The 72,089-nt window shown below is 41.8% G+C and overlaps 1 protein-coding gene across 1 annotated transcript; it reads right to left on the bottom strand.

The window, feature by feature from the left end:
- Nucleotides 1-54,039: 54,039 nt before the first annotated feature.
- Nucleotides 54,040-70,394, bottom strand: LOC124804914 (40S ribosomal protein S15). Its single transcript, XM_047265292.1, has 4 exons — nt 70,261-70,394; nt 69,971-70,056; nt 61,747-61,981; nt 54,040-54,195 (listed from the first exon to the last, which is right to left on the bottom strand). Exons 1-4 carry the CDS (start codon nt 70,267-70,269, stop codon nt 54,082-54,084), a joined length of 444 nt encoding a protein of 147 aa, XP_047121248.1. The 5' UTR covers nt 70,270-70,394; the 3' UTR covers nt 54,040-54,081.
- Nucleotides 70,395-72,089: the final 1,695 nt, after the last annotated feature.

The following is a 72,089-nucleotide window of genomic DNA, read 5'->3' as shown; positions in this document are numbered from 1 at the left end:
TAACAAATAACTATTCAGCATTGCAACAAAATGATCTTTGGATTATTGTTAAAGGCCCAAGTAGTAAGTGCACTTTTATTATAGTAGAAAAAAATGCTAACACAGAACTTCTGAGTAGAAACTGTAAAACATTTAATTGGTGTGTCAACTGAGAAAGATTCAAAGAGTTAGTGACGATTACGGTAATGGTCCAATATCAGAAAATATGCAGCACCACTGCCTGACTGTTACACAAGAAAAATCAGAAATAGAAGTGTGAAAGAGATGACAGAAGTGTTTCCTGAAGATTCCTGCAGCTCATGGAAGTTCCAAAATTTTGAAACAAGCAGAAAATATAGTCACACAGTGACAAACCTGCAACATGCAGCTTTGCCCACCTTGTTATTCACAAATGCACCAACTGTCATGTACCCGTATCCAAAATTTTACGCCTACTCAGTAATTTGTACACATGATTGTTTCCTTTTGTTTACAGCTGTCCCTATTCCTTAAAGCTAGTTTATTTTTCTAATTCTTATTGAAAGCTAACTAACCTGTAGTAGCCAGCATCACCACAGCACCCTGCATCCACACATTGCACTTCAATGTCACATTTGCTGACAATCTTGGATTTTTTCCAAAATATTTACTTATAATAGACATGTATTGTATAAGAATGGAATGAATTTGTTTTCTTTATGTTACTCCCAAAAATTCTTGTTATTGTGTCTTGGCCTGACTGTGAAACATCCGTCACAGTGTACCACATTTTAAAAACCATATTAGGTGGTGTGATCTTGTTAAGATGGAGCTGTCTTGTCTCATTCACTATTTACTGTACATTTTGGGCAACTATTCCTTGTGCAAGCATTCACTAACTCTTGTGAAATGTATTTAATCTCTTATTGCCTGGAAATAGTGTTGCTACAACAATATTGTTATCTCTTAACACAACAGTTTATCACTATTACTTGGAATAATACTAGCAGAGGAGAATTTGCTCATCAGATAAAATAGTAGCCACCTTATTAACTCCTCGACTGTGCTCTATGAGTTGGACTGAGGATTCATTGTGGCACTGCTGCCATGCTCTGAACTGAACACAGGCAGGCCCTCGGGCGCACCGTGTGTGCTCTCTGAGCTAAGTTTGGACTGCCTGGTGGCACACCGCTGCATATTCTACAAACGGCGCTCAGGCCCACAGTCGGCAACATTCAGGAGATTTACAAAATGTTTTGAAATTTATTCACTGACAGCGAATTTCTTGGTATCACTTGTATTAGTTGTAATTTACTACCTGAGAGTGACATATGAAAATCAGTGTTCGCTTCTCGCAAGTGGTCCCCATAACCACTTTCGCTATCCATGCACTCTCCAAAACTTCCACATGTCACACTGTCTGATATCACAGTCCACTGCATTCATTACCTAATGCTCACAACATTACTTGGATTCCTGCAATAGGGAGAATGAGACATTGAAGATACTAGAACAGTGTTGTTATTGTATACTGGCCTAGGCTTGTAATGTTTACATGCATGTCAAAGAACAGATCCTATTGATGATGCACAACTGTACAAAAGAATTCAAAATTTAGTTGCTGATTGCAAAGTTCTTTAGGTCAGCTGTGTTAGGAACAGATCTACTACCCATTAGTGACAAGCAGGAAATCCAGATTTGAGTCTGAACCTGTCACAGATTTTCATATGTCACTATTTGGTAGTAGATCTATACCTGACACAGCTGATGTCAAGGAATTTGCAGTCAGTGAATAAATTTCGATGTATTTCATACAACTATGGATCATCTATAGTGTCTGTTCTTTCAGACATGCATGTGAATCTACAAAATGTATTTAGAGTTGTATATCAGTTACACGGGTCACGCTACTTAGTGTAAGTATTATCTAACAGATGTTGCTAGCTTTTCTGTTGTGTGGAGAAGACAGTGATGATGAGGACTTTAATGATAGTGATACAGAAACGTCAAGTGGTGAAGGAGGAATTGAAAATGTGCTGACTACTGATGTGCTTTTACAACAGCATGGTCTATTAGTTGTAATGCAAATAAGAGTAAATTTGCATTTACTAGGACACCAAGTGTAAAGTTCATTTTGCAGTTCCTCTAGAGCAACTTGATATTTTCATATTACATTTTGAGGATACATTGTTAACAATAACAACTAACGAGATAAACAAATATGCTGAACAGTTCATAAGTTCACATGTGGACGCACATATTATGATTGAGTGTGGACAAATGGGTACCAATGAACAATGGAGAATTTTATTGTCTGTTTGCATTGTTATTCCTACAAAGCATGGTTTAGAAAGCTGTTCTAAATTAAGTGCTGGGGGGAAAGTGTCATTCTAAACTGAAGCCTACACTCATATTTTTATAAATATTAAGTGGGCCCCTTCACTCCCACAGTTGTATGATGACCATTCAAAAAGATCTGTCACCTCTTCTTTGGTTAGTACATAAAAAGAATTCTATCGAAAATGCAGTGATTTATTTTCGCCTGGGTTGTTAGCCATTTGTAACTATGAGAGAAGTGTCACAAGTGGTGAATTTTGAGTAAAACCTACACATTTCTCTTGTTGCCATGTTAAAATTTGCTTCTTTTTTCAAAACTCAATGGAGTTTACAGTCTCACCTCACTAACATATTGCGCAGATGCAACTGCGAGAGAATTCTGAAACAGTGGTTTATTATGTGAGAAACTGAGGAAAAATAAGGTCAGTACCTTATGGTAAAGCACATCCTCAGTACAAAATAAATGTGTAATGACTTCACTTATGTTGTTCCAAAACCCATAGCATTTCTCGTTTCAGCAGCTATCAATGGCTCTTAAAAATTACATTCTTTCATCAGAAAAATCTGCAGCTAGTGGAATAACATGATAGATAATATAGGTCTGCAAAATTACCATATGGTAAAATACTGTCCTCTCTGTGTGCTATCATTTGCCAAAATCTCATTTCGGTATCTCAGGTCACTTATGAAGTATGAGGAATGTTGTGGATATTTCACTCTAGCTTTATTGCTGGTGTAGTGTGACTGCGAATGAGTGTGCTACATCAGATCATTTTTCTTGAGACTGGTGAAAGATAGAGACCTGCACCCAAGTCTAAAGAAAAATTCAATATGTTAGCTAAATTTTGTATGCAGCAAAATATTATGTAATATGCACCAAATGCAAAATCATAGCGTCCCCTATTTTTCATTGCAATTTTTTTTTAATTTCACGCAGTGTCTTACTTACTTCCACATATATATTACATAATAGTGACCATTAATGAAACGATGGGCACGTCATAATGAACCTGACACATAAAGCTACAAGTAAAGCCAAAATGAAATTTTTTTATTGAATAGTTTCCGTAAAATTGTTTGAGAAACATTGCAGGGCATGCTCATCAATTCTGTTATCGCCAACTGACCGAAAGGTGGCAAATGCTTGTCGTCCTTCCCTTGTGAACAAACAAATGAACTTGCCCAGTGCTTTGGACAAAAACTGGCCACTGCACTTCAGCCACTGTATCCTGTGCGACATATACTGCAGAACTAGTAGGAGGCAATTGTGGTGCTCCACTGCTGACGGAGATGGATTGACATGATGATATGACAGACGAGGAAAAAGAAATTAACATAATTGGACATACCATGACCCTACTGTGAATGTAAGTGTCAGGTGTATCAATGCAGATTGCCCACTAAGTCTACAAGGAATGATGTATTACTCACAGCAGTGGTCATGAAAAGATCCTAACAGATAGGGACCTGACACAATTGTCACAACTTGTCAATGACAGTTAGTTTGAAACCAGACAGGAATTGCTGCCATAAGTAATTTCGGTTCTATCTCGACCACTTTCTGAGCAACTATTGTGAAGAGAACTGCATGCAACATACATTTGGAGTTGGGTTCCTCACAAAAGGCCATTGCACAAAAAATCTGCACATCTCCAATGGACTAAGCAACACAAACTGGACAGTAGTTGAGTGTAGACCTGTGGTGTTGTCCTGCCTCTTTTTCACATTATACAAGGTTGTAAGTGCCCCTCTGGCCCAATGAAATGTTTAACCTGCAGTGTGTGAACAATGTAGTTCAGACTGTAGGTGGTTCTGTGATTTTTGGGATGTTTTTCATACCATGACTGTGGACCATTCACTCAGATCACTGTGAAAATGAACCAGGGTGTTTATTTCAGTATTCTGTGATTAAGTGTTCCCCCTTCTCCTACATCTTCATGAGTATGCTGTGGACTCTCATGTCTTCCAAGATGACGACAGCAATGCTCACAATGTTGCACACATACATTCCTTGTTAGCCAACACTTAGGCACCAAACCACACATTGACTTTCCTGATAAATGACACAATCTTAATTCTGTGGAGAATTTCTGGGACTATTTAAAACAGTTAGTGAAACTTGGCATCTATAGTCTGCTCATGGAGAGCTGGGATGCAATATAAATCGTTTCATGTGACTGACCACCACGCATTCCAGTGAAAGCAGGGGTGTCGAAAATCCTTCGTGTGCACTGTGCATTTGACCACTGGGCTGATGTCACAGTGAAGCATGCGTCACTTGTGAGAAACCCTTTATTGTGTACTTTGGCTACATTGTAATGAAAGAAAGAGTAAAAAGCCCACACATGGCATAGTAAATTCAAACAAAAGCAATTTTAATAACAATACCAGTTACAATAATGTTAAAGGAAGAATAAAACTAATTTCATTCTGTTGAAATTGAAGTATTTTCATTCAGGTTTATAGCAAAATGCTCTTTTCTCTCCTCTATAATATAGTATAATTTCCACAACTGCATTTCAACTTTTTCGGCTACTTGAAGGATACATTTGTTCCACTCTCCTGCAGTCACTGTTCTTACTGCTTGTTGTAATAGTTCTTTAACTTCCAACATTTTGTTGCAACACAGCCTTTGATTCTGGCCCAAACTAAATCAATGGCATTTAATTTGCAGTGGTAGAGAGGAAATCAAAGAACAATTTTTCCTGCATTTTTTAGCCATTTCAACTACTGTGTATTCGTTGTGTGCCACTCTGTTTTCTTTAATGATTTCTAGTAGTTATTTCCTCAACACACTGTATTCAAAAGTGATATTTTTAGATTGTAGCCATTTCTGACATATCTTGCTACCACTTGTAGGGACCTAATAGTCAATGAGTCGCACTAACTGGGTGTGGCACAGTAGAAACTTGTTGTTGCTTCCCTGTCAAAATGAAGCTATTATGAAGGCTCCAGGTGATATTACATGGTATTAGCTTGATGCCTCTGAGAGCAACTAATTTTTTGTCTGGTGTGCTTATTTAAAGTGACTTCTTATGTCACATTATCACCTATGTCACATTATCACCTTTCCTCAAAACTTTTTTTGTATTTCAGCGCATGTTGAAGCATCTCCTAGTAGTTTCCTCACCATACTTGTTTCATTTTAGAAGTACTCCACATCTACTTCCCCCTCTCCTTCTCTCTCACCTATTACCAGTACATTCCACTTGTTTCACATCTTTATTGGTATCACCATAACTATTCCCAGCTGTCCTAGGAGATTTCAATTTCTTAACTGGAATAAAGGATGAATACATATCTGAAATCTGAACCAATTTCACTTTGCAGATATTGTACTGTTTGCACCTAGTACAGATAAACAACAGTAACTGGGGGAGCTTAATAGAACAAGTTTGACTGTAGACATTAACATCAATTCTAATAAGAATAAATAACATATAATAATTACATCAAAAAGAAAAGTACATAAATTATCAATTACGTCACAGAACCATTTGTTGAATTTTTTTGTATTAGGCAGGTTGGAAACCAGAATTATGGACAGCAAAATAAACAGAACAATAAAAATAACACTGACTTCATTTGAGAAATTAAGCAGTGTTTTCAAAGCTAAGTTGCAGATGTGTATAAAAAGGAAAATTGACAATCAATATGTATAAGACATTTTGAATGATGGATAGACAGTCTGCTAATGCAAAACCCATTTGAAAACTGTGAGCTGCTCAGCTATATAAACAAGGGTAATCCCAAAAGTAAGGTCTCCTATTTTTTTTACAAGTACAGAACTCTGTGTGGCACTTGGTCACACTGTTATGGAGAGTGCTTCAGGCGCTGTGTGTAAACATGCGCACGCCGCGCTGAGGTACTCACTCTTGGCTTGGCAGCCGTTGAGAATGGAGCTCCCGTTGGATGTTACCACCAAGTGCAAATTGCGGGCAGTTATTCGGTTTTTGAACGCAAAGGGCACTGCACCGATTGAAATCCATCGCCAATTGACAGAAGTGTATGGTGAGTCGTGCATGGATGTCGAAAATGTTCATAAGTGGTGCAGAGAGTTTGCAGCTGGTTAGACTGAAATTCAAAATGGACAAAGGAGTGGGAGACCGTCAATTTCTGAGGAGACAGTGTTGAAGGTTGAGAAAAGCATGTGTGAAGATCGGCGGATCACCCTGGATGATCTCTGCTTGTTGGTTCCTGAGGTTTCCCGAAGCACCGCTCACAGAATTTTAACGGAAACATTGAACTACCAGAAGGTGTGTGCAATATGGGTGCCATGCATGCTGACTGAGGACCACATGCGGCAACGACTTGATGCTTCCCGCGCATTTCTTCACCACCTTGCAGCCGAACAGGACAACTTTCTGGACTCAGTTTTCATGGGTGTCGAAACCTGGGCATACTACTTTACACCTGAGACCAAGCAACAATCACCCCAATGGCGGCATCCTTCTTCGCCAAAGCCATGGAAATTCAAAAAAACACAGTCTGCCGATAAAGTCATGACAACCATTTTTTGGGATCGGAAAGGGGTATTGTTGGTCGACTTTATGCTCACTGGGACCACAATTAACACTGACAGGTACTGTGAGACTCTGAAAAAACTCAAATAGGCAATTCAGAACTGGAGAAGAGGAACGCTGAGCAAGGACGTACACATTCTCCATAACAACGATCGCCCACACATCACTCGGCAAACCGTTGCTCTCCTACAACAGTTTGTGGAACATAATCACCCACCCACCCTACAGTCCTGACTTGGTGCCCAGTGACTATCACCTGTTCCCTAGGTTAGAACAACATTTGGCCAGAAAGTGATTCAGCTCCGATGATGAGGTGAAAGAAGAGGTTCATAACTTTCTGAACAGCATGGTGGTGAGCTGCTATGATATGGGCATACAAAGACTGCCACAGCGTCTACAAAAATGCATTGACAGAAATGGTGATTATGTCGAAAAATAGCTAAATGTTCAAGCTTTAAACTGATGTAAACCATTGTAGAAATAAACAGGTCTATGTACTTATTAAAAAAATAAGAGACCTTACTTTTGGGATTACCCTCGTACATTAAAAATCCTCAGGGGAGACAGGAAAACAAATGGATCAGAACAGTCTAGAAATGCAACAAGATCAGATTTGGAAACAAATGCAGCCATGTCCTTTTGTCTTCAGCTATTTAGAGAAACAGCAGAAAGCATAAATCTGGATGGCTGAACAATGATGCTGGAACTAAATGTATGCATGTAGTTGAAGAATGTGATGGAGAATTTTAGAGGAGGCCTTGATTCTCTACTGTGTTGGCTGCAGCTGGCAGAAGATGTGCTTTGTTGGTGCTGCACATTTCTTGATTTTGACTGAGGTAATCTCATGCTGCAGTGTTGTTCTTTGGCACACCAACATAGAAGTGGGCACGGAAATAGCTAAGTAAAAAATCCATTAAATTTGCATTTTTATTCATGTATGTAAAAGCTGACTTAAGAATTCTCCTTTGTGTGGGACCATGTGTGCAAGATTCATGCACTTATTTGAAATGATAGATTTGGATATTTTTCTGTTTGCATCGCTTCTACATAATCTTTCATTGATGGTATGACTACCCACTTCTGTTGTGAAATTTCGAACAACCACAAGTATCTTCAATTGTAGGCTTAAATTAATTTGTACTCTTTTAAATTTTTTGAGGACAGTAGGCCTATCCTCACTCAAAACAACCATTCTCTAATTTTGTTGTATAATAATGTGAGAAATAGATAATTTTTGAGAATCTTCAGATTCTTACAAAACTACATTTTAGTGTGTTACCAACATGAGTCTTTTGGATAACTTATTTCATAGGAAATCAGCATTTGTGATTCACAGTTACTGCCAAAGAATAGCTCAGCCCAAATTTCATTGAGTATGAGCACAAACAGATGTGCATTTATGAGAAATTTTGGAAGTTACCTCTGACCTGTGCATATCTAATTTATGTTTGTGATTCAGTTACAACAGCAGATATTGTAACTAACATATTGTATTACATCTAGCTTTCCCATAAAGGGGAGTATATAAATCTACATTTATCATAAATTAACACTATATTCAAGTTCGTTAGTGACTATAATGAACCTCAAAAAGTTCTAGGGAACTAGTAGTTTTTACCACAGGTTTTTCTGTTGCCTCATTATAAGTCTTGTTTTGTTTATTTTCTTCAGTTCTTATAGAGAATTAGTACTTTTTTAGCTTGATGGATTAAAAGACAATCAGTAGGCTTATTTTAAAGTTATTTGTTCACTGTCCTTTAATACAATGCACCAATTGAAATGCAGCCCCACTGTTCTCAAACATATGATGAGTTGGTTGATACTCATAAGCATCTGGAAATTACCCTGACTACTAACAAATGACTGTCAGCTGCTACGAATCAATGTGCTGGAAGAGCTCCAGAGAGTCATGTACCTGTGGTACCGACACCAAAGGCACCTAAAGTACTATCCTCTCCTTTGAATCCTGTCTCCTCTGCAGTAAGTATGCAATCCATCATTACTCAGCCACTTGAGTGCAAGTGGTGTTTTAATGGTCAATTTAGGCATCCTGTACAGGGTGGACAGGGACCAAGGAGGACTCAGTGTGTCATACTCATCCCCCTAACCAACAAGTTTGAGGTGCTGTCTTCTACTGCAACTAAGCCAGGGGACTCAGTTCACCTCTTTTGGGAAAACATGTTAAGACGGGGCAAATGCAAAAGGATAGAGGTCTATTAATCGTCGGCAGTCCAAACATATGGCAAATAAAGGTACCCCTTAGGCCAATGGCAGTAAGAGACTGGAAAGGACACCATCTGCACTCAGTGTGTATGCCTGGGGGCCTCATTCAATGTGTTGAAGAGGGTATTCCAGCAGCCATTGAGGGAACACAGTGCAAATTATGGTCCACATTGGAACAAATGGTGCCTGTCATCTGGGTTCCAAGATCATACTTGGATCATTCCAGCAACTGGCAGAGGGAGGTTGAGAAGACTAACATTGTGCATGGAGTTTCAAGGAAGCTCAAAATTTGCAGCACTGTCCCCAGAAATGACCATGGCCCCTTGGTACTGAGTCAAGGGAAGGACTGAACCAGAGACTTCAAAGTTTCTGTGACAATCTAGGCTGCAGCTTCCAGGACTTGCGCCGTAGGGTGAGAACTGTAGGACCCCTGAATGGGTTAGGTGTGCACTACACATCTGCTGTCATGTAGCTGACTGTGTGTAGGATGCATATAAGGGTTCTTTTAGACAAGGCGACTTTCTTTCCAGTCCAGATAATGATAGTTGTAGGAAACACAGCAGCATCAGTGTAAGATCGGAAGGAATGGCTTCCACAGGTAAGAGAATTAAAATCCTAGTGCTTAATTGGCAAAGCATTCACGATGAAGAGCCATAGTTTGAAGTGCTCCTGAAAAGCAGTGAAGCTCACATATGAGGTCTATTCAAAAATATCCAGAACATTCAAAATTTCGCGCCAACGGTGTGTTGGAGCAAAATGTGGCTGGCATCCCTGTACATGCCTGTGTTTAATGTGTAACTGCTGGAAGTTAAATTTGTTAGTTATTGTTCAGTGCTGTATTGAGTAGAACAATAATCATACAGCTTGTGAATTTTGAAATGGCAGAGTTAGAGGAGCAACACTTCTGCTTTAAATTTTGCATGTAACTCAAAAAAATCTTTATAGAGACACAACAAATGATGCAGGAAGCCTATTGTGATGAATGCTTAAGCCATATTTGGTGGTGCAAATGGTTCACACTGTTTAAAAATGGTCAGCAGAAGTTAAAGATGACCCTCGTTCAGGACAACCTCCGACATCTACCGATGAAGCTCATTTCAGGAATGTGTAATGCCAGAAATGCATATCCTCCCTTTTCCATCTATTGCACTATAAATTTTTTCCTTATTTTGTTACCTGAAGATATGATGTTTCTGTGTCTTTGTATATATGGTTTGTTTTGTAAACATTATTTGTATTTTTACGCTGGGTCTGGCCTAGGGAAAACTATGCTATCAAACGATTACATCGATAGGTCGTGTGGAGAACCAAAGTGTTTAGGATCTTTGGTAGTGTTAACTCTGCCGCGTGGAGGGCAGGCAGAGCAGAGTCTGGCTGGAGTAGGGCGGTGGAGCAGTGTGTTGTGTGACGCTACCGCCGAGTTGCCGCGCTTTCGGGGTTTGGCAGCATGTAATTGCGCTCGACTTGCTATAATAGTTTCTGACACGGTGTCGCGGACGGGAAGCATTAGCTGGCGCACATCAAGAGCCCGTTTCACCTGGTGACGGTGTAGAGAAGAAGGCGCACCAACATCCAGCTTCTGCAACAGTGACGGCCGACAATGAGTGACTGTCGCCACCTCCCCGATCGGCGACTGCAAACCTTCAATCAACCTACAAGGAAGACTAAAAGCACGTAAAGTTTTAGAACTGTATGGCAGACCTCAACTTATCAAATTGTTCAAATCACAAAATTACAGCAATGTAGCATGAACCTTTGTTGCTCATTGTCCCAATTGCATTACCAAGCATGGTCCCTTCCTTTTCCGGAATGAACCCGAGTGTCGTTGAAATTCAAACGCCAGCATTAAAGTAATATCATTCCATTTCACTGCTTTAATTTCAAAGTTCAGTTAAAGTATTCATAGCTGGCTACGATATTTAGATTACACAAGCACAAATTAAGAGTGCGAGTTTTGTTACCATGTTTTAGCTTACCTGTGACTGCAGCTCAGCTTGGTACGTACTAAATTTTACTATTTTTAATTGTTCAGAATCATTTAATTCAAGTTCAAAGTTAAATCTCTTATTTCTAAATTGCATAGATTCAAGTAGCTTTTGAAATGATTGTTGAGGTAGCCCAAGACTAACCGTATTTTATTGAATTTCATAGTGCTTCAGAATCAAAGTTCACTATTAATTTCAGTCACTAAATTAACTTTCAATTTTCCGGTTTTATTAATTCTTTTGCTAAATTAAGTCAGAGTGTAGCGAAATTTATTACTTCTGACAAACATTCAGTTTTCACATGGCACCTGTCAACCTTCAGTTGCCACGCTTTTAGTGCTAATTATATGTGCATTAATCTTTCATTTTCAGTTATTATAGTAGTTGTCCATAGGACTGGCAACCGTAATTTTCCCCAAATCTCAAATATCTAATTATCGCCAATTAATTGTTAACGTAATGACCGCACATTTACTTTCTTTGTTAATTTTACCCTTTTCTCAAAATTAATTTTCACCAATTTCATTTGCATTTTTCCTTACATTTAGACGTAACCCTTTCCTCCCTCTTTACCGACAAATTAACTTCGGTGATGATTGCTTTCCCAAATTTCCATTAGGTGCACGTGGTTTAATTTTTCACTGTCATTAAGGTCGATAAATGAGGGGGAGGTTACAAATGGCAATGAAATTGTGCGTGCCAATCAAAGACTGACAGTCCGAGAGATTGCAGAAGAATATAACATGAAATACTGATACAGCATTTGGAATGCACCACATTGCCACCAAGTTTGCCCGATGGCTCATGAGTGAAGACCAGAAAGACCTTCACCTCACAATCTGTGAAGGGCTTTCGGATCACACAAATTGTAACAAGATGTTCCTTAAGCGAATCATAACTCGGTATGAGACATGGGTCTATAGTTATGATGTTGAGACCAAGATCCAGACTTCACAATGGACCGGGAAAGGTTCTCCAAGACAAAAAAAAGCGTGTCGGGTCAAGTCAAATGCCAAAGCCATGCCAATCATTTTCTTTGACTGTGAAGGATTAGTTCACTATCAATTCATGCTACAGGGACAAACTGTTAATTGGTGGTACTTTTGGGACTTGTTGCAATGTCTGTGAGAAAGCATGTGTTGAGTGGTACTTAAGTAAATAAATTAGTGAAATCAAAGTGAACTAGAAATTAGAATATAAATGGAAAACTTGGTTTAGTTTAGAGAGTTACATACTGACATTCAGCGGGCGGAACAGCAGAACAGAAGAGACAATGACCGTGAAGTCAGCGAGTTCCACATAAGCGGGCGCTGTCGATTCAGCCGTCAGGGCATCGCCCGACCGGCCCACGTGTTTCTCAGTTGTCGCATGTGAGCAAAGGCCCTCGCCTACATTCCAAGAGCCAATGACCGACGTCAAGAAGATTCTTCGAGAAGCTTTTCAACGTGACGGAAGAGGCAATGACCGGCTCACGTCTTTCTCAGTCGTCACATGCGATCAGAGGCCCCCGCCTACATTCCAAGAGCCAATGACCGACGTTAAGAAGATTCTTCGAGAAGCTTTTCAATGTGACAGAAGAGGCAATGGCCGTGAAGTCGTTCACCTCCAGTGAACTGAAGTGAATAAATACGCGAGACGCGGTGGGCCCGACAGATGAAGACAGATGAAGACGGGGACGAAGACGAAGACGGAGACGGGAACGGAGACGAAGACGAGAGACGAAGGAAGAAAAGAAGAGCAGCAGTAGTTTTCAGTCAGTTTCGGTGCTGAAGACCATCATGCAAGAAGAGACTGCATCATGCACAGACGCACCAAGTCCGCCGCTGTAATGGAATAGCAAGCAGCTGCGGCTGCGGCTGCTGCTTGCTATTCCATTACAGCGGCGGACTTGGTGCGTCTGTGCATGATGCAGTCTCTTCTTGCATGATGGTCTTCAGCACCGAAACTGACTGAAAACTACTGCTGCTCTTCTTTTCTTCCTTCGTCTCTCGTCTTCGTCTCCGTTCCCGTCTCCGTCTTCGTCTTCGTCCCCGTCTTCATCTGTCTTCCTCTGTCTTCATCTGTCGGGCCCACCGCGTCTCGCGTATTTATTCACTTCAGTTCACTGGAGGTGAACGACTTCACGGCCATTGCCTCTTCTGTCACGTTGAAAAGCTTCTCGAAGAATCTTCTTAACGTCGGTCATTGGCTCTTGGAATGTAGGCGGGGGCCTCTGATCGCATGTGACGACTGAGAAACATGTGAGCCGGTCATTGCCTCTTCCGTCACGTTGAAAAGCTTCTGGAAGAATCTTCTTGACGTCGGTCATTGGCTCTTGGAATGTAGGCGAGGGCCTTTGCTCACATGCGACAACTGAGAAACACGTGGGCCGGTCGGGCGATGCCCTGACGGCTGAATCGACAGCGCCCGCTTATGTGGAACTCGCTGACTTCACGGTCATTGTCTCTTCTGTTCTGCTGTTCCGCCCGCTGAATGTCAGTATGTAACTCTCTAAACTAAACCAAGTTTTCCATTTATATTCTAATTTCTAGTTCACTTTGATTTCACTAATTTATTTACTTAAGTACCACTCAGCACATGAGAAGGAAATGGACTGAAATACCGTTTTTGCTCGAATCTAAGCCGCACTTTTTTTCCGGTTTTTGTAATCCAAAAAAGCACCTGCGGCTTAGAATCGAGTGCAAAGCAAGCGGAAGTTCTGAAAAATGTTGGTAGGTGCCGCCACAACTAACTTCTGCCGTTGAATATATGTAGCGCTACACAGGCATGCTTTGTAGGCACAAAGATAAATATTTGCGCCAAAACCTCTGCATCAGTAAATAAATTTAAAAAAAAAGGTAGAAGACGAGCTTTTTTTTTCTCCGTCCCGAGTTTCGACCACTGCATTTTCATACATTATCCAACGAAGTAAATACAAATTCCGTATTGTTCATCTTCGAATGTAGCAGAACTTCAATGTACTACGAAAATCCGACTGGCAAGACTGTTTGGGATGTTTGTCAATATGGCCAACTCTACGTTCCGAGTTTTTTCCTACCTGTGAGAAGAGATGGTTGCTAATAGGAACCTGATGAAATGTGAATCACATGCAGTATTCTCTTCACCATAAGAATAATACGAATATAAACATTTTGCCATGTATTCTTTCGTATTTGCTGCTATCTCATTTAAATCCTGTCTGCCTAATAAACTACGAAACTAGAGTGAGACAACAGCAAACACGGAAGAATATACGTATCGTGTCTTGTTTATATTCGTATTATTCTTATGCCGAATAGTGATACAGTCAGAAATGAAGCACGGCAACTGACTAGATTTTAAATGTAAGATGACAAATTTCTGTGCAGAATTTGATGTACTAAAGAAGCGGCCGCAAAGATTTTCAAACGGAGAAAAATTTTCGCTAAACTCTCGTTCAGAACATGTTCTATCATACGCAGTCTATTATTTGGTTCTTGTTGATCATTATCAAATAAAGCAGCAGTGTAAGTAACAACAAATAGCAGTCTCTTGCCATTGTTTCGCTAATGAGACGATTCCTCTTTTTTTTTTAAGCGGCGGTAGCACAAAAGCAAGTCATGCCGCGAGCGGCGACAGGCCATAAACACGCACTATCAAAATGTGACAAACAATGCATGACACAGTACAGTAATGCATTTTCAGCTTAGAGTGACGTAAACACCTATAACAAAGAAAACGGCACTTATCAGATCAAAGCAAAATAAGTAATCGATTCAAATCAGACGATGCACGTGAAAAAGGAAGGGTACCCGTATAAGTACGGACTGAGCGCCTGACGCATAACAATGGCTACCTGGTAAAGCTTAATTGCTAAGCTTATGACTCAAACCAAACTACTGTAGCTGTATCGTCTTTCATTCGACCTAAATTGTGTCTCATATTACAATGGACCAACTTTGTTTCGATTTGGAGGTGTGGCCTAAAACGTTTCTCTCCCCTTGAATTCCGAGTCTCAAATTTCAGGTGCGGCTTAGATTCAGGAATTTTTTTTTTTCCTTTATTTCGAGTCTCATTTTTCAGGTGTGGCTTAGATTCGAGTGCGGCTTAGATTCGAGTAAATACAGTATGGCGACACAATTCATGGCTCTTGCATCATGATTACGCACCCACACATTCATCTTGTTGGTGTTGATTATTGAATAAAAATGAAATCACTGTGCTGCCTCATCGTCTGTACTCTCCAGACCTGCCCCTGTGGACTTTTTTTTGAAAACCCCATTGAAAGAACAAAGATTTTCACCATAGACAAGATACAAGAAAATTCACAGACAGCACTTCACACGATCCAGCAAGAGATGGATCAAGACTGCTTCCAGAAGTGGTAATGGCATTGGGATAGTGTGTCAGTTGTGGAGGAGAATATTTCGAGGGAGACCATACACGATAAGTAAAAGGTAAATATAGAAAAATTTTGTGGACAGGGTCCAGAATTTTTTGAACAGACCTCATAGCACTAGGTACAGAAAGCTGGTTGAAACCTGAAATTGATAACAATTAGATATTTGGGGAAAACTTAATTGCACGCTGAAAAGATAGGCTAATAGGGAATGGAGATGGTGTATTTGTCACAGCTGACAAGAAACTCAAATGCTCCGAGATAGAAACTGAAGCTACATGTGAGATTAATTGGGCAAGACTCAGTATCAGGGATGGGCATAAAATGGTAATTGGGTCATTCTATCACCCACCAGACTCGTCTCCTGATGTAACTGAAAATTTTAGAGAAAACCTCAGTTTGCTTGTATGTAAGTTCCCCAATCATAATGTAATCATTGGTGGAGACTTTAATCATCCAAAAATCAATTGGGGACAGTATAGTTTTGTTAGGGTGGGCATAGTAAGACATTCTGTGAAACTAAATGCCTTCTCTGAAAACTACCTAGAACAGATAGCTCAGAACTCCACTCATAATGGAAATATATTTGATCTAGTGGTATCAAATGGACCTGAACACTTTGAGGATGTCCATATAAAAACTGGTACAGGGTGTCTACGTGGACAAGGAGAAAAAATTCCTGGATTTTCCCAGTTAAAAGTACATTTTCTCCCGGGTGGAAATACGCTTTTGCCATGTTAAGTGACAGTATACTTTCCCTTGGAACTGTAAAACTTATCCTTTGATAGGATATGATTTTTACAGCAGCGCAGAATTTCCTGGAACTTTAGAAAACGATACACAGGGGGAAGAAACACGTTTTGGAAAGATTTTTGATGTGCGGCAACATCTACGCTGCATATTTTCGTATTACAAAAGTATAAATTCGAATTGCACCAACAGGAAAAGTTTATGGTTTAAATTAATATACATAGTGTTGCTACATGAAAAGCAAAGCTTTCGCATATAATATTTGTCTCAAAGATTAATAAGCTACAAGAGAAGCTAAGCTTTCACTTATAATGTTGATCTGTTTAGCGCATGTTACACTTTAAGATACATCACACAATTATGCCAGCAAAATTTTTAATATCGACATAAATCTCTGAGCTTTTGGGCTCGAAATTCTTCTAAATGGCTTGTCATCAAAGAGTTGATTTTTAAAAGAGACCAAACACTCTGTGATTAAGAAATCCATCGTACATTCACACACATAGTTCATCTTGCGTAAAAGGAAATTTACTTTGAAAATAACACTTTCTGAACAACAATTCGCAATATTTCCCCGTGACCTGTTATAAATAGATTCATTTCAGCAGTTACCACAGAGCGCCAGATAAGAGGTGTCACCACGCTTGTGAAGTTATGGTGATGTAGGAAACCCGTATGTTCGTTCGTGTAAAACATTAAAAGATCTTACATTATGGCATAAAAGAAACACGACATGAGAGGGTACTCCAAGAGCGTCAAAACTTCGTGAAGCATACTAAAATGCATAGTTCGCCTTACAGTGCACATTCGTATGTCCAGATTCTCAATGACATAGGCTACAACCAGATATGAAGCTTATCAGTGTGGTTTTTGAGACGAAAATTTTCTTGGAGTGCCAATACTGTATTGTCTCATTTTTGGATCTTTATTATGGCATAATGCTATACATCCTAGAAGATGAAAACATGCACCTGAAATGCAGCGAACAGTTGAAACGAGCCAATAGTGTGGAATAAATTGACTGCCTCAGCAGGAAAGCTTAATAAAAGCCAAATTTATTTCTCAAACCAATGAAAATAACTTCATTGTTCTGCAAGGCGATTAATGCTTGACTCTTAGAAAGGCGGAAATAAAATAAAATCTGAAACTAGTAACATAGTTTACCCTTCTGTAATTATGTGAATGTATTTTAAATCACTATAGCTCCCAGACACAGAAATCCGTGAGAGCAGTAAACGAAGAGGAAACAGAAAAAATGGCTCTGAGCACTATGGAACTTTGAACTACTTAAACCCTAGAACTTAGAACTACTTAAACCTAACTAACCTAAGGACATCACAGACATCCATGCCTGAGGCAGGATTCGAGCCTGCGACTGTAGCAGTCACACGGTTCCAGACTGTAGCGCCTAGAGCCGCTCGGCCACCCCGGCCGGAGGAAACAGAAAAATGTAAAAATGGGCCACATGGAGACTACCCCCCCCCCCCCCCTCCCCTGCCACCCAACTATAGCAGAGTACTCTGTGCATCAGAACATCAAAAATAAAAAATAAATAAATAAAAAAAAAGACTTTTCAAAAATAAGTTCATTTTGTAGCGCACATCTTTCTGAAGATGTCTGATACATAAAAGATATATCTTCGAGGAAATGTAAGACACATTATTTGGTCTTCAGTGTGCAGTGAGGTGCTACGCATCTTCAAACAACATTGTTATACCGCACGTCACTGTATTTCGCTCTGTGGAACTCAAATGTGTATATTTTGTAATGGATGCCATCAAACTATTTCAGGACAGTGGAAATTCAAATGACCTGTAGCGCCTCTCCTGCTCCCAGTCGACCAGTTTGACATCGTGCCATTTTTTTTTTTTTTTTTTTGTAAGAAAACCCTCACAATTAATACTGGATAGGATTATTTGTAACCAGGAGAACAAGAACTCTTCAGAAAAACTGGACTCTTTATTGCCTATTAGCTAATAGCTTGCTCTTCTGTGTGACATAAAATTAAATATAGGACATCTAAAACCAGTAAAGACAAGAGACATGCAAGACAGTACACATTTCTTCAATCCTTAGATCTTAGTGATTTTTCTCTCTAATCTTGCTTTACATGGCGTGCTTTCCTTTCTGTGAAAGGACTATTACCTTATCAAAGTTCATCAAACGTTTTCCTACATGAAAAATAGAAATGTTGTCTAATACTGAAAAAGCTGTTAATACAAATAGTACCCAAGACTGGTGTTGTTACATCTATTTTGTCACTGTGTGCTGGAGAAAACAAAATAGGCCTTTCTAATATTTCAGCAATTGTAACACACTCCAAATAAGCAAAACTGTTTTGGCAATAATGATCATTTTTATAATACGTCAGAATATAATTCAGGAAGTACCAATACGAAATACCTATTTGGCCTACTACAAGGAAAAAGCTTTACATTAGGAAATAGTTTCACATTTCATTCATATGCTCCAGTTTCTCTTGCACGAGACCAAGAAGTAGTAGAATGAAATTTTTGTATGAATTTGGAATCGTCATATCCTTCCATAATTTGCGTGATGTCCCTGTTTCTTCTCTTTCCTCGTTCTAAAAGACAGTCTTCTCATCACTAATTCTGTAACTATTCATATCACTGTCAAAACTTATTCTCTGGTTAACTTTACTAATGCTGCCACAACCACCGGTTTAGTTATCCAGCGATTATTCTCTGATTAGGCGTTATTATGTGTTTGTACAATGCGTTTTCCATGCTACTCCCAGAATGGAACTTATACAGCTGCTAGCTGGGGACTACAACTGGCTCTCTCTCATATAGAAATTTAGCCAAAGAATTTCTGTCAAAATTTCACTTTCTTGGATATACCGAGAAGATAATACATAATCTTTCTTACCTGTTAGTCTGAATCTAAGGATTTCATTAGGAATTATAACAACGCTGAACATTCGCAAACTGAATCAACAACATAAACAAGCAGCACTTGGCATTCACTGGTTCGGCTTTATTCCGCTCAGCTCGTATAGCCCCATCCCGTTTTGTCTGCAGGAAAGTTTATTTCTAGATGTGACGAGGATTCAGCTGGTTGGTTGCTTGGTTTGTGGGATTAAAGGGACCAGACTGCTAGAGCTGGTAGAGACATCACGTACACTATGCATGCATTCAAAAATCAACTTAGAATTCATTCAGATATCAACTTAGAATGTTTCCAGAATGAGATTTTCACTCTGCAGTGGAGTGTGCGCTGATATGAAACTTCCTAGCAGATTAAAACTGTGTGCCAGACCGAGACTCGAACTCAGGACCTTTGCCTTTCGCGGGCAAGTGCTCTACCAACTGAGCAACCCAAGCATGACTCACGCCCCATCCTCACAGCTTTACTCCTGCCAGTACCTCGTCTCCTACTGTCCAAACTTTACAGAAGCTCTCCTGCGAACCTTGCAGAACTAGCATTCCTGCAAAGAAAGGATTTTGCGGAGACATGGCTTAGCCACAGCCTGGGGGATGTTTCCAGGTTGCCCGCGAAAGGCAAAGGTCCCAAGTTCGAGTCTCGCTCCGGCACACAGTTTTAATCTGCCAGGAAGTTTCAACTTAGAATGTGTTCAAAAACCAGCAGGGGTGCATTTCAAAATCATATGAATAATCGATAGACCGGCATGTGCTGGATGCTAGGTGCTTTGTGAAACAAGGTTGTTTTTTTTTTTTTTTTCCTCAAGAATATGAATTTGCCCCCTCTCTCTGAAATTGCCGCCTGGTTCAGATACCCTGGTTTGCCCTCACTCCCCACTAGATCCAGGCCTGCTGCACATGCGCCAATCTGGCAGCTTGGGCGCGTCAGTAAAATTTTTCCGAGTACCATGTGGCTGGTTGCTGCTACTGCTGCTTACACAGCCAACAGCCACATTTCTGTAGCCAGAAGTGGGAGAAGGTATTACTCATACGTGACTCAACTGCGCATGTGCATGAGACCGCTCGTAATTGGTAAATGAGTAATGTAAACAGTTGCGACGTCATGCTCATCGAAGGCAATTTGTTGATATGAAGCATGCATAGTCTTCCGAAAGCCTTTGACACATTTTGCTGTTGGTATATGCTTGTACAAGCACTGTGTTATTTTATATGGCACATTTCCTTGCAATTTAAGTTTTATTTTTGTTTTTTTTCTCTCGTTCATGTTTTAATGCTGCAGTAGCGGGATACAGTTATATCCTTTGTTAGAGTAACAGTTCTCACCAGTCAAAATTACAAAAATTTAACTGAAAACTAAAACAACGAAAAATTCCCGGAATTCTAAAAAATTCCCGGATTTTTCCTGGTTTTCTCCTGGATGAAAAAATTCCCGGGTTTTTCCCGGATCTCCCGGGTTGTATACACCCTGTGGTATCAGTGACCATAACAAGGTTGTGGTAACAATGTTTACTGAAATACAAAGGACAACAAAAACAAGTAAAAAGATATATATATACACTCCTGGAAATTGAAATAAGAACACCGTGAATTCATTGTCCCAGGAAGGGGAAACTTTATTGACACATTCCTGGGGTCAGATACATCACATGATCACACTGACAGAACCACAGGCACATAGACACAGGCAACAGAGCATGCACAATGTTGGCACTAGTACAGTGTATATCCACCTTTTGCAGCAATGCAGGCTGCTATTCTCCCATGGAGACGATCGTAGAGATGCTGGATGTAGTCCTGTGGAACGGCTTGCCATGCCATTTCCACCTGGCGCCTCAGTTGGACCAGCGTTCGTGCTGGACGTGCAGACCGCGTGAGACGACACTTCATCCAGTCCCAAACATGCTCAATGGGGGACAGATCCGGAGATCTTGCTGGCCAGGGTAGTTGACTTACACCTTCTAGAGCACGTTGGGTGGCACGGAATACATGCGGACGTGCATTGTCCTGTTGGAACAGCAAGTTCCCTTGCCGGTCTAGGAATGGTAGAACGATGGGTTCGATGACGGTTTGGATGTACCGTGCACTATTCAGTGTCCCCTCGATGATCACCAGTGGTGTACGGCCAGTGTAGGAGATCGCTCCCCACACCATGATGGCGGGTGTTGGCCCTGTGTGCCTCGGTCGTATGCAGTCCTGATTGTGGCGCTCACCTGCACGGCGCCAAACACGCATACGACCATCATTGGCACCAAGGCAGAAGCGACTCTCATCGCTGAAGACGACACGTCTCCATTCGTCCCTCCATTCACGCCTGTCGCGACACCACTGGAGGCGGGCTGCACGATGTTGGGGCGTGAGCGGAAGACGGCCTAACGGTGTGCGGGACCGTAGCCCAGCTTCATGGAGACGGTTGCGAATGGTCCTCGCCGATACCCCAGGAGCAACAGTGTCCCTAATTTGCTGGGAAGTGGCGGTGCGGTCCCCTACGGTACTGCGTAGGATCCTACGGTCTTGGCATGCATCCGTGCGTCGCTGCGGTCCGGTCCCAGGTCGACGGGCACGTGCACCTTCTGCCGACCACTGGCGACAACATCGATGTACTGTGGAGACCTCACGCCCCACGTGTTGAGCAATTCGGCGGTACGTCCACCCGGCCTCCCGCATGCCCACTATACGCCCTCGCGCAAAGTCCGTCAACTGCACATACGGTTCACGTCCACGCTGTCGCGGCATGCTACCAGTGTTAAAGACTGCGATGGAGCTCCGTATGCCACAGCAAACTGGCTGACACTGACGGCGGCGGTGCACAAATGCTGCGCAGCTAGCGCCATTCGACGGCCAACACCGCGGTTCCTGGTGTGTCCGCTGTGCCGTGTGTGTGATCATTGCTTGTACAGCCCTCTCGCAGTGTCCGGAGCAAGTATGGTGGGTCTGACACACCAGTGTCAATGTGTTCTTTTTTCCATTTCCAGGAGTGTATGTTCAGTAAATTAGATAAAAAATCGGTAGTGTCACATCTCAGTGAGAGAGATGAAACTTCCAACACAACCAGGAGCATGTAGAGTAACTCTGGCTCAAGTTTAAAAAAATAGTTGACCATGCACTGGATAGACATACACACAGTAGAATAGTTCATATTGGGACAGACTCTCAATGGTACTGAACCTGCTCTTCTCTCACATGAAATACTGAAAGCTTTGATCAAGGCAGTCAGGTATGTGCAGTATTTCTTGATTTCCAGAAAAACATTTGATTCAGTACCACACCTATGCTCATTGTGAAAAGTTCGATCGTATAGGGCCCAAAAGAAATTTGTGACTGGACTGAGGAATTCTTAGTAGGAAGGACACCCAGATGATGTCTTGGATGGAGAGTCATTGTCAGATGTAGAAGTAACTTTGGGTGTATCCAGGGAAGTGTGTTGGGACCCTTGCTGTTCAAGTTGTACATTAATGATATTGCAGACAATATTTATAACCACCTCACACTTTTTGCGGATGATGCAGTTGTTTGGTAATAAAGTACTGTCTGAGAGAAGCTGCGTAGATATTCAGTCAGATCTTGATAAGATTGACAACTTGCTTTAAATGTTCAGAATGTAGGATTGTTCCTTCACAAAATGGAAAAAATGTAGTATCCTATGACTATCAATGAATCACAGTTGGAATTGGCCATCTCATACAAATACATGGATGTGACACTTTGTAGGAATATGTAATAGAATGATCACATAGGCTCAGTTGTGGGTAAAGCATGTGGTAGATTTCGGTTTATTGGTAGAATACTGAGGAAGTGCAATTAGTCTACAAGGAGATTGTTAAAAAAACTCCTTGTGTGATCCATTCCAGAATATTGCTCAAGTGTATGGGACCCGCACCAAATAGGACTAATGGGGGATTTTGAATGTATACAGAGAAGGGCAGGACAAATAGTCACAGGTTTGTTTGACCCATGACAAAAGTGTTACAGAGATGGTGAAGAAACTGAACTGGTAGACTCTTTAAGATAGATCTCAAGGAATTCTGCTAACAAAGTTTCAAGATCTGGCTTTAAATATTGATTCTACGAATACAGTACAACCCCCCACATTTCGCTCACATAGGGATTGTGAGGACAAGATTAAAATAATCACAGCACATACAGAGGGATTCAAACAATCCTTTCCTCGCTTCATATGGGAATGGAATGGGAAGAAAGAATAACAACTGGTATAATGGGACATAACTTCTGTCACGCACTTCAAGGTGGTTTTCAGAGTGTAGATGTAGATGTAGACCCAGCAGTGGCATTTGGATTTTATTGATGGATTTAAGGCTGCTTTCATCCTGTATTATGCCGTCATGAGAAGTCACCCATCTGCAGAGATTTAATATGCCATGAAATTACACGAGAATGATGATAAAATCTTTTTGTGTGAGCAGCCGAGTGATGGCGTCATCCTTTTGCAATGCTTCAATGAGTCTCGTGCCCATTATCTTCAGACGATCGCTACAAAATTCATTGAAATGTTGTGACAAGACTACACCACACTGGGATGATCACCCAAAAACATTTTATCACAGGGTTACATTGAGAAGCCTGCATTTACATCTGATCATTCAGCTGGTTGTGCCAAGGTTTGTGTAGTTCTCTCACTCTGTACAGGAGGGTGCTGCTGTCAGGAGCGGAGCAGTGCTGGCATGATCCAGGGGCAATGAGGACAGCCCACTGTGACTGGAATACAGAATGTTGTGCAGCAACTGAACATGACAAACTTGAAGAGGCACCTAGAGAGAGAGAGAGAGAGAGAGAGAGAGAGAGAGAGAGAGAGAGAGAGTAATGGCTCATGCCTTGTTCTGATTACATTGGCTAAAATTATTTTGCCACTTAATGCAACAGTATTCAGTGAACAAATTTGTATTTGTGATGCTTACACACATGGTTAACAAAATTGTGTTGGGGTTAGGCTTACTTATAACTCCAATTTCTTGTCATAGTGTAATTTGAAATGACCTCTAGCCATGATTAACTGAATTAAACGATCCCTGTGTATTTTGTGCCTGTTGTATGGCATGATTCTATCTAGTGCTCTTGTTCTGTGGCTTTACCCAGTGTAAATTACTTTTCTTATTTTTAGTGTAATGCTTTTTATCCCCTTTGTCTTTTGGGACTTGTGGTCTCACCTTGGATTTTATTTATTTTATGGCTGTTGCATTCTACACCAATTGAATAAGCCTAATTATGCTACTAAATATTTGTTTTTATGCTGCCACTCCAGTGATTGAGTTAACACATTGACTGTTGTGTGGCTGCTGCCAGCCACAGCAGAGCCTCACAGCTGACGCCTAGTACACGGCTTGGTGGTGCAACATCCTCACTAACTGTGTAGTACTCAATATGTTAAAGATTTTTTTGTGAAGGTCCTGAATTCATAGAAAACTGGAAATGCTACATTCACTTCCCTGTATAACTATACAATGGTAGAAAGTGTAATTAGTTGCAAGTGACAAAAAAAACTAATTTTTAGAAATTTTTTTTGCTGGAGCAAGGATGGGCCCTACCATCTTTCTTGGGGAATATTACTCTGGTGCAGTTTCAGTTTTACCAGAAGACAGCTGACTGGGCTGATGGACCTCAGGCAGGGTGAATTACGATATGAATTGGAAATTCATGGTACCACTACTGGAGGACACATATCTGAGCTGGTGCAACAGCTGCACGAGCTAGTTGAGTGCACCACGGTCCTACTGGACCTGCACATGCCAGAAGTGATGAGGCTACGGGTACTCTGGTTGTACACGAAATACCACTGGACTGTGCCCGTCTGACTTTGGAATGCGCTAGGGGTTTTCCTGAAATGAGGGACTGGGCTTGTGTACATGTTTTCTGTGTGTAAGCTTGTGTTTGGTGTTTTATGTAAGTGTTATTGGTCTCTAAAGAGGCATGTAAGGGTTAATTTTGGGCATTTGTGAGAAGCTTCTGGTGGTTCGTTTCCAAAATTTTGTATGAGAAAGTGGGGCAAAGTTTGTGTTGTTTCATAAAATTTTGTGAATTTTTCTTGAATAAGTGTTTAGATGGTGGGTTGGCCTAGAAGGTCTCTTATGTGTGTGTTAGGGATGTATCTGCCCGTGCCAGAGATGACAGGGAAAACTTTGTTCTGGAGATGTTGCAGTCGGGAAAGTGCTGTCTCTGACGCCCTAGACCATACTTTCGAGCCATAGAGGATGACTGAAAGTATGAGCTGATGCCAGAGAAGGAGTTTGCATTGGGTAGTTATACCATAGCCTTTCAGGAGTGGATATAGCCTACAGAAGAGGACGGAGCCCTTGTTTGCAGCGGTAGTGAGGTGCCTGTTCCATGTTAGGTGGTGATCTATTTCGACCCCCAGGTAAACGTTCGAGTTTCTCCAAGTTAGCTCTCGGCCGTCAATTGTGAGTTGCCGATCCGGGAGTTTGATTTTAGGGGTGAAATAGATCACTTGGCACTTTGCAGGATTGATTTTAATTTTCCAACGGTTGCACCACTAGGTTATTTTGTCGAGATGTTTCTGGAGGTGGCAGTGTATGAGGAGGAGGCTGGGGGTGTCGTCCGCAAAGAGAGCAATCGCTCTGCCAATCTGTCTAGGGATGTCATTTGTGTATATGATATATGGGACAGGACCTGAAACCGAGCCCTGCGGGTCTCCTGCCGCTATCTGTCATGTCTGGCTGTACTTGTCTCAGTTCTTTACTAAGAACTGATGTTCTGTAAGGAATGAGTCATTGATCCAGATTATATGAGCTGGGCACCCTATTTGATCAAGTTTGTAGATTAGGCCGTCATGCCAGACACAGTCAAATGCTTTTTCTTTGTCTAAGAACACTGCTCCTGTTGCTTCTCTCCTTGTCCTGGGCAGACAAATGGCTTCTACCAAGCGAATGGATTGGGTAGTGGAGTGCTCAGCGCAGAAACCAAACTGTTTGGGCATAAGGATGTTGTTTTCAGTCAGGAATTGATGGAGGGGTGAAAGGATTATTAGTTCCAGGATCTTACTCAAGCCAGTTAGGAGAGAGATGGGCCTGTAGTTTTTGGGAAGGAGCAGGTTTTTATTGGGCTTGGGTAGGGTGATACCTTTGCAGTTTTCCACGCTGAGGGGAAGTATGTGAGTTTCAAGCAGGCATTATTAATACTTGTTAGGTAGGATATTGCAGGAGGGGGAAGGTGTTTTAGAAGTGCGGTGCAGACGCGGTCAGGGCCAGGAGCCTTGCGGTTGCCCTGCTGCTTGATGAGTGCACATATTGCTCAATGGGCTCGAATTCTGTCATTGGGTGCATATTTTTTATCTGAGTCACTCATCTGGTAACTATTCTCCCCTGCCTATCGCTCACCTCATCATGGATGACGTGAGTCCGGAATTCTGTCTCCAGTGATATTGCCATTATTTCCGCCTTTTCTTGTTCGTCGTATGCAAGACCATTCTTGCTGTGGAGTGGCTTGTTTTCTCTGGTGGGATCTTTCCACTGCCGGTTTTTTTTTTTTTTTTCAGATTTTGCGTCTGAATATGTCTGCTTCGGCGGACCTTAGTTTCTCCTCCCAGCAGCAGCTCCTGTGCTCTTATAGTAGTTGTCTCATTGGTCCTCCAGACTCCGCAGGAGGCAGCGGTCGGCTGGGTCACGGTAGCATTGCCACAGCCTACATCTCCTGCGTTTGTCGATTATGAGGTCCTAGCTGTCAGGGGGCAGGTCCCTGGTGACAGGATCAGTGGTTAATCTGACACTAGTTGCGCGAGCACAGTCATGGAAAATGACAGTGAATTTCTCAATGGCTCTGTCCACGTCTCCTTCTGTCTGCAGTGGGGGATTTTCATCCATGTCCTCTCCCACCAGGTAGGTATATCTGTCCCTGTTTGTGAGGACTTGTGTATTTGCCAGCTTCCCCGCATCGTCTTCGACACTGGTGAGATCCAGTACGACAGGACTGTGGTCAGAGCTCAGCTCATAGTGCACTCTGGCTGCCGCATCGGGATCCAAGTTTCTCGTGACAAAAATATCTAATATATCAGAATTTTTGTCCACATTGCCAGGAATATGCATGAGCGGCTCTGGGGGTGATGACACTCAGGGTGGCACGCCCATCGATGAACCCCTGCAGAGTCCTGCCACTTGTGTTCTTGGCACTACAGCCCCAGGCTCTATGTTTCAAATTTAAGGTCCCCTCCTACCAATACATGACTGCCAACCCTAAGCAGTGCCTGAAGGTCTTGTGCAGTAATATGTGAAGTGGGGGGATGGTAGGCCGAAATAACTTGCCACAGGTTTTGGCCAATTTTAATTTCTACACCGGCAGCCTTGATAGTCTGAGTCTGCGCAAGTCCCAAGGATTGGAAGCATCTTCTGCCCTTAACCAATACTGCTGTCCTGCCGCCTGGGTGGTCCACACGGTTGAATCGGTGGATGGCGTAGATTCTGACAGCGAATCGGTCATTGGGCTTCAGGCGTTTCCGTCAGACACACAATATCACTGGCATGTTGTCTATATAGTCTTCCAAAAGGATTTTGCTGGATTTATTGCCATTAGCATTCGAAGTTGCAATTTTTATTCTCTTGAATCTAGGGGGATCCATCAAAACATGCCATCAGTGCCATTGCTCCTTCATCAATAATCATGAATTTTGTCGGAGCGTCAGGCACAGCTCGGAGCTTTGCCAAGACACCCTTAAATGTGTTGAATAGGGTCATTATGCTGAATCCTTAGAACAGTTGCCGCAGCTCTCTCAGCTCGTAAAGAAACATTGTCGGTTGAGTGCTGGGGAAATATGGTGGCTGTGTGGTAGCAGGCTCTGTGCCCTCATATGGGTAGGGCTGTGGTGGTGAGGCGTGCGATGGCAGCAGCCGTTGAGGCGAGTGGTGGGGAAGCGGTGGGTATGAGTCTGGCCCTGGCACATTCGGTCTGCGGCTTTTGATGGCAGCAGAGCTGATGCCTGTGGCTGTGGTTGTGGGAGCAGAGCTCACGGTCGTAGCTGCGGCTGTAGTAGCATTTTGCGGGGACGACCATGGGGGACAGCTCGCTATCACCCTCAGTCTTGTGGGGCAGCGGCTGTCGGCGCATTTTACGCACTTCGGTGGGAGAGCTGCTGGCACTGCACGGGACCTTCAGGCTGCCGATATTTTTCAATTACTAGTCCGCAAAGCAGCATGAACTTTATTGCATACAGTTCTCTGTTTTTCTGGTCAGGATGGAGAATGACCTTGAAAGACACACGTTTCTTCCATCTTTCTCCTGGTTTTGCCGGGTCAGAGGCACATGTTTCTTGCTTGACCTCTATCACCTTGAACTTGCAGAAGATGAGGTCCACCTTGATTTCTGCTGGGTCTGTGCCACAGGGGAGACGTTTAATCACCGCCTTGAATGTGTCTCTTTTCAGTATCTGCTATGTGTGGTGGGGGATGTTATGTCTCTGGAAGTAATCTTTTAGTCTTCTGTAGTCTGGGAGTGTGGATGCCTGAAACTTCACCGATAAGCCCCTACATGAGGTGTTGAGGTCACCTATCAACATCAGTGCAATCTCCTTGATAACTTTCATGGTACCGTTTTGAATGGCGGCCATGATAGGAGGGATCTTGTCCCTCTTCTACTTGGCTGGGTCCCTGAAGTGGAGGGTTGGTTTTTCTTTGCCACAATTTCATCTGCTTCTGGGGATGCAATTGGAGCAAAGCTAATGGAGGTGGGGATATTGGCGACTACAGTCTCCTCACCCAACTCCGTGTTATCTCACTTGGTGGTACACTCTGAGACAAGCCGGCTGGGGGGCCAGACGCTTCGTCGCTGGCATTATGTCAATTTGTTCTTGTGTCTTTGCTTTTGTAATGTTTATGGAGGACTGGCTGCAGGAGCCCAGAGACTGGTGTGCTACAGCGGACTGGGGCTTTGGGTTTACCCAATGTGTCAGCAGCAGTTTCCGGAGTCAAACCAACACTGCCAAGGGGCGCCGGATGTTCATTTGTTGGCACTGTTAGGTCTCCCTGCACACTGCCAGCCCTAACATAAACTACACGTGGGTATCCGGGTAGTACCACGGGCCCTGGTGTAGGAACTTCCCTACTCCTGGAGGAGCAGGGAGAATGCCCTGCGGCAGTTTCTGACTGGTACACGTTGGTGGCAGATCAGGGAGCTTGGAACGAAAACAGCATGACCACCGCGACCTCCGCGCTGCCAGTAGACCAACAGCAGGTGCGCCACACAGGGACCACTCCTAGGTCTTACCACGAAAAATTTGCCGCAGACACACTAAGCAAGCACTTCCGCACATGACAATTCTGCCTCTACTGCAGAAACAAAGCGTACACAACAACTTTTTGCTCCACAACGGCAAGCATTGCAGGCCAGAGCACAGTGGCCACTCGCCATGTGTCCTCCCCCTTGAATGCATGGCAGAAGCAAGTGCAGCCATGTCCCATATACAGTTGACTTTAACAGAGTTGACATCTGTAACTGCTATAATAGAAGTCAGTGATCACTAGAACTGTGGCACAAGTATTACATTACATAAACAGACTCAGTGATTTGTGCAGCGTCAAGTGCCTTGTTACATGAGCCAATGAAAGGTTTACAAGAGCGTACGCTGGTACTTTTGAATAAGGTAATGAAATGTGTTACAGACAGCGAACGCTCTCCTGGGAATGAGCTAGGATATATGAAGCAGTGATACCTTGATCCCTTGAGGGTATGTCTGAAATATTTGCTAAACTTCTTACCCCTTCGGTGAAGGTGATGTTGGTAGGAGCAGCAAAGACTTGGAATACTTATTACATTTCCTCGTTGAACTGCAGAATAAGGGAAAGGTGTTTGGATTAACAAACTTTCAGTACTGTTATAGTGTCCTGCAGTCGGCAGTAAAGAACTAACGATCAAGTTTGATCACAGTTTATTTAACTAAAGTGCGTTCTTGGCATGCACTAATTTCCACATACAAGAACAACAAGAAACACAACAATTCTTGTGGTGGCAAACGCGAGAGAAGAGTACAAGACAATGAAAAGAAATAATAACTAAAATACTATGTTACACAATTACAAAATGGCATTACGCCCAACAAGGTACAACTTCCTACTGAAGACTACGGCAAGTGTCTTAATAGGCAAGAGCCAGCATCGGTATTTGCCGGAGCTGTCCTACCTATAGATACACATTGCCAGTCTGACTCTGCTGGTGTGCTTACAACATCGATTCGGCAGAGTGCTACATGTAGTCACATTAGTTCCTATTGGTGGATCTCTGTCACATGGCTTTTCATAAGGTAGTGCCGTGTTTATGCGCAAAGTCTGTTGTGTTTACATACATTAACGATGTTTTGATCTGAGCTTTTGAAGGGAGGTCAGCAGCCAACCTTGCTTGTCTGTTTTGTGGGCCCTCTAACTGATAAGGGGCCGCTATGACATTTCTCCTCCTGGAAAAAGAATGCACAGCACCACCAACATCCATAGCAGTAGGTGCATCCTGGTCGATGTTCATAGGTTCATGGCCGACAGGGGCTGGAGGCGGTGATGCAGCAGGGCAGCTGGTGGCGAAGGCAGCGGCTAAGGTGGAGGCAGGAGAAAAGGTTCCGTCACATGGCGACTGTCGACAGGCACTGGCAGCTTTCCCAGGGCGTCGTGGTCAACCAGACGTGGGCATAGCTGGTTGAAGTGCCACCGGGCAGCAGAACCATCGGCCCACCAGAGAGACGTCATCGCCCAGCCGCAGAGCTTGGTAATGACAGCAGGCGCACAGAGCGCCCGTGGATGAGAGAAGATCCGCGCCCAGACCTCCTGTCCAATGCGGAAGGAGTGCGCCAGAGTGTGGGCGGGAGGGTGAGAAGTCTCAGGAACAAGGACAGATAAGGGAGAGCAGAATGGTCGACCATGAAGTATCTGCGCTGGTCTTTTAACAGCACGGAGGGCAGCAAAATATGTAGCCATATAAAGAAGCAAGCCCTCCTCCAGCAGATGATGGATCAGCAGTTCGTCGAGCTGGGTCTTGAACGTCCACACAAAATGTTCTGCCTGGCCATTTAATGCAGGGTGAAATGGGGCGGTGTGGATGAGGAAAGTCCCATTCGCAGCACAGAATTGCTTAAACTTGGTCGAAGTAAACTGTGGGCCATTATCCATAACAATTATTTTGGGGAGTCCCTCAACAGCAAAGAGGTGCCGGAGAATTTTGATAGTCTCATCAGAAGTGGTGTGGGATACATAGGGGTATCCCAACTTGGAGTCGATCAGGATGAGCCACTGAGAACCATGAAACGGCCCAGTGAGATCCAAGTGGAGACGTTCCCATGGAGCAGCTGCATCTGGCCACGAAAAATACTGGCACGGGGATACTGCCTCTGACGTGTTTGGCATGTGGTGCAGGCCGACATGAGGAAGGCAATGTCTTTATCGAAACCACACCAATAAAGGTGTCAGTGGCCCAGCAGTTTGGTGAGGATGATTCCCCAATGGCCAGTGTGGAGGAGGTCGAGGACATGGCGGCGTGATGCACGAGAGATGGCCACCTGGGGAACATATGAATCACTATGCAAACGGAGGAACACCACTGCAAAAAAGAGAATGTGCCAATGATCCCAAAAATGCCGGACTTCTGCATTGCGGAGGCTATGATGGCTGGTCGGCCAACCTGCAGCGATTTGGTGGTGGAGAGCTTGCAGTGTCTGATCCTAAGTGGTGGCCAGCCAGACCACATCAGTATCCAATGGAAACTGCACCCAGAGTTGCGTCCACATTAGGTTCCACATGGAAACAAACAAAAGGTAAGCATCAAACTCATGATTCGCTCCAGCGGGCAGCCAGGAAAGGAAATCGGCTTTTGAATTCCGTTCAGAGGTGCGATAGACAATATCAAAGTGAAACGTGGCCAGGAATAACATCCAACACTGGAGGTGGCGCACTGTCCAGATGGGCACTGTGGCAACCGGGTGAAACAAAGAAACCAAAGTTATGTGGTCGGTCTGCAAAGTGAAATGAAGATCTCACACGAAATCATAAAATTTTGTCCAGGCGAAAACTAGTGCCAAGGCTTCCTTTTCAATTTAACTATATTTGGTTTGAGTTTCAGGCAATGTTTTGGACGCAAAAGCTACCAGCGTCTCAACGCCGTTGACCACTTGCAAGAGGACCACACCCAGGTCATGGTCCGATGCATCGGTGGCGACATTGAGGGGCAGGGAAGGATCATAAGCGGCCAGACAAGAAGGGTAGGAGAGAGCCGACTTTAGACTTGTGAAAGCCTGTTCACATGCCGCGTCACAAACGCAACGCATCCTCTTGTGCAGCAACCTGGTCAGGGACATGGGGTATAAAACAAGGATGGATTGCAGTTGCAGTTGGTGGGAGGAGACAGGTTTTGAATCACTCAACATACTCCTTAGAGGCATGTAGGCCGTGAGCATCAATTGTGAACCCGAGATAACTCACCTCGCGTGCAAAAAAGTTACACTTTTCTTTCCGGCAACACATGTTAGCCTCAGAAAAAACCTGAAACAGCTTATCCAGCTTGTCCACAAGGTTCAGTGTGGACGAGCCACTGACAACGACATTGTCCAGATAATTTGCCGCACCAGGCACCTGACTTGTGAGGCCTTCCAAATAACATTGGAAATGGGGAACTGGCAATGCAAAACTGGATGCGATTGTACCAGGAAAGGCCACATGGGGTATTGATGACTAGGATCTATTGCAATTCCTCATCCAACGGCAGCTGCAAATAGCCATCGCACAAATCAATTTTGCCGAAAACAGTTGAGTCCACAAGACATATGAGTATGTCATCCACCGATGGGACAGGATGCGCATCGATGACGGACTGAGAATTTACCATGACCTTAAAATGCCACAAATGCGTAAAGCACCATTTGGCTTCTCGATTAACATGACAGGCATCGCCCAGCAACTGGACTTCCGACTGGGGAATGATGGAGAATACTTGTCCATCAATGGAATGTGAGGCTTCCATGTCCTGAGTGGCCAGTCATGATGAGCCTGTACATCTGCAGGAAGCATGGCATCTATGCGATGTTTCTGCGAAGCGTGACACAGAACGGCAATATGGCCTGGTCGGGCGCAAGCCATGCACATTGCTCACCGGTGGGGGCGCTCCGACCGTTGGTGAGCCTGGAAACGGCCTGGGCATGATGGAAAATGTGCGAAAGACTTTCTGTCACAGTGCTAGGCAACTGGCGAGTGGTGAAAACAGCCAGATCAAGATGCAGCAGTTGTAGTCGGTGAGACTGTTCAAACACATGAGTTATCGACAGACAGGTGTCAAGGGACAGGTCCTCTGACTTCAAAAGATCAGGCCAAAGACCCTCATCTGGTGCATGAAACACAATCATATTGTGAATCAACGAAGAGGCATATAACAGCTTGCAGGCAATGTTGGCGGACAGGAATTTGCAAATGTGGGAGAGACCCTGCAGCATCGTAATCCATTCCCAGTATGTCTGACCTGGGGACTTTCAACAAGAAAAGAAAATCTGATGGGCAGAGATGACATGTATTTGTGCATCCAATTACTCAAAAAGGCAGCCCTTAGTACGGGCAAATGAGAGATCTTGAGGTGATTGCTCAGGGTTCAATGGTCAAATTAAATGATACATCTGTGGACCGAATGTTGCTAAAAAAAAATAAATAAAATAAAATAAAAAAGCAAGCCCGACTGATTTCTGGCGTGGATCCCATGTGCCAGTAAATAATGTTCCAACCGTTCGACATAATTTGACCATGGTTTGACAGACCTATCGAAAGCTGAAAATGTTGGTGGAGCTACATCTTGCAACACTGGGAAGTGAGAGCACTGCCTGAATCTACTGTAGAGCTTCTGTCATGGACTGAAGAAATTCCTCTAAGGAGGACATTTCATCCGAAAATGAAAAGTTTTATCCTCGTTGTCAATATCTGTAGTGTCCTGCGTTGGGCAGGAAAGAACTAACAATCAAGTTTGAACACACTTTATTTAACTAAAAAGCCTTCTTGGCATGCACTAGTTTCCAAACGCAAGAACAACAAGAAACACAACAATTCTTGTAGTGGCAAAAGCCAGAGATGACTACAAGACAATGAAAAGAAATAATCAAAATACTATGCTACACAATTATAAAGTGGCATAACACCCAACAAGATACAATTTTCTACTGAAGGCTGCAGCAAGTGTCTACTAGGCTAGAGCCGGCATTGGCCAGAGCTGTTAGGTACACACTGCTGGTCTGACTTTACTGGCGTGCTTATAACAACGATTCGGCAGAGTGCTACACAGTCACATTAGTTCCTATTGGTGGATCTCTGTCACAGGGCTTTTCACAAAGTAGTACCATGTTTACGTGGAATGGCTGTTGATGCATACGTCCACTGACGATGTTTTGACCTGAGCTCTTGAAGGGAGGTCGACAACCCACCTTGCTTGTCTGTTGTGTGGGCCCTCTAACTGATAAGAGGCTGCTGCGATAACTGTCATTTGTTGGTCCCTGTGGTTTCTGACGTTTTACAACAGGCACTACAGGAGGCTATGGAGAGAAAAGATGGCCTTTTGCGCAATTTTGTAAGCTGATTCGAAACAAACATCTGTCTAATACAGCTTGACATGAATTTGTAGAAAAACTGCACTTTTGGGGAACCATTGGAGGACAGTGTTAACAGTATTAGAAAAGGTGGTTCATGTAAGTCTCTTTCCATTTCTGAGGAGGAAGTAACATACCCAGAAGACAGGATATAAATAATTTTTAATACTTGCTCATAGAATTTTTTACAACTGGAGCAATGGATTTCACAAGTTGAGGCGATACGGGAATCTATAGAAAGCAAGAAAGGAGTGGCTTGGCGTTACTACGGGAAAGCCTTCCAGAAATGAATGCAACTGGGATTACATTACATGCTTCAAATCTACTCTTAATGATAATTTCGCCAGGAACTATCCAGAGGTAGATCGTCAATATATGATTGCAGAGAAAAACGGGTGCCAGAGTGTTGTGGGATCCTTGAGGCACCCAATTCTCAGGTCCTTATATGTTGTATAACGATATTTGTGAATTTGTGGCATTATCTGAGGAAGGTAGACCATATAAGGTAGGTCAATTTAAGCAAAGTGCACTTGTTGGGTGATCTGGTTATTAGATTGCATATACAAAATTTCACATGGGCATTTAAGGCCAGGTTCACTCAAGTGCTGTCCATCCTGGCAATTTTGGGGGCACAGTGTATCTGACATGTCATCTAGTCCCTAACTGCCATGGAAAAAGGTTTTTCTTTGGTTTTGCTCCCTGAACAGTTGTTGAATTTTGCAACATGTAATCCACTTCAGTGTTTAACAATAGTTTTACTCCCCTTATGGGTTGATCAATTTGAACTCAGGGCAGTGTGGAAAGTCGGAGAACTTCTGTGAAGAATTCACAGATATTCTCACAAATTGTTCAGAACGTGTCAGATTCTGGGAGTAAAAAATCTAACAAATGCACTACTCTGGCCAGACACACTCGCATTGTCTGTCTCCTCCATGAATGATGCAATTGAAGGTTGCAGTGGATAAGATACTGCAAGAGTGAGTTATATGACCCTCCAAGTTCCATATTCTTCGCCAATTTTCTGACTCAGAGACCACAAGGCGTGGGAGGGGGATGACGTGTTGTGGACTGCTGCACTCTACATCTACATCTACACCTACACCTACACCCACATCTAAACACATACTCTGCACACCACCATATGGTGAGTGGTGGAGGGTAACCTGTACCACTACTTGTCATTTCCTTTCCTATTCCATTCGCAAATAGAGCAACGGGAAACGGCTGTCTATATGCGTTCGAATGAGCCCTAATTTCTTTTAACTATCTCCGTGGTCCCTACACGAAATGTATGTCGGCAGCAGTAGAATCATTCAGCAGTCAGCTTCAAACGCCGTTTCTCTAAATTTTCTCAATGGTGTTTCTCGAAAAGAATTTCACCTTCCCTCCAGTGATTCCCATTTGAGTTCCTGAAGCATCTCCGTAACACGTGTTGTTTGAAGCTACTGGTAAGAAATCTAGCAGCCTCCCTCTGAATAGCTTCAATGTCTTCCTTCAATCCGACATGGTATGTATCCCAAATGCTCAAGCAGTACTCAGGAATAGGTTGCACCAGTGTCCTATATGCAGTTTCCTTTACAGGTGAACCACTCTTTTCTAAAATTCTCCAGATAAACCAAAGTTGACCATTTGCCTTCCCTACCACAGTTCTCATATGGTTGTTCCACCTCATATCGCTTTGCAACATTATGCCCAGGTATTTAAACGACTTGACTGTGCTGAGCAGTATACTAGCAATACTTATCCGAACATTACAGCTCTGATCTTCCTACTCATCTGCATTAACTGACATTTTTCCACATTTAGGGCTAGCTGCCATTCATCACACCAACTGGAAATTTTGTCTCAGTTATCTTGTATCTTTCTACAGTCACTCAATTTCAATAGTTGTAGACTGCTGCCCACCAAATCATTTATGTATATAGAGAACAATAGCGATCCTATCACACTCCCGACGATACCTTTGTCTCTGAGGAACATTCGCTGTCAAGGGCAACATATTGGGTTCTAATATTTAAGAAGTCTTTGAGCCATTCACGTATCTGTGAACTTATTCCTTACACTCGTATCTTCGTTAACAGTCTGCAACGGGGCAATATGTCAAATGCTTTCATGAAATCCAGAAATATGGACTCTGCCCGTTGCCCTTCAGCCATAGTTCTCAGTATGTCATGTGAGAAAAGGGCAAGCTGAGTTTTGCATAAGCAATGTTGTCTAAAACCATACTGATTTGTGGACATGAGCTTCTGTTTTAAAAAAGTTTATTATATTCTAACTGAGAATATGTTTAAGGATTCTGCAGCAAAGAGAAGTTAGGGATAATGGTTTGTAATTTTGCAACTCCGTTCTTTTACCCTTCTTATATACCAAAGTCATCTGCACTTCTTTCCAGTGCTTGGTAATTTGTACTCGGCGAGAGACTCATGATGAATGTAAGCTAGAGTGGCCAATGCCACAGAGTATTCTTTGTAGAAGTGAACTAGGATTCCATCCGGACTTGGTGATTTATTTGATTCCAAATCTTTTGGTTGTTTCTCTACGCCAGGTATGCTTAATACTATGTTGCCCATACATGAGGCTGTCCAATGGTCAAATGATGGTATGTTTGTATGATTCTTCTGTGTGAGCGATTTCTTGAATGTGAAATTTAAAACTTCCGACTTCTGTTTTGCTATCTTCAACTGTCATACCAGACTGGTCAACAAAGGACTGAATGGAAAGCCTTAAATTCACTTAGCAATTTTACTTAAGACCAGAATTTTCTCAGGTTCTCTGCTAGATCTTTTGCTAAGGTGTGATGTTTGTAGTAGTTGTATACTTTGCACTTAGCTCTTTCCACAGACCCACGGATCTACTAACCTTCGGTTGTTGTCATTTATACATTCCCTTTTGAACCAAGAGTGCAACAGCCTCTGCTCCCTAAGCATCTGCCGAATTTCGTTTTTAAACCACGGTGGGTCTTTTCTAGCCTTTATCCACTTACAAGGCATATAACTCTCCAGACTATGATTTACAATCTGCTTAAATTTTGCCCGTGATTCCTCCACATCCATCTTACTGGAAACACATGATGCCAATTCACTGTCTAAATGATATGCTAATAACTGCTTATCTAGGAGAAACTCTCATTGCCTTCTTGACTGATTTATTAACATTCGTAACCATAGTTACTATAATGACATGACCACTAATTGCCGTTTATGTACCGACATTTCTGGTACGGTCCGGCCTTTTTGTAGCTACAATGTCTATGATATTTCCATTGGGTACAGGCTGCCGAGCTAGCTGCTCCAAACAATTTTCAGAAAACGTGTTCAAATGAATTTCGCATGAATGTCTGTCTGTACACTATGCAGTGAATCCATAAACATAACAAGTCCACACTCACCATGTTAAAGTTGCCTCCAACTAGTATTGCATGATATGGGCTATTGACTGCACACTTCATTTGAATGAGTCTAGAACTGTCACAGCAGAACCAGGTGGCCAGTAAAACATTCCAACAATTAACTTGGTTTCACCTACACCTCTTATACTAGACCAAATAACTTCGCTGTCACACTCAACTTTGACCTCAATAGAGAGAATATTTTTGTCAACTGCAATGAACACTCCCTCTCCTAGGGCCTCTTATCTGTCTTTCTAATATATGTTCCACGACTCACTAAATATCTCACTTCGGGTTTCAGCCAGCACTCGGTCCCAAGAATAATTTGAGTGAGAGAACTTTCCTGGACGGCAGTAATTTTGGAAACCTGAATGCCATTTGACTTCCCTTGCTGCATGTTAACTAGTTTATTCAGAGCACCTCAAACTACTGCCTAGTCTAAAGACTGAATGAATTTACACTTACAAAAATGCGAGAGTAGCCTCTTAAACAGAGAAACACACACGAAAATTAATAAATATACTAAGAGGAAAAAACAAGAAAAGGTAAAACTTAACTTGCTGCTCTGTAGTTTTACTCTTATATCAGGCGAGAGCTGGTGCTTCAGTAAGATTGTTCTACAATCGGTCCCGTTACCCGATTTGCACTAACGTTTTTCATGGTTTCAGAAGGCAAGGGTGTTTGCTACCTCTGACCTTAATCACACTTATTTCCAACTGGCCTGAACTGAGAAGTCAAAACCAATAACCACTTTTGTTACTGATTATAATCTTTTCTAGTACAGCTTGGTTTCCTTCAGCCAGTCAACTGCAGTGACAGTGTTATCTCGTATTTTGGATAATATCTTCTCAAATTTAAAGTTTAGCTGTGCACATCACCATGTAGGCAGCGTTGCTACCTCTGTATCACAGTTCGATTCCCGGCCGGGGTAGGGATTTTTCTCTGCCTGGGGACTGGGTGTTTGTTCGTCCACTTCATCATCATCATCCATGCCATGCCTAATTTGGATTGCATAAAAACTGGGGCTTTGTACAGGCGCTGATGACTGACAACCACACAGTTTAGCACCCCACAAACCAAACTTCATCATCACTATGTAGATAATATTTTTAGTGAAGTCTACCTGCTTCGCTGAGTGGTCAGCATGTCTGCCATGCAGTGGGTCTAGGTTATATTCCCAGTCCGGTTAGAGATTTTCTCCACTCAAGGACTTGGTCTTGTGTCGTGTTGTCACCATAATCATCATCGACTAGCAAATTGCCCAATGTGGCATCAGCTGAAAAGACCTGCAACTCAGTGGCCGATCTTCCCCAAGTGGAGACTCCCAGCCATCGATGCCATCATTTTACAGTCAAAATTTTCTGAAGCATCTGAGCCATATGATGGAGATTCTTACAACACTTGCTGGTTACAATCTATGAGTTTCATTTTATGGTTAAACATATTTTTGGAACAAAGAATGTGGTGGCTGATGATCTTAGATGCATCTTTGGTGAAGAAAACAAGGGGGAATTTGAGGAAGAGGGACAAGTACCAATGCGGCGTGCCCTATTTTGATTGGGCGTCTGCTCCTTTTTAAGGATGCAGTGGAACAACAATGTGGACCCGAAGTTGTCTTCAATTAAACAGCAATTATAAAAGGGAGAGACAGACCATATGTTCTAAGGGGAAATATTTCGTGTTGCCCAGTTCGGAGCCGTCAGACTGTATTACTGTCTCAACTGGTTCCACGTCTAGTCAAATACCATCATGAAACACCAATAGGTGGTCATTTTGGCAACAGTAAGAAAAGGACGAAGATTCGCAAAAACTTTGTACAGTGAGCCCACATACAATACCTGCCAAGGATTTCTGGTCTCCAGTGTCACACAAAAGCTAATGTACAAAAGGTATATTGATTACATTGCTCTGTTTCCACAGTTGAGAAAGGAAACCTATTTGCACTAGTCTGCATTTTTGTTGGTTAATCCCCATTAGGAATATCACTGCACCATAATGAAGGCTCTTTGTTGTGACCGGAAGACAACACTGTGAAGGAGCTGAAAGGATGAACTTGAGGACACATCTGGGTGGCCACTGCCTGCTCGCCAGCTGGCTATATGTGTGCTGCCCAAAGAGCGGAATGTGACATACCCAGTGCTGTTTTGCCACAGAGCTATCTGTTCCTGGAGAGCAAGAACTGAGGCAGTCTCTTTAGTTGTGTATGTGAACTTTAGACACATTTCCATGGCTCTAATTCAAGAATTCTGATATTTCTGGGAAATATCAGAATAAGACCACTGACAAAGGGCAGGAAAAGAAACTTGCTTTGCTGCCATTCTGTGGCCATGTGTCGGGCAAAATAAGCTGCCTGTTGAAAAGACACAAGATCAAATCAATCTTCAGGTCTCCAACAAAAATCCATCAATTACTGAGACCAGTTGAAGACGCAGTAGGTCTCAGTACACCTGGAGTCTACGAAATACCTTGCGAGTGTGGCCAGAAGTACATTGGACAAACGATGCGCGCTGTGGAGCAACGCAGGAAAGAACATGAGAGGTATTATTGCCTACGCTATCCAGAGAAATCTGCGTCAGCTGAGGATGCATTTGAAATATGGTCACCACATAAAATTTGACTATACCTGTCGTTGCTCGCATAACGGGTTCTGGGACAGTTTAATAAAATAAGCTATTGAAATAAAAATTACCACAAACACCCTGAATAGATTTTTTTTGTGTGTGAGGTTTTAGGGCGATCAACAACTAGGGTCATTAGTGCCCAGTCACAAATGTAAGTGCAGATATAATCTGGTAAAACTCAAGGGGGGAGGGGGGAGGGGGGAGACACCAGAAAGTTCTTACAAAGACACAGATAAAATAATTAAAAGAGTTAGATGTCTTTGGACAAGTCCGTCAATGTAATAAAACGAAGAACACGAGCAGCTGCTCGAGTGTCATCAGCTAAAATAGATGGCAGAGACAGGACAACACGAGATTGATTAAAACGGGGACACGACAATAAAACATGGCGCACTGTCAATGCATGACCACAAGGGCACTGTGGCGCAGGGTCACCTGATAGCAGGTAGCAGTGGCTAAACCAGCAATGCCCAATCCGCAACCTGGCCAAAATGACCTCCTCTCGCCGAGATGGTCGGGAGGAGGTTGTCCAAGCTGTTGGAACGGTTTTATGGCCTGGAGCTTATTTTCTTGAAGTGACGACCAAGTATCCCACCATAATAATGACACAAACCTCTTATAAACAACTCCACTAATGTCAGACGATGGGACACAAAGGGAGGCTGGCCGAGGGAGGACTGCAGCCTTGGCTGCAGCATCAGCACCCTCATTCCCAGGCACTCCTATATGGCCTGGAACCCACATAAAGCTAACAGGAGAGCCATCATCAGCAAAAGAATGGAGAGATTGCTGGATCTGTTGCACCAAGGGATGGACCAGATATGGAGCTCCAAGGCTCTGAAGAGCACTGAGTGAATCAGGACAGAGTACATACGGAGAATGGCGGTGGCAGTGGACATACTGAACGGCCTGATAAAGAGCAAAAAGCTCGGTCGTAAAGCTGGAACACTGGTCAAGGAGCCGGTATTTAAAGGTGACGTCCCCGACGACAAAGGCACAGCCGACACCATCGTCAGTTTTGGAGCCATCAGTGTAAATAAAGGTGTTATTGGCGAGTCGCGCACGAAGTTCGACAAACCATGAGCAATACACTGCATACGGAGTACCCTCCTTTGGGAGTGAACTGAGGTCAAGATGAATGTGAACCGGAGCCTGGAGCCAAGGTGTTATCGGGCTCTCACCCTCTCTGAAGGTGGTAGGGAGGGCAAAATCCAATTGTTGAAGCAGGCGATGAAAGCGGACTCCAGGGGGCAGCAGGGCAGACACATACAACCCATACTGACGGTCGAGAGAATTGTCGAAGGAGGACTGATAAGAGGGGTGGTCGGGCATTGACAACAGCCGGCAGGCATACCGACAAAGCAGTACGTCGCGCCAGTAGGTCAATGATAATTCAGCAGCTTCAACATAAAGACTCTCGACGGGACTAGAATAGAATGCTCCGGTCGCAAGACGTAACCCCCGATGATGGATGGAGTTGAGACGGCGTAAGAAGGATGGCCGAGAAGACGAGGCTCCCATAATCCAACTTTGATCGGACTATGGAAGGATATAAGCGAAGCAGGACAGTGCGATCCGCTCCCCAAGATGAACCACTAAGAACACGGAGGACATTAAGGGAACATGTACAACGGGCAGCCAAATAAGGGACATGCGGAGACCAACAAAGTTTCCTGTCCAGTGTGAGCCCTAAGAACTTTGTTGTCTCCACAAATGAGAGAACAACGGGACCGAGATATAAGGATGGTGGAAGGAATGCTTTATATCGCCAAAAGTTGATGCAAACCGTCTTCTCTTCAGAGAACCGGAAGCCATTAGCCACACTCCATGAGTATAGGCTGTCAAGACAACGCTGAAGGCAGCGCTCCAGGAAGCATGTTCTCTGGGCACTGCAGTAGATCGCGAAGTCATCGACGAAAAGAGAGCTGGAGACGTTAGGTGGAATGCAATCCATAATTGGATTGATCGCTATGGCAAAAAGGGCTACACTCAAAACGGAGCCCTGAGGCACTCCGTTCTCCTGGAGGAAGACGCCGGACAATACGGAACCCACACGTACCCTAAACATTCGATCTATTAAAAATGAATCAATAAAAACGGGTAGGCGACCACGTAGGCCCACCTGTGCATAGTGCGGAGGATACCTCCTCTCCAACAGGTATAGTAAGCCTTCTCCAAATCGCTTTCGCAAAAAGTTGTTCATGATGAACGTCGACAAGGTCACAAGGTGGTCAACAGCGGAGCGGCGTCGACGAAAGCCGCATTGAACATTGGTAAGTAGCCGTCGAGATTCAAGAATCCAAACCAACCGAGCGTTAACCATGCACTCCATCACCTTACAGACGCAGCTTGTAAGAGACATGGGGCGGTAACTAGAAGGAAGGTGTCTATCCTTCCCGGGTTTGGGTATGGGAACGACGACGGCCTCACGCCAACGCATGGGGACCTGACCTTCGATCCAGACGCGATTATAGGTACGAAGAAGAAAGCATTTGCCTGCCGGAGAAAGGTGTGTCAGCATTTGAACGTGAATGGCATCTGGCCCCGGAGCAGAGGATCGGGACAGTGCAAGTGCACGTTGAAGTTCCCGCATGGTAAAGGGGGCATTATCATCCTCCAGATTCAGCGAGTGGAAGGTAAGTCGCCGAGCCTCTTCTGGAAGGAAGGCAGGGTGGTAATGGGCGGAGCTTGAAACCTCCGCGAAAAAGCAGCCGAAAGCATTGGAGACATCCGAAGGTCCACAAGTACCTCATTACCTGAAGTCAGGCCAGGTATCGAGGAGTGGGCCTTAATGCCCAACAGCCGGCGCAGGCCACCCCAGACGACAGAATATGGAGTAAAACTGTTAAAGGAGCTTGTGAAAGAGGCCCAACAAGCTTTTTTGCTGTCTTTGATGACTGAATGACATCGTGCTCAGAGTCGTTTGTAATTAATACAATTCGCCAGCGTAGGATGGTGGCGAAAGGTGCTTAAAGCACGTCGAGCACGGATAGTGTCTTTGGAAGCCTCATTCCACCAGGGGACTGAAACGTGACGTGAAGAAGAGGTAGTACGAGGAATGGAACATTCGGCATTGACGATAACAGCCGTGAGGTATTCGACCTGACTGTCACAGCTGAGAAAATCTTGGTCCAGAAAGGTCGCCAGGGAGGAGTTAAGTACCCAGTCAGCTCTCGGTATGTTCCAGCTCGAGGGACGTGGGGATGGGGTGTGGTGCAGGAGACGAACGACACAGGGGCAATGGTCACTCGAATAGGTGTCAGAAAGGACATACCACTCGAACCGATGGGGCAAAAAGCAGATCGAGAGGTCCAAGTGGGAGTAGGTATGAGTAGAGTCCGAGAGGAAAGTCGGGGCGCCAATATTGAGGCAGACAAGATTGAGATGGTTGAAAACATCCACCAAGAGGGAGCCTCTCTGACAGGACGCAGAACCCCAAAGGGGATGATGGGCATTGAAGTCGCCAAACAATAAAAACGGCAGAGGAAGCTGAGCAATCAGGTGCATCATGGCAGCCCGACTAACTGCGGATGACGATGGAGTGTAGACAGTACAAACAGAAAAACTAAAGGCAGAAAGAGTAATACGGACAGCTATTGCTTGGAGTGGGGTGGTCAATGGGATGGGATGGTAATAGACATTGTCCCGAACGAGCAACATGACCCCACCATGAGCTGGAATACCATCCACAGGGGTTAGGTCAGATCTCTCTGAGGTATAGTGGGTAAAAGCAATACGGTCAGTTGGGTGTAACTTCCTTTCCTGGAGACCAGTGCAGGTGGAGGAGCAGTTGTAATTCCTCCCGATTAGATCGAATACCTCTTATGTTCCAATGTAACAGAGCCATCGCGAATCAGAGAAAGGGGGAACGAAACGGGTGAAGAGCTGGTCACCTCGACGGCCGCGGAGGGCCAGGTTTCGAGGGAACACCGCTACAACCGTCAGGAGGCGGATCCTGTTCCATCGAGTCGTCGCCAGCTGCTGCCACATTCCTGGGTTGCACAGGAGGGGCAGCATAGTCTGCCGACGACAGGCCAGTGAGTGCCTGGCAGCAGAGCGTCCCGGCGAAACTGAGGATGGCCAGGAGCAGCGACTGTCGGATGGAGCATCAGACGAAACGTGCCGGGGTGGAGAGGGGGATAAAGATTTCTTCTTTGAGGCCTTCTTGGAAGACCGATGAGTCACAGGGATGGTGGGCTGTGGGGGCTGGACGTGAAGAAAGTCCTCATGCTCGGGGTCCTTTTTGGTACGCCAGACCTTGGAAACCGTTACGGAACGTTTCCCTGATGGACGCCTGGGAAGAGGATTGCTTCTCAGGCGGCGGAGGAGGAGGAGGAGGAAGGGTGGCCCCTGGGGAAGAGGGGGCAAGGGCCACGAGGGAGAAGGATTTGGAAGGGAGGGATTTGGGAGTCGGAGGCATAGACCCCAGATGGGGTGAGGAGATGGAGGGGGGACAGGATAGGGGTGAGGATACTACGGAAGGAGTGGACACGATCGAAGCAAATGACATTGTGACATTGTCAACATCACGGGATGGAGGCGGTCATATTTTTGCCTGGCCTCAGAATAAGACAGACGGTCCAAGGTTTTTAATTCTTGTATCTTTTTCTCCTTCTGATATGCGGGGCAGTCGAAAGATCTAGGCGAGTGGAGGCCAGGACAATTGACGCACCGAGGTGGTGAGTTGCATGTACGTCCCTCACGAAGAGGACGTCCACGATCGCCACAAAGGGCTCAGCTTCACACCGTAACGACATGTGCCAAAGTGCAAACATCGAAAGCATCACATAGGAGGCAGGACGTAAGGTAGCACCGGTAGCACATCACCTTTACCTTCTCCAGAACATCCCCTCGAAGGCGAGGATAAAGGCCCCAGTGTTGACACAACGGTCTCTGGGGGCGCACTGGACTCGCCAGACGAAATGCATGCCACGGCACTCCAGGTTGGCCCTGAGCTCCTCAGATTGCAGCAGGAGGTCCCGATGGAAAATAATCCCCTGTGTCCTATTGAGTGCCAGATGTGGGCCAATGGACACTGGGATGTCCCCTAGTCGGTCACATGCCTGGAGCACCACCGACTGTGTAGTGGAGGTGGTCTTTATGAGAATGGACCCGAACGCATTTAACTAAGAGCCTCTATTTCTCCGAAGATATCCTCGATGTGCTGTACAAAGAACATGGGCTTGGAGGTGGCGAACGTCCCCCCATCGGCCCGAGAACAGACGAAATAGCGGGGGAAGTATTTCACCCCAAGCCAGCGGGCCTGTCCTTCCTCCCAGGGAGTGGCCAAGGGGGGGAAGGCAGACATACTAGAACCAGACACGGCCGCAGAGCGACCTGATGCATGTTGACGTTTCATCCGCAAAACGTCCGGCTCGATACCACCCACTGCGACCAGGGGCTCTCCCCACGGGTGCCACCCAACTTCAGCAAGGGCCACTTGGCAGGATGACCATTGCCGGGGAGTCCTGATGCCCCAGGTAGACGGGCATCTACTCCTTGGCTTACGTGGGGAGGGTGCAGATCAGGTATCAGCAGTACGATCCCTGTGTTGTCAGGGTGCTACAACCTAGAGGGTACATGACGACCCCACCACAACAGGCTGGCTACCGTGCTGGATTTCGGGTGCCATGGAAAGTCCATCATGATCGTAGGTGCAGATGGGGACGCACTATGGGCGTAATTTGTGCAACCCATCAGGTGTTTAGGCCCAAACTGATGAACAGTGGGTGCAGTTACGACGCCGTTACAATGATGAGTGCCAAGGTCTTAGTGCACTGAGGACCAGTGACACACCATGTAAGGTGTCCTTCCCCAAAAGGCTCGTACTTCTGTAGAATTTTGAAAAATGGAAGTCAAACCCCCAATGGGGACCATCACATTGAAGGCCGAAATTGTTGAAACGCCTTTTAGTCGCCTCTTACAACAGACAGGAATACCTCGGGCCTATTCTTACCCCGGACAAACAGGAGGGTGGGGGGAGGGGGACCTGCCTTACTAGAGACAGTGGCTTGCAGCTCAGCACTGCGTGGGATCCAGCGATCGCGCAGTTGAAGAGGGCACATCGAACGCCGACTCAAAACATGCCCATATATGTCAATGACACGGGCACCAGTGACATCACAGCCGGCAGCTAGCGTATATAAGGGCACACAAACAGCCCACTGGCAGTCATACCACTTGACAATGGCCAAAAAATGCTTGACCGAAAGCTAGGTAGTTTTAAGCAATTGACATGGTTGGAAACCCGAGAACATTTTATTCTGTAATGAAGGTAGTAACCCAATTACACAAGGTCCTTAAAAATAAAGTTCCATTTATATACCACTTTCCAATACTGAATAAATTAAATGCAAAGTTGCAGACTTTGTAAAAAAACTTAATTTGGTTTTATTTTGCAAAAAAAGACTGTTCTACAAAGGTTTCCAAACTAGGTTCATTAGAAAGACCATGGTTCTAACTGCAAAAAGTTTGAGTATCCAACTTGGGCTTACAATATTAGATAATCTGAATTAGTGTTGGGCATGAAAAAATGTAAACTTCGGATTCTAAATTCTAAGAGTAAATTAATGTTGAACAAGAAATTTAATGCGTAATGTCTTGGTAGCATGTGGATGCAGAATAAAACCTTTCACTTACCTCTTTTCCACTAGTCTACAAATTTTTGTAAAAAGGTTATATAGGGTATGTATGACACTTCTTTTACAAATACCTTTTTTCTATTAAAGTTTCAAAAACCAGCCTCAGTGTTAAGTCCTGATTATCTAAACTTACGATTTGTCGTCATTCGTCTTTTGAATGAAGCCCTGTTATATTCATATCCGAGCAGCTGTGTAGTTCTAATATGGGTGAATCAACATGACCACCAGCTCAAATATTACCATTTAATCAGTCCTATCTTCACAACTGTTAAAATATTTTTGCTGAATTTATTCTGTAATTGACGTAAATTTTACACTTGCCATTTGGATCTGTGGTGGTTGTTGTTGTCTTCAGTCCTGAGACTGGTTCGATGCAGCTCTCCGTGCTACTCTATCCTGTGCAAGCTTCATCATCTCCCAGTACTTACTGCAACCTACATCCTTCTGAATCTGTTTAATGTATTCATCTCTTGGTCTCCCTATACGATTTTTACTCTCCACGCTGCCCTCCAATGCTAAATTTGTTATCCCTTGATGCCTCAGAACATGCCCTACCAACTGGTCCCTTCTTCTCGTCAAGTTGTGCCACAAACTCCTCTTCTATTCAATACCTCCTCACTAGTTATGTGATCTACCCATCTAATCTTCAACATTCTTCTGTAGCACCACATTTCGGAAGCTTCTATTCTCTTCTTGTCTAAACTGTTTATCGTCCACGTTTCACTTCCATCCATGGCTACACTCCATATAAATACTTTGAGAAAGAACTTCCTGACACTTAAATCTATACTCGATGTTAACAAATTTTTCTTCAGAAACGCTTTCAGAAACTGTCATGTATATTCAACAAATACACTTCAACAACTCTCAGGCTTTATGAAGGAATGGTGCCAGTGTGTGAGAAGGAAGAAAAGCTTTTCCAATTAGGAGGGTAAACCCACACCTTTCGGTCTCTCATCCAATCATCCCATATGACTTTACTTTCCTTGCCATTGCTAGTCTACATTTTATATCCTCCCTACTTCGACCATCATCAGTTATTTTGCTCCCCAATAGCACAACTCATTTACTACTTTAAGCGTCTCATTTCCTAATCTAATTCCCTCAACATCACCAGACTTAATTCTACTACATTCCACGAGCCTCGTTTTGCTTTTGTTGATGATCATCTTATATCCTCCTTTCAAGACACTGTCCATTCCGTTCAACTGCTCTTCCAAGTCCTTTGCTGTCTCTGACAGAATTACAATGTCATCGGCGAACCTCAAAGTTTTTATTTCTTCTCCATGGATTTTAATACCTACTCCAAATTTTTCTTTTGTTTCCTTTACTGCTTGCTCAATACACAGATTGAATAACATCAGGGAGAGGCTACACCCCGGTCTCACTCCCTTCCCAACTACTGCTTCCCTTTCATGTCCCTGGACTCTTTATAACTGCCATCTGGTTTCTGTACAAATTGTAAATATCCTTTCGCTCCCTGTATTTTACCCATGCCATGTTTAGAATTTGAAAGAGTATTCCAGTCAAAATGTGGTACTGGAATATTTCACTGTTACTGCCTCTCCCCTGAACTTACTGTAAGAATTGCATAATCTGGTGTGAGCTAGTTACTTTCAGTTGAAGGGAAGGTGCAATGTTCTCAACAGAAGTTATTCAACAACCTCGCTGCCCCCCTCCCCACCCTACTCAAACTGCTAGTAGATCTACAATAGACATACAATATATTTTCACTAGGAATAATTATCCTGTCAATGACATTGATATTTTCAGTTTTCATTTTCTCACGTTGTCCATTATAAAATTTATTTAAACCGCTCTCAGCCTGTCTTAGTGGGCTGTTACACTATCAAATTTATTGCACAAAGATCTTTTACATGGCAGGAATTTTTTTATTTAGAGTATGGCTCATGACGTAACAGTCAAAATTACAGAAACAACACGATTTAAAAAATCACATGTATAAACAGAGCAATAAATAAGTTTGTATATAAGGACACCACTAATTGTAAATTTACACTCACAGAAGAGCAATCACAAACAAATGTCCAGCCTAGATAATATATAGTCGAATGCCTCTTGGGTCGCCATCAGGAAATCCTTTGGATCACCCTCATATGCCCTTAGTGGGCGTTCCTGCACGATGTGTTTGACCGTCTGTCTCTCAGCGCAACATTCGCAAGGGGCCAAAGGAAGTTTACCCCATCTGTGTAAGTAGTTGGCGCATCTCCCACAACAGTTGGTTCTGATGCGATTAAGAGTTGACCAAACTTTGCGAGGGCAATCAAATCCTTTTGGTTTACTAAAGATGCATGGCATACTGTGGCAGTTTACTGCTGTTCTGCTCTCTCATTCCTCTTTCCATCGGTCATTTATTTTAAGTTGGTTTGGTGCAGCACCTGTGCGGTCTTTAGTGGAGGATGCTTAGACCAGAGTCTGTTTCCTTGGATGTCATGAGTATCTTCATGGATTTGTAACTGAGGGTTGGTCATGATTTTTTGAACTTCTCTAACCAGAGCATGTTCTCAGCGCAGGTTAGGAGGGGCTATGTTACTGAGAATGGTGAAATATCAAATCTTCGACATTGCTGCAGCCGGAAAAAGATCCTGCAAGAACGGGACTGACGACTGAAGAGAATCGTTCAACATGACTAGTGCAACCCTTCCGCAAATTGCTGCAGATTTCAATGCTTGGCCATCAACAAGTGTCGGCATGCAAATCATTCGATGAAACATTATCGATATGGGCTTTCGGAGCTGAATGCCCACTCATGTACCCTCGATGACTGCACGACACAAAGCTTTATGCCTCTCCTGGACCCATCAACACTGGCATTGGACTGTTCATAACAAGAAACATGTTGCCTGGTCGGACAAGTCTCATTTCAAATTGTATCAAGCAGATGGACGTGTGCAGGTGAGGAGACAACCTCATGAATCCTTGGGTAAGGAGACAACCTCATGAATCCTTGGGCCCTGCATGTCAGTAGGGGACTGTTCAAGCTGGTGGAGGCTCTGTGATGGCGTGTGCAGTTGCAGTTATATGGGTCACCTGATACGTTTAGATATAACTGACTGGTAACATGTACGTAAGCATCCTGCCTGATCACCTGCATCCACTCATGTCCAATGTGTGTTCTGAAGGACTTGGGCAATTCTAGCTGGACAATGTGACACCCCACATGTCCAGAATTGCTACAGAGTGGCTCCAGATAAACTCTTCTGAGTTTAAACATGTTTGCTCGAACCCGATTTCCCAGACATGAGCATTATTGAGCTAACTTGGATGCCTTGTATTGTGCTATTCAGAAGAGATCTCCATCCCCCTCATACTCTTACAGATTTGTAGACAACCCTGGAGGATTCATGGTGTCAATTCCCTCCAGCATTACTTCAGACATAAGTCAAATCCATGCCGTGTTGTGTTGCAGCACTTCTGCGTGCTCCTGGGGGCCCTACACAATATTAGCCAGTGTACCAGTTTCTTTCACTCTTCAGTGTATTTGCGAATGGACAAGTGTACATTTCAATAAGTGCTCATGATTTCTTGCAACAGAAGAAAGCTATTCTAGTTTACAGTATTGCACTGTATTATATAAATGCAGATTTTAAAAATAACACCAGAAACGTGTGAAGCTACTTACAAAGCACTTAAGGAAGGCAAATAACTGAAGGTACATCCCGGTTTTATTTCATTGTTGATGGACTCAGCAATTTTATATAGCCCTCATTACTTATTCTATTTCTGTATTCAGGATATTTCTAGTTATACGCTGCTTCATTTGCTGTGTACATTTATAACAATTTTGTTGTAGCAGATGTCACATTTCAAAGCCAAGCAGCGATGCAAGTGCTCCTAGCAGTTCAATTTCTCAGTGCAGCGAACAGAAGGCCAACGATTTCTTTGATCAAATCTAATGTGAGGCACTAAATGTGATCAAATAAATTGGACAAAAGACATTTGACAAAAGTTCCCTATAACACTAGATCCAATATTTGGACGAATCAACTTTGTTCAATAAAAACTGATAGTGTAATATCGGCCTTATAGAAGTGTTGATGTCCCATGGCTGTCTTTTGTAATGACTACTGATAAAATGCTGACGTTTCACCTTCTTCCTTGTGTCAGTACTTTCCTGCTGTACATAACAGTCATTCCCAATTATGAACCATATAATGATGGCATGAAGCTACTGAACTTTCAAAGTTACACAATATTTAAAAATAAAGAAGTTGTGGCATGCAACTTAGCTCAGTACCGTATATACCACTTGAGCAGCTTTTGGATGAATTTCATTGCTCATTTTCTCAACCAGCTGATGGTCTACCCACAAAGGAATGGACTTATCCCATTCCCAGCTTTCTCACAACAAAAATGTTATGGTCACCACAAATCAAACCTTTGATTTTAAACCCAGTATCACTGGCACTTACCTCTAACCTACAGATGTACTTAATGCAGTATTTGCATCTTCCCATTCAATCCTCCAATACTCATGCAAAATGATGTTTCTTCCTCAATCATATTATGGTGTTCCAGACCTGCCAGTTCACATGAACAATTTTCACTGAATAGAATGCCAACCTGCTTGCAACTCGGGCACTGCAGTCCTCAGTGTAACAAAAGTGTCGAGAAGTTGTATTACGTATGCCTTGCAAGAAAAGCATGAATTGCTCAAACTCCAGGGTTTACTACTTTTCTTTCCCTCCCACAGAGCATAAAGCTTTGCTCGTTCAGTGTACATACAGTACACAAATACATTAATTATTTTGGGTAATCAGAACCATAACAAGAATCACTTGTTAAATATTTTTACTGGTGGCTAACAACTGAATTAACACAAATAGTGATGAGCCAGGGAGTGGGAAAATCGTGCCTCCATTGATCAGAAAGACAAGTACCTCGAGTAGTAAAGTTACTGCATACTTTAGAATACCTACTGCACTGTTGTTAATTTAGCAGAACTGAGACTCTACCAAAAAATTCCCTGCAAGTACAATGACACCCGAGCAGTAAACTTTTATACAATGATCTTGAGATCTGTAGGAAATAATCACACCACCATTACACAGGTAATGAGAACACTACAAATTACAGTAAATTTGGTCGATACCACACATTTCAAAGAAATAGAAGCTCCACCATTGCTTTTAAATTTTAAGTGACAAGAGAAAATTACAACAAAGTCATATACGGTATAAACCTGCTTTTACATTCCCGATATTAATTATTTCCTGCCGTTTATGACATTTATCACTCCCATCAAATTTCCTACGTCCACAATGTTAATTCGTATCCAATTTTGCACCAACATATTTATAATTTTCCCGCAATTTACGCATCATGAAAAAATGTTTCTGGTGAAGAAACTAAAATTAAATGACGCTGGCTGCCAAGTACAGTTTACAAACATTACATGGTAAAGAAAATTTCTTGACGTCGGAGTGCTAAACTCAGTGGATTTGAACTGGTCAATTTGTAAAAGTTGAAACAAGTAGTGTGTGTGTGTGTGTGTGTATCTGCTGCCGCTGCCAAACACTACTCTGCGTGGTAGCTGATTGGAGTTAACTAGGTTAGTCCAAATAACAATATTGTGACCAATCACAACCATTCCCCAACTGTCTCTACAGCGCATGCACAATTTTGTGACTGTTGTGATCATCATCACAACTTTGTCAAATAACATTTAGCACATTTAGTCTTTTGAGCACTTGTAGCACTAGTTGACATCTTAGATCACTTTGCGTTGCTCAAACATTGTGGATTAAACACAGCACCAAATTATGTTATTTTTCATCCTGAGCAAAACGTGTTTCAAGAAATCACTCTTGTCATCAAGTGCAGAATTTAGGTGTGTGCTTTTTCGTGATGTTACATTGGGAGTGAAAGTTTCCATGTGTGGTTTTCTACACAACTGAGGCGGCACAGTACCAGATAATCTCTAAAAGAAGACTACACTGCAAGATACGCAGAACAACTCATACACAAACACCACATAGAATACTTATGTAAACATCTGCACTTGACAACAAGAAAAATTCCCAATACCCCCTGCACTACGCATGAAAAAATACATGACTGTTACAGTGTTTCATTATTTAAATAGCGAATTACTGCTGCAGCCTTTCCAACATCAATTATGGCATATTAAATTGAGTCAAACATTGTATCAGTTACTGTTACATCAGCAGTTTTTATTAGATGATAATCCTTTTATCAGATAAATGAGTCCCTGACAAGAGTATTTTTATGCCTGTTATGTGTAAATACATAAAGTGCGAAAATACAAAGCAGTATCCCAACTTAACTTTTACAGCTTAAAATGTTATTTCCCATCCACATTTTACACTTATTTTGGAAGTTTTACCAACACAGCAACAGTCGACTTACAGCAGATGGATCTATATTTTGAAGACTAAGATTTACTACAAATTTTCAAACACACACACACACACACACACACACACACACACACACACACACAAAGTGCTGCTGTTAAAAACATTTGTGTGTAAAACTTGCAAGTCACTTGATATTCAAGTTTTTCAGTGTCAAGCATTTTTAAAATAAAATGAACTGAAATGATTTCCCTTCACATAATAGTGACATTTGCCATATCATCAGTGCCCTCATAGTCCAGAAGTAAAGTTATCATAAATAACGAATTATCAAATTAATGGTGATTACTAGGACATAAAATCAGAACACTCAGAACCAGTCCTTTATCATTCTCTCAATTTCACAAGTCATAAAAAGAGCATTTAGAGCTAAGGAAATTTATGTTTGGTAATATAACAAATAAAAACTCAAAAACATACTTTATTCCTTTTATTTACAACTTTTATTTACTTAAGAGGAATGAATCTTGAACTGTGAGTGGCACCAATTCCAGGACGTCCATGTTTAACTGGTTTGTATGTGACACTGAATTCACCAAGGTAGTGTCCAATCATTTCAGGCTGCAAATAAAGAATGATTTACTAGTATCTGAAGCTGCTTAACTTAATATTTAAAACAGAACTAAACCAAAATTCTTCCACAGTATCTTTAAGTGTTCACTACTGCACCAATATAAATTTACTATGCAACTAATTATTATGATTCAGAGCAGTGGTTGTCATTTCTGGTCCCTACCACCCACTGGTGGGTGTACAAACTATCAAGTGGGGGGCAGGAGTTTAAAAACATTTTCATTAACTTTTCACGAAATTTTGACTAGGTATTTGGTGCTTTAATTTGCTGCAACTCTGGTGTACAAATTTTATAAAATAAGTAATTCTCGTCACGATTGCTGTGGTACCGCTGGGCAGTAGGTAGGAAAGGTTGACTAGCCCTGATTCAGAGTATGAATTAAGAGAAGATCAACTAAAGTCTCCCTCCTTCCTATGGGAGAAAGATCTGAAACAGGTCTTGACATCAATAACCAAAGAAAGATCCTCCCTGCCATACAACACTAGGTACTGAAAGTTTTCAACACTTCATAGACCTATCAGTTCATTCCATTCACACACACATCATGCAGAGGCTGCCGAGATGCCATCCAACGATACGACAAAAAGACTGAGCACTTCACAGCTTACATAGCTGAGTATCTGTTCCACAGAGAACACTGCACAAAAGAACTATAATACAAACTTTTGACTGAGGCAGGTGAACTGGAGACAAACAGTTCCCTCCCTGATGTAGGCAACAAAATATAAAGGAATTCAACGCATTTGCTTTTCTCATCATTCAAGAATGAGAAGAAGACATGGCTTCTCTTTGTAATGCACTGTAAAAAATTTACTATTGCTAATTTTGAACCTGCAACATGTTCAATGTTGTGGGTGTTCAATTCCATCTTTGAGATTATTAATATTTTTGGTGTGCACTCAATTCTTGGGAGTCAGCATGACTAAGCAGTGATGTTTCTGATACATCATGTGTACTGTATTGTGATTGACTGATAGAAGCCAACTGCGGTGAGTTAACAACTGAATTTTTGTCTGCCAATCAAAGCTCACGTTACATGATTCGCCAGATAATGACTGCAGATACTCAGAGCACAGGACTTGTGTTGTAGTCAGTGAATAGCAACATCACTTACGTAGTGCGAATGCACAAACAGGAAACTTGATGGTTTATATTAATACATATTTAGTACAGATACAAGAAAATCTTAGCTTTCACCTATAATACTCATTAAAAAAATTATTATTATTCCAACTGTGCAGACAGGTAGAGTCCAAGAGCACATCTTAAATTGCAGCAGCTGAATATTTCTGACTCACCCAATTACAAATTTTACTGCTGTGCACCAAACATTTCATGGGTTACCTGGCTGAATAAATGTTCTAACAAACACTTCAATTTCTCCACAGAAAAACCAATGACATGTGAAATTGCTCAGGAATTCACCTCTCACATTAAGAATAGTTATTGCATAATTTGTAATCTATGAAGGAACTAAAATTAATATGAATACTAACCTTGAAGTTTGGTCTTTTTAGCACATTAACCTTTAAGATGTATCAAACATAAATATGACAGTAAGTTTTAAATAATAGCATAAATGGGCAGGCTTCTAGGCCCAAAACTTTTCTAAGTGGCTGGCCCTCAAAGCACTAAGTTTTGAATGAGACACAAATGCTCCGTTATTTACAAAATTAATTGCACAGTCACACAAGTTAACATAATTCATCTTCAGTAAAATGAAATTTACTTTTACAGCAACGCTTTTCACATCACCAATCGCAATAATAACGAGCAACCTGGTACACATGTGAACAGCTGTGACATTACACTCTTCAAAAGTAGTTCGTTGTTTCGCAAGTATTGCACTGTCTTCGTCCTACAGCCTTTGACATTTTGTCATCTGCAGACACTTAAGATGCACTGTGTTTATTTGTTGTTGTAAATGGCGCATTTTCTTTGCAACTACCATTTTATTTGGGTGTTATTTCCTTGTTTATGTTTTCTTTTGCAGTATTACTCTACAGCAGTGGGCCAAAGTAAAAGTCTTTGTTAGAGTATCAGTTCTTAACAGTCAAATTACAAAAATTTAACTGGAAACTAAAACAATGAAAAATTCCCAGCATTAGCTTTTTCCCAGACAAAAACTCCTGGGTTTCTCCTAGATTTCCCAGGGTGCATACATCCTGTATTAATTTAACGAAACTATTATCTGCAATAATTGATGTTATTTGTTATGAATGTATTTGCTGCAATTCTTGTTGCATAGGTTAACAGCTGGAATGTTTCCTCAATGGCTGGAAATTTGAACATGACTGCCAGTAAAGTCAGAAGGTAAACAAGTTATAGAACGGTAGTTTTTGCTATTGTGAAACTATGAAAAATATATATAACTATATCTTATCAGCACTTGACAGTCTGAAGTGGGCCCCACTGTGGCTCTCGATTTGATCAGCTAGTCAAATCATGCGATATCCAGATCTGTGGGACATTTGTATGTGACAGTGGCCTGCTGGCGAACGTGGGCAGCACACATGTACTCGGCAAGGTTTCGGTCAAACTAGCATGACCACAAGGGAGAATCACTGTATTGTGCACCAAGCACATTGCAACCTCTTCACACCTGTACCTGGCATCTGAGAACAGGTAATGGTCACCCTGCAAGGTTTTGTTGCCCTGTACCTTTGTTCAGAGTCAAGCAGCAACCGGACTAGGGAATTACAGTCCCATGCATTGGCTGCTGTAGCCAGAACACAAGCAGCTGTCTTTGGAGTAGTGCTGTGACCTGGAAGCACAGACTGCTGATTAATGGCACTGCCTGTGAACTGCAGTTCTGCACTACCCAGGTTGCATACTTCCAGTACTCTGAGAGGCACAGTCTGGTTACTCTTAGTATCAAGTTGTGGAGACAAACTGTTGGTAATGATTGCCCAGTCAGTATCCAGGTTCTCAAGAACCTGCTACAACAGTCATAGGCCAACATTGCCGTATTTAATACGTTTTTGCTTCTTGTGTACTTATAATTAATTCTGAATATCTGGGTACGATATTGTGAATGTGTTCTCAAAAAGGTGATTTTTTTTTTTAACAGGACTGGATTAAAAGAGAGCCTCATAACGCATTGAAAAGAGATCCTCACGAATCATTCAAGGTGATATACAGTATCCCCAAGGATGATTCATTTTTGAAACCGTATTAAAGAAAAACCAAGAAAGTTAAATAACAAGAAAAATGTCTATTTACAACAATTGACGATATATCCTTAAAAAGGAAGCAATTAATGCATCTGACAAACTTTATCTCATATGCTTTATATACACACCACCTCGACATTTACTGAAAGAGAATTATCGGTAACTGGTGCAACCCAGTGTGGTTAATGTTACAGAGCTTCAATTAATTTTAATAAAGAAGTAACTATTCATTAACACAAATGTACAAAGCCAACTCAAATTCCATAGTTAATGTCACAAGCATGAAAATTTCATATTTAAGTAAATAAATACATATATTTTGAAAATATTTAATTTTTAAAAATCTACTAACCCTCCCCCCCCCCCCCCCCCCATGAAATAAGATATGTAAATATGCAACTCTTAAGTCATGGATCATGTATAACCAAAAAGACTGAAGAAATATGAAAGCAAAATCACTCAAACCCAGAGACTGAGGGAAAACGATGTAACTGTTAAGAGACTTGTGCCTGTCAAGTTGATAATATTAAATGAAACCACTCAACCACATAGAGTAAGTGAAAACATTCACATAGCTGACATGGCTCCAAGTATTAGTTTCATTTGTCTGGAGAACAGATTGAACACAACAACTATCAACTGGTGAATCAGTCATTGAAGCCAGCTGGTTATCTCCCACTAACCAGCTATTATTGTGTTCACAAACAAAGTTACCTATTTACTGACTTTCATATTTATACATGTCCACTGATGAAAATAAACAGTTTAATTGATGCAGCAAATTAAAGTGTTCTCCAAAATTTAACATAAAATGTGAAAGACACCTGTTAACTGGTTTTGTCAGCTGGACTACTGCTCCTCAAAAATGAAAAATTCTAATTTAGTTTGTATGTGAAGCAATGCCATTATATCAATCCAAGTGACAGCTATCATACAAACAACCAGATAATATACTTCGCCACATTTCCTAAGTTAAATAATATCGACCAAAGATGATGTTGTTGTCTTCAGTCCTGAGACTGGTTTGATGCAGCTCTCCGTGCTACTCTATCCTGTGCAAGCTTTTTCATCTCCCAGTACTTACTGCAACCTACATCCTTCTGAATCTCCTTGGTGTATTCATCTCTTGGTCTCCCCCTACGATTTTTACCCTCCACGCTGCCCTCCAATACTAAATTGGTGATCCCTTGATGCCTCAGAACATGTCCTACCAACCGATCCCTTCTTCTGGTCAAGTTGTGCCACAAACTTCTCTTCTCCCCAATCCTATTCAATACTTCCTCATTACTTATGTGATCTACCCATCTAATCTTCAGCATTCTTCTGTAGCACCACATTTCGAAAGCTACTATTCTCTTCTTGTCCAAACTATTTATCGTCCATGTTTCACTTCCATACATGGCTACACTCCATACGAATACTTTCAGAAATGACTTCCTGACACTTAAATCAATACTGGATGTTAACAAATTTCTCTTCTTCAGAAACGCTTTCCTCGCCATTGCCAGCCTACATTTTATATCCTCTCTACTTCGACCATCATCAGTTATTTTGCTCCCCAAATATCAAAACTCCATTACTACTTTAAGTGCCTCATTTCCTAATCTAATTCCCTCAGCATCACCCAACTTAATTAGACTACATTCCATTATCCTTGTTTTGCTTTTGTTGATGTTCATCTTATATCCTCCTTTCAAGACACTGTCCATTCCATTCAACCGCTCTTCCAAGTCCTTTGCTGTCTCTGACAGAATTACAATGTCATCGGCGAACCTCAAAGTTTTTATTTCTTCTCCATGAATTTTAATACCCACTCCGAATTTTTCTTTTGTTTCCTTTACTGCTTGCTCAATATACAGATTGAACAACATCGGGGACAGGCTACAACCCTGTCTTACTCCCTTCCCAACCACTGCTTCCCTTTCATGTCCCTCGACTCTTATAACTGCCATCTGGTTTCTGTACAAATTGTAAATAGCCTTTCGCTCCCTGTATTTTACCCCTGCCACCTTTAGAATTTGAAAGAGAGTATTCCAGTCAACATTGTCAAAAGCTTTCTCTAAGTCTACAAATGCTAGAAACGTAGGTTTGCCTTTCCTTAATCTTTCTTCTAAGATAAGTCGTAAGGTCAGTATTGCCTCACATGTTCCAGTGTTTCTACGGAATCCAAACTGATCTTCCCCGAGGTCGGCTTCTACTAGTTTTTCCATTCATCTGTAAAGAATTCGTGTTAGTATTTTGCAGCTGTGACTTATTAAGCTGATAGTTCGGTAATTTTCACATCTGTCAACACCTGCTTTCTTTGGGATTGGACTTATTATATTCTTCTTGAAGTCTGAGGGTATTTCGCCTGTTTCATACATCTTGCTCACCAGATGGTAGAGTTTTGTCAGGACTGGCTCTCCCACGGCCGTCAGTAGTTCCAATGGAATATTGTCTACTCCGGGGGCCTTGTTTCGACTCAGGTCTTTCAGTGCTCTGTCAAACTCTTCACGCAGTATCGTATCTCCCATTTCATCTTCATCTACATCCTCTTCCATTTCCATAATATTGTCCTCAAGTACATCGCCCTTGTATAGACCCTCTATATACTCCTTCCACCTTTCTGCTTTCCCTTCTTTGCTTAGAACTGGGTTTCCATCTGAGCTCTTGATATTCATACAAGTCGTTCTCTTATCTCCAAAGGTCTCTCTAATTTTCCTGTAGGCGGTATCTATTTTACCCCTAGTGAGATAGGCCTATACATCCTTACATTTGTCCTCTAGCCATCCCTGCTTAGCCATTTTGCACTTCCTGTCGATCTCATTTTTGAGACGTTTGTATTCCTTTTTGCCTGTTTCACTTACTGCATTTTTATATTTTCTCCTTTCATCAATTAAATTCAATATTTCTTCTGTTACCCAAGGATTTCTATTAGCCCTCGTCTTTTTACCTACTTGATCCTCTGCTGCCTTCACTACTTCATCCCTCAAAGCTACCCATTCTTCTTCTACTGTATTTATTTCCCCCATTCCTGTCAATTGCTCCCTTATGCTCTCCCTGAATCTCTGTACAACCTCTGGTTTAGTCAGTTTATCCAGGTCCCATCTCCTTAAATTCCCACCTTTTTGCAGTTTCTTCAGTTTTAATCTACAGGTCATAACCAATAGATTGTGGTCAGAGTCCACATCTGCCCCTGGAAATGTCTTACAATTTAAAACCTGGTTCCTAAATCTCTGTCTTACCATTATATAATCTATCTGATACCTTTTAGTATCTCCAGGGTTCTTCCATGTATACAACCTTCTTTCACGATTCTTAAACCAAGTGTTAGTTACAATTATGTTGTGCTCTGTGCAAAATTCTACCAGGCGGCTTCCTCTTTCATTTCTGTCCCCCAATCCATATTCACCTACTATGTTTCCTTCTCTCCCTTTTCCTACACTCGAATTCCAGTCACCCATGACTATTAAATTTTCGTCTCCCTTCACAATCTGAATAATTTCTTTTATTTCATCATACATTTCTTCAATTTCTTCGATAATAATGCGTTCACTATGCTGTTTGTAGTAGCTTACCCGCATTCCTATTTTCCTATTCATTATTAAACCTACTCCTGCATTACCCCTATTTGATTTTGTGTTTATAACCCTGTAGTCACCTGACCAGAAGTCTTGTTCCTCCTGCCACCGAACTTCACTAATTCCCACTATATCTAACTTCAACCTATCCATTTCCCTTTTTAAATTTTCTAACCTACCTGCCCGATTAAGGGATCTGACATTCCACGCTCCGATCCGTAGAACGCCAGTTTTCTTTCTCCTGATAACGACATCCTCTAGAGTAGTCCCCGCCCTGAGATCCGAATGGGGGACTATTTTACCTCCGGAATATTTTACCCAAGAGGACGCCATCATCATGTAATCATACAGTAAAGCTGCATGCCCTCAGGAAAAATTACGGCTGTAGTTTCCCCTTGCTTTCAGCCGTTCGCAGTACCAGCACAGCAAGGTCGTTTTGGTTATTGTTACAAGGCCAGATCAGTCAATCATCCAGACTGTTGCCCTTGCAACTACTGAAAAGGCTGCTGCCCCTCTTCAGGAACCACACGTTTGTCTGGCCTCTCAACAGATACCCCTCCGTTGTGGTTGCACCTACGGTACGGCTATCTGTATCGCTGAGGCACGCAAGCCTCCCCACCAACGGCAAGGTCCATGGTTCATGATGATAAAAAACCAAAACAGAAACTTGTCGTATAAAGTACTGTTTACAATGAATTCTACCATGTTAACTGTGAAGGATACAAAACACTATACATTAATGAATCCCACACCAAACACACAGTAGATAGTTCTCTTTAAGATATGAAATGGTTTCGTCTCTTACCTTCACCTCCACTTGGTTGAAGGTCTTTCCATTGTAAACTCCAACAATACTTCCTACCATCTCTGGCACAATTATCATATTACGAAGATGTGTCTTGACAATTTCGGGCTTTTCGTTTGGTGGTGCTTCTTTCTTGGCTTTACGAAGCTTATTGACAAGAGCTAAAGGTTTGCGCTTCAGACCTCTTGAAAACCTACGCCGAGCTCTAGCATGGAAAAGCTCCATAAGCTGATCCCTGCGGGAAAAATAAAAATGCAACACCAGTGGTTGTTAAGTTCAAATGATTCATAACATCAATGTGGTACAATATGAGATTAATTTCAAAATCTGGACCTTAAATTTCTAAAATGTGACGTAATAAACACTAATTTCAATGTCTCAGCAAATTTCTTGATTCAATACCCAAGTTTGCTTTTCCCCTTCCAAATATGCAAATGGGCCTTTTTAATACAATGAAGTCTTGTTCAGTAATCTTACACTCCAAATTAGACATTTCCTCCATATTCATCCAACACTCATTTCTTTGCAACGCCTGCCATTATTGTAGCTTTGCAAAACAGTAAACACCATATGTTGACATGTGGAATGTAGGTTGTTGCCAGGGGTAATACATTTTTTTTTTACAATAGAGGGAAAGTAATACAATTCCATGGCAGTTGAAGTCTAGACCAGGGCCAGCGGTAGTCATGGTGGTGACTAGATACTACCAACAGGTTGGCAATGCATCAGTTCACATGCCCAATGGGATGATTCTTTTGCACAACCAACGAAAGGTGAGAAGAGTGTTTTTTGTGTATTAAAATAAGTTTTGCAAGAAATATTTTGTGATTGTGGCAGTGGGTGCTATAAAGTGAACCGATTTAAGTGATTTTGTTCTGCATGGCAACTCCCGTTGGTCCATGTCTCATGGATTAATTGCAGACACACGAAAATGTGTCAAATATGGTGTGAAATGACCATACAACCAATCTGCACAAGTATAATGAGTAAGGGGATCAATGTTTGTTAATAAACATCAATCCACTTACTCAGCCTTTTGCGTAGCAACATAGAGCAGATTAATATTTCACTGCTCTTTTAAATATATCACTGTCCTTGTTTTGTAGCAATAGTACAGTTTAAATAGCTGCAAGCTAAACAGAGAGCAATAAAATTCACAATCATCTTTTACAGAAATGTTTTACCCTTTCTTCAGAACTAACTGCTAAAAAACACATCTGCCTGCTGCTCTCTCACTGTATGTGTAAAACAAACAGTGGACATACCTTTCATTCCCATTGTACCCCACAGCAAGTGCAGAAAACATTCCCGCACAAAACATCTAAGTATGCCACTAGTCCTGTTCTAGACTTACCTTCCATACAGTGGTGAACTATCCTAACACAGAATATCTGAAATCACAGAAATCATGAAAAATGGAATACGAGATGTAAAAGCACTTGCTTGGTTCAGCCAAAAACAGAGGGGCTCCATGAGAAAATGGGAGATATTTTCAGGAGTTTATATGAAGATAGGCCTAATTTTATAGCCTACACCAAGTGCATCGATTGATGGAAAAATAAACTGTAAGCTATTGTAGGAAAACTTTGTTTCGTGTTGTCTGGAAGCACTGCAATCACAAACATCTAACACAATTAAATGATTTTGACAAGGTTGTTGTTGGGGATCCATGTTTAAAAGGCATAGGAACATTGACTATCTCATGTCACAGAAAGGTCTTACGAGTATGTAAGAGAATATTTGTTTCACACATTCATTGCTGCAATTAATTTTACAAGAAATTAGATATAAACATGCTACAGCAATATTCCTGAGAAACATGCATAAATTAGGAGAAGAAACTAGTTTAGTGGTTTATTTCCTTGATGAATCAAGGGAGAATCAGATTCATTCCAGGAACATCTGCCAGAAATCTAGTAATGGTACAGATAGTTTTAAATTTCTCACAGGAAAATGTTTTTGGATAACTATTTTGCATGCTTGCTCTTTGTTCCAAAGAGAAACCATGCATTAAAGCATAAGAAAAACAGAAGTGACTATCTTTTGCAAATGAATGCTATCACTCAAGTAGTGTTTCTGAACAATTATTGCCACACCTTGCTTCGAAGCCCATCACTTGTAATGGATGAAGAGTTATCCTGCTGCCACAGAGAAATACCAAGTACAAACATCAGGCAAATGCTCAGACTTTTTTTCAAAAACATTCCACACTATAAGTCACCCAGCTCAACTAGTACAGATCATTAATTTAAATAAAAAGTCACATAGGAAAATGTATGAGCTTTGCTTTCTTGAACCTTACCACTGTCTGTACAAACCAACTGAATTAATCTGAGCGCACAGGTTTGAGGGCATGGAGACAAAATAGCATCTACCCTTCTGAACGAGCACTGTGGCATGCTAAATAGATTAAGGAAGGACTGACAGGTAGGTGAGTATGGACGTAAGCCTCGAAATTATGATAATTTTACAATTAGATAGTTCATACCACGACTCATAACAGAAATTGTTGTTTCATGAAGTCAATTGCTGAAAGGAAGAAAATTGGGTTTAACGTCCCATTGACATCGAGCTTATTAAGAGACTGAGCAAAAGCTCGGATTGTGGCAAGGATGAGGAAGGAAATCTGTCATAACCTTTGCAAGAAACCATCGCGGCATTTTCCTGGAACGGATTAGGGAAATCACAGGAAATCTAAATCTGGGTGGTCAGACTTGTTTGAACTATCACACACCCAAATGCAAGTCCACACCTCACTTGGTCAGACTGGAGCAGAGAGTACTTACTAGTACTACAGAGGAGACTGAGTCAGACTGCCACACACACACACACTTCTGAAATAGAAAAACACACAAAAAACAGCAAAACTCTCACACAAAAGATCACTATCTCTGGTTGCTGTGGCTGGACTGTCAATGCTGTTAGTTCATCCTGGAATTTCCACCGATTGTAGTAATAGCTTATTTTTTAAAACTCATGTTTAAAAATGTTCTTTTTTGCTAAAATGTCATTTGCATAAATAGTACACAAGAACTTCCTTGCTTTTATTGAATGGGAGTTTGCATCCTAAGTTTGCATCCTGCCACTGTAGCACATGCCATACAAAAAAGCCAAGTTTTGGAGAAATCTTCAACACACAGTACAATTGAAACTACATTTTCAGAATATGCACACATAAATACGAAATCCACCAAATATGGCAAGTCAGCTTCCAAAACACTGAAATTAAGATGGTAGCTGCTCAATATGCTGCTGTCAGCCAATCACTGCAAGCACATGACTTGTTATCTCAGTCAACCCCACCACCAAATCAGATCTCAGTAGCAAATTTTCTTTACAGGGACGCACAGACACACCACAAAAAACATGCACATGAATAAAATGCTGATGGATATAATCTTAAAACAATTTACAAACTATGTTCTCGCAAGCAAAGCCATGGTATTGCATATCTTTAATGATGAGGAGCTTGAAGTAAAAGTTTCCCCAAAAGGCAACGAATTGTAATCACTAGTCATGTCTGCAGCACTCTACGAAGGAACTACTGCACCAATATCACTGAGTGTGTGAAGTTTACCAGCCTCAATGTAAAAGTGATGCAATACTTCTTCCAGGAATGTACTCAGCTAAGTAACCAATGAAATATTTGGACTGACATCAGAGGATGGCACCTGTGAGAATCTCACCACATCTCTCCATATCCTGGACCTGCAGAGTTCACAACTATGGTTCAGTCTTAGGCGCTGAAAACTTCAGTACATAGAACGTTGTATGACGAAGTAGTCGTTAATGATGGTTGTTCCACAGAACATCTTTTCTTCAATCATAAATTCAATGGGTTAAGAAAGCACTTTTCTGCCCCTCACCGAGTTCCACCAAACATCCAATGTCTGAAGATTTTTATGGCCCATGCCTTGTTTCCTTTTCACAAATATCGACCTGATGGGCAGGATGAGCAGAGGACGCTGTGGTGTATGGGAAGGCGTCCTTTTGAGTGACTAGGATGACTTCAGACAAAATTTCTAGGGTGATACCGCCAACAGTTGATCGATTAACAACTTGAGTTTACGTTTATATTTTTTATAGAACATCTACTTGAAGGAGTAAGTTGATAACACATATCACAGAGAAAAGTTTCCTGTAAAGAATGACATACATACAATTAACCTTGAAATGCTTATTCCCTACATTTTTTGAATTTCAGTTACAGTGGTCAGAAATTACGAATAGTTGATCATACAGTTCCACAAAATGATCGCCCATAGTCCAGTAGTTGATCAATATGCAAAAATAAAATCATCTGACATTAAATTGATAATTACATCTGGGAACTTAATTTTAACACACTTACATGAATGATTAACATACTGAACAATTTTTTTCAATGAAATAAAACAATATAACATAGTAGCCTACACACCACAATAGACTATACATAAGTCTGCTCAGTTTCATTCCAGTTTTCCAATATCAACAGGATGTTGAAACTTTTAACGCAGCCTGCCTCCTGTAGAGATAATAGAGGGTTCTGGAAGTATTGCTAAAATCTGTGAAGAGTGAACAGTGCTTATATCATCTTCATCAGTCTTAAACAGTGTATTTCTTTCATCGCAGCTTTTCAAACCCATTCCCTCAATGTCCTTTTCTGTGGTAACTCTTTGAACAGTGCACAGAAATTTATACTTATTATTCTTTTGGCCTGGAAACAAGATCAAAGCAAAATCTCCTCCTTTGAATGCAGGCCTTCCAATGTTATGCCTCTTCTCAGTGGTAGCAAGGTTTTTATTAGTCAGACTCATTTTCTGATGTGTCTTCACGTGGGCTCCATTCATCACTGGTGGATTCTGACTCTTAACTGTCTTTTCTTACAGGTTTCTTTTTTGGTGGTTTTTCCTTCTCAGCCTCTGGAAACAGTTTCCTTCCTTTTCTTTTTTTCTCATTCGTCTGTTTTGCCATTTTACGTTCTATTCTAGCTCATTTGGCAGCTTCTGTGATGGCTTTTAGTTCTTCCTTTGATTTGTTCCAGTCTAGTCACTGTTTGGATGATGTTGCATATGGAATGTACTCTCTTTTCCTTCCAGCCTTTATAGGGGATTCAGTAGGCCAAGTAATATGATTAGCAAAATGTGGACTGATTCCGTTTTTCTGAGATGATTGGGATGAATGGCATTTTGGAGTGTCTGCTTCAGGGTTGACTGGATGTGAAGAGGGCTGAGGAGGACCTGAACTGTGATTTTCTTGTACTGAGTCTTGATCTCCTGACTTTTCATTATGACATGTGGATGATTCATCTTCTGAGTCACAAGATATTTTGCTGTTAGTACACACTTGATCTCCTGCTGGATTTTATGATGTAGGGATGGATTGTTCTGTACTACACAAATGCAGAGATAGCATGTTAGCATCTGTAGTTTTATTTGTTGAAGGTGATTTACAAGTAGCACGAATTTTACGCCAAACCTGAAACAGTTCTTCTGCTCCTGGATCACCTTCCCATCCATTTTTCTCTGCTGCACGGAATTCTTCTGCTCTACCTCTCTTCATTAAAGATTCAAAATGCAAAAGATGTTCAACACCAAATGATGATGGTTTTATTGCATTACCACACGTTATAGCAGGTGCACAATGTCTAGATTTGCTGGACATACATCTAGCATAATCCACTGCATCAGGATCATAAAGAAAAAGACCACACTTCCTGAAACCATTTTTCACTGTTTCAGGAGTAGCCTTTGCATTGAAAACGGTCTCAAGCAATGGGCCAAACAGTCTTTGTTACAACTTTGTTACCAGTTTTGTGTTTCCAATTATATACAGCATCTCTCCATCCAGATTTCAGGGGACGAAATATTACCACATCAGCTGGTTGAAGCACATGAGTCGCATTTGGATACAATGCAAATTGTATTATCCCATTGTCGGCACAAAACTTAATAACTTTATATGATGTATGAGATTTGTGCCCATCTGCCAATAAAATAACAGGAAATTTGACTCTCTTCAGCCATGGAAGGAACATGTTGGCAATGTATTCAAAGTAGAGGGCTCCTGTCATCCAGCCTTTTTTTTTTGACCGCCCAATGCCCCATTCACTGTTCAAATTCTCGGATATGTCCCTTGAAATTTTCTGAAATGGAAATACGACCATTGGGGGTACAGCATCTCCAGCAGCACTGAAATTTGCCATTACAGTAATGGCCTCCTTTTCATTGCCACTTTTGACTTCATACAGATTGTCAAAAGAAGTTGGACTCAGAACTTTCCCAGTTTTAGGACATGTTTCAAATCCTGTTTCATCTGCATTATAAATTCTTTTTGGTTCATTTAAAATGTCCAAATTATTACCCTGCTGAAGATGCTGATGAAGTTCATTGAACCACTGCCTGATACTTTCCTCAGTAACAGCTGCTCTAGCAGTATTTATGCTCTCAGCATGCCGTTCTGATACATCAGGGTGATGTCTCATGAATGACAAACCATTTTTCACCAGGCCTTCCATCTTTGAATGGTGTAGGTCTTCCATCTGCCAAAACAAATGTCACTCACAGTTTCATACAGCGTCCTTCGCTTTATTGGAAAGCCTTTTTTAGTGTTGGCATGGATCCAGCTAACCAATAAATTCTCTTCAGCCTCTGTCAAAACTGAACTTGGTCCCATCTTACGCTGCATAGGTACTTTTCCTTTGCAGCTTTCCTCATACTACTACCACCCGCTTGAACTGCTTCTACTGCACATTGTAAGTCTTCCTCAGAATACTTAAAAAATTCTTTTTTCGACTTTTCTTTTGGAGCCATTTATTAATTCAGTCTGCAGATTTCACTCCTGTAAATAGAGGGACTGATAAAAATTTTATCTGTATGCCTCAATACTTGTTGGTTGATCATATGTAAACCAGTAGATGATCACCCCTATCAACTACTGGAAGCCATATGACACCCTGACACTCCACTTCTCAGCACAGCACAAAAGGAAAGATTTTCTCAAAGCTATCAGTTCCCTCCAATTGTTGTAACAATAGAAGAAATAGGTTTGCCAACATATGTTCTTTATATGCTCTTACATTTTTAAAAGTGTCAGTTCTGCCAACTCTTATAATTTAAAGATTAGAGTGAAACGGACCAACTACTGGGTGGTGATCAACTACTGGCTGGGGCACCCTATTTGTTAAGATGAATGACAGCTTGCTCCAAATGTTGAAAAACTTAAGTTAATGCAGATATGGATCAGCAGGCAGTTGACTGTTGATAGGTGGTGTCATTCGATCAGTTTTAGTATGAAATAACTTGTTGCCAAAGCCAAGACAAGAAACCCAGTGCCTTTAAGGACTGTTTTTACAACCACTTTATCTATGCCTTTACAAAACACCGAAGAATCCTCTAAATGTTTCATATCAATACTTGACAATACTTCATTTCTCACATTTGCTCACTGACATGAAAAAGTGTAGTAAATGCTTTATTTATTTATTTCTTTCAATATAAACAAGTCTAATTAAACCCAGGGACCAGGGGTCATTATGTGGCTGAACAGGCAATGCCATCAAAAATACAGTGTACCCACCATAGAAATACAAGAAGGCAGCAGCTTGTTTCAAGAAATGAAGTCAATAGGTAAAAGAGACCTAACCTATACAACTACATACTCTTGGGAAGAAATGCCCGCCATCAACCATTGAAAAAACTTGGTGCAAACTTATCAAACATGAAAGAAAATAAAAGGTCAACATTAAAACAAATGAGTAATGAGAATCAAGGTGAAACAGCAGTCCAATTGATGAAAGTCAAGACAGACATTTAAGCGACAGGAATTTGCAAACTTTACTACTGGGCATTCAGCAAAGTGAAAGGAGTGGATCAATACAGTTCATTACACAACGGAAGAAGATTAACTTACGACCACATTGGAAATAACTAAATCCACGAAACGCCTGCATAGTAATTCAACACACGATCTTTTGTTACAAAACAACTATTTTGAAGCGCATTTACTGTATAACTTCGACTGGTGAATAAATCTCTTACGTTTTCAAAGGAGGTACTTTGTTGGTCACAACACTACAAACTCCACTCGCCGTGACAGGACTATTAATATCAATAATGCTTCAAAATGGAAAACTTTTAGAAAACATGCCTAGCAATAAAGGCAAGAGTTATACACTTCGCAGGTACACTGAACACAACAGAAAACGAAATAGAGGAAACAACAGATTCGTTCACGAACTTACATAGTCATGTCCAACAACTGATCTAGATCCACCCCACGGAAAGTAAATTTCCGGAAGGTCCTCTTCTTCTTCTGGGTTTCCTCTACCTGAAAACGGAGACAACCACATTTCAAAAATTTGCGTATTAGGGAATAAAGAACATTACGGTTTATAGCACCTATACACCTAACATCACGTTCAATTTACTAGTTACGCAGATTCGTCCACATGAAAGTAAAACTACAGCAATCATTGACAGCGCGACAATTATCACAATTCATTAAGATTGCATTAATTAAGACAGATATTACCTCCGCCATGATATTCCTAAGTCCTCAAAGCCACACTACAGTACACACAGGAACTCGAGGGGAACTTCCGCTTTACAACTGAGGCATGTTGTTTCCCAAAGTTCAAGGAAAGCAAAGACATTCCGTATCTCAGCATTTCTCAGCATTTAAAACTTGCATCTTAAAACGCAGACGACAATTTTTCGGGGCCAATGGTAATAACGTACTTCGGTCTATTTGGAGAAGTTTACTTCCAGAATTTTCAATGTGGAGTCACATGAAAGTCCCATTTTTAAGTTCTTTATAAGGTCTAACGAGAGAGAGATACAATTTTTTTTCTTTTTCTGAAAATGATTACTGGCAAGGAAATGAGCACGTTTACATTCGATTAAATACACTTTTCGTTTACTAGATAGATAGTGAGAAGGTCAAGAATGATTAACAAAGCGTCATTTCAATAGATTATGATCCCACATTCTTGGCAAAATGTTCATCGACACATGTAAAACTATAAATAACAGAGGATACACATAGGAATGGCTGGGGATGATACAGAGTGTTTAGAAACAAAAACACTAACCCAAAAAAACAATCCTTCAAACCATATGCAACAATAGAATTTCATGCAATGTGCACAGTAATATTGATTGTCACCTAGCTGATCTCTTAAACAAAAGCTCTTAAGTAGACGAACTATAATTCATTCATCTCGTTGAACATAAGTTTGTGGATGATCATTTTAACATTTTAAATAAAACTGAAAACGTCGAACTCATCATCACATTGTTTGGATGAGAGAAATCACATGGAGGCTCATGCACTCTTATTCATACCAAAATAAAACAAAAAATAAGAAATGATTTTAACCATTTAAGTGACAAGTACACATTTGAGAGCTGATTTTTGGGTTATGGGTTCTTATATAAATGTCATAGTAGTTTCAGGTTTTCTGGTCAATTGTCAGTGTCTGCTCGAAAATCACAAATAAAGAAAAGAGAAAAAAGATGCATTAACTACTAAATTCAATATTAATATTAAGTTCAAAAATAGTGATACACAGAATTCATTAACATAATAAAAAGATATGGCATCAGAGTAAATCTCAGTCAAGTCACTAGAGTAAATATGCAGAAATGGGACTTCTGTAAACAATATTGTAACTAGTTACACACACACATGCTTATATTTAGTAATTCCTGACTACTCCACATTATTCATTGAGCTACCAAATACTAACAGAGAAATTTCTTGTAATAAACACCATTTCAAAATGAACACCAACAAAATATTAACTGTCTTTAGTTACGAGTTATGAGGATTTGAAGGACCTTTTGACAGTTGTACTTCACGCAGTAGTAGCTTTGAGAAAGTTTACAGCACAGCTAACTTTCTTGACATTTTCAGTGAAATCTTTCCACATAGAAATCCACACAACAAAATGACTAGTAGACTTAAATGGCGGGCTCAGAGTAGAAATTTTCAATTTCTGGTAAAATATAACTCCACAATGAACGAAAGTTTACCAAAACATGTGTTATACTGAGTATTTTACCATTTATAAAAGTATATTCCTTTGAAAAATATGCAGACAGCCAAACAAATGGCAAACAATAATTTCATTTGCAACATGAAAGTATTAGGTGTCAGCATTAGTAGTCATGCCATATCTAGAACTAAACCAAATAATAGTCTCACTGTAAACAGTACTCTTATCTCAAAGAGTTTGGATGAACTCTTAATAACTGTAGTGAAGGCATACTTTGATGTAGCAGAGTATCAGAGTCAGTACAGCCCTTTGGGCTTTACAGATAAATTGAGTACCACATAAATTTTCAAAAAAGTTTCGATAA

Source organism: Schistocerca piceifrons, chromosome 7, assembly GCF_021461385.2.
Source record: "Schistocerca piceifrons isolate TAMUIC-IGC-003096 chromosome 7, iqSchPice1.1, whole genome shotgun sequence".
NCBI lineage: Eukaryota > Metazoa > Arthropoda > Insecta > Orthoptera > Acrididae > Schistocerca > Schistocerca piceifrons.
Note: the sequence above shows the minus strand (reverse complement) of the source record. Positions and strands in the feature narration are given on the sequence as shown.

What these genes read in the sequence shown, in the direction of transcription:
- LOC124804914 (XM_047265292.1), bottom strand. An exon ending in CAGTTGTTGGACATGACTAT is followed by an intron (nt 61,982 to 69,970) that starts GTAAGTTCGTGA and finishes TTTTTCCCGCAG; the next exon opens with GGATCAGCTTATGGAGCTTT. An exon ending in TCAACCAAGTGGAGGTGAAG is followed by an intron (nt 54,196 to 61,746) that starts GTAAGAGACGAA and finishes CTTTATTTGCAG; the next exon opens with CCTGAAATGATTGGACACTA.